Source organism: Sarcophilus harrisii, chromosome 3 (genome assembly GCF_902635505.1).
Source record: "Sarcophilus harrisii chromosome 3, mSarHar1.11, whole genome shotgun sequence".
Taxonomy (NCBI): Eukaryota; Metazoa; Chordata; class Mammalia; order Dasyuromorphia; family Dasyuridae; genus Sarcophilus; species Sarcophilus harrisii.
In genome coordinates this window covers 61,750,466-61,822,554 of record NC_045428.1, presented here as the reverse complement: position 1 = coordinate 61,822,554, position 72,089 = coordinate 61,750,466, and positions in this window count along the sequence as shown.

The window sequence follows — 72,089 nt, the reverse complement described above, 5'->3', positions numbered from 1 at the left end:
TTTGACCTCTCTTGGAGATCCCTTAAATTTAAATCCAACTCTCTTCCCACCAGCCCACACTTATTCATTGTTTATCTCTATGTTCTCCCGCTGGCCCTGACTTTCCAGACTTCAAAAACAAGCACTCAATGCTATCCCCCTCCTTAAAACAAAAACAAGACAAAACAAAACAAAAAAACTCTCATCCTCATTTTTTTTTCATTCCCTCCTTTTGCTTACTGTTTTCTCCATTAGAATTAGTCAGCTCCCAGATTGAAGAAATTGTTATCTTATTTTCCTGTATTTGTATTCTCAGTGCTTAGCATAATGCCTGACATACTATAAACACTTAATAAATGCTTGTTTCCTTCCTTCCTTCCTTCCTTCCTTCCTTCCTTCCTTCCTTCCTTCCTTCCTTCCTTCCTTCCTTCCTTCCTTCCTTCCTTCCTTCCTTCCTTCCTAATAATCAACAAATGTAGGGAATTTCCATAAATGAGGTCTGACTTTATATTAAAGCAGAACAGTCTAAGAAGGTAAAATTTGGAGACATTGCTAAAGGGTATCTCTACCCAGGCAAATCTCCCAACAACTTCTCATTGTACCTACTAATTTTACCATTAGTTATCTTTTTTCCATTTATTCCTTCCAGAAGCATTTATTTAATGTCTACTATGCAATGTGCATTGTACTGATCCCTATTGATAGAGAAAAAATGAAATAATCTCTGCTTTCATTATATTAGGGGAGAAAACATATACTTCCACAGACACAGAATAACTTTTTAAAAAATTTTTTTATATTTTAAAAAAGTTTTTAATTTGTAAAATTAAAAAAAAACAGTCCTATACTTTTAAAATCTAACTGCAAAGTTGATTGATATACAAACCACTGGGAATACAAATATATCACCTCTGTACAATGGAATTATATGGTTTGCTTGGAAAAGACATCCATATAAAGAGAGAGATAGGACTATTGATTGACTGTGAGACACCTCTGCGTTAACACTACAGGGTAAGACTTTGAGTGGCCTGGCCTTCAGAGGCAAGCACAAAATTTTGAATGCCTACTGGGACCTTCAGAGCTGTAGAGATTCAGGGAAGCAGGGCCTCCATCATGTTCCTTGATTTTCAGTGCTTTTAATGCTAAAATTACTAAGAGCGGACTTCTCTTCATGATAGTTGTTTTTCCTTCTTTAGTTGAGCTGAAATGTTTTATTTCTCTCTCTCAGAAGAAGAGCTTCTTTATGATTGTATTCTTTGGTCTATTTTCTGCTTACTTCCGTTTACAGCTTTGGCTAAATACATGGATTTATTTGCTACTTGTTATTGGCTATGAACTTTTGTCTAACAGTGTTTGATGCATGAGAGCTAAGCTGGTCATATTAAGCTAAGTGTTAACTTTCTTTTGAAAGTCTCCAGGGATAAAGCTTTTTAATCTGCACTTGTTGATTTACAAATATTTGTGGTGCAGTGAATAAACATATATACATACAAAAAGGATCAGTGATGTATATGCTAGTCAACTTCACCAGCCACTCCGTCTCTAGCTGTCAGCTCTGGTTTCTCAGAAGTAAAGCAGTGCATGTCAGTGCTAGCAAATCCAGTCCTTTTTGGGATCAACAGGCTCAATCTAAGGGGCAACTTTGGGAGGGATTGATCTTTTGTTTTAAACTCCAAAGGGCTGGGGGAGAGAGAGATTTTTTTTGTGAAATGCACGAGTCAGGACTAAGCACACCCCAGACACCCTTTGAATCATGGTAGGCTCAATCAGGATGCAGGTAGGGCTTTGGTAGAATTTCCTGAGCTTTAGGGGCTGTGTTGATAGATTTCTCAGTCATTCTAGTTATTTCTGTCTCCATGTCTTTGGGCCAAAGGCCCTAAAATCTGGGCCAGACTCTGTTGCCTTTTGAATAACTGTTGCCTTTTTTCCACGTTTCTATTTAATTTAATTCTGATATCTTAACAATGATACTCCTCATTTCCCCAGGAAATATCAAACTTCCACTGTTGAAATGGCATAATCCTCTTGATTGTAGTATTTCTGTTTATTTCTGTTTATTGCAACACAGTGCTAGGCACGCAGGGAACAAACAATCAATACATTCTGACTGAATTGTGTATCACACAAGCTGATCCCAGAATCTTCTTATTCTGTACCTATAATAGAAGCACAGGCTAGACTGATTTTGTCTCGATGTATTTAGAAAGGCTTCTCTCACCCTGACATGGGCAAAATTAACAGGAGTCTCTGATGTCCCAGTAAAATCAGTGATTATCTTATCACAACTGTTTTATGTTACAAAGATTAATTCTGATGGTGCCTTTAGCAGGGTCTCAGTTTCTGTGAAGACAATCAGCATTTTGAGTGGCACCATCTGGAAAATTTTTTATGATATGAATACTGTAAATATTTATTTAAGCTTTCCCCCCTGTTCCAGAACCAAGCAAATTGTTCAAGATGCCAGATTTTTGCACTGAAAACTTATTCTGTTTATCTTTAGAGTAGACCCCAAACAAGGAAAGTATAAACATTACTGGGCTATAACCTTCACTCTTATCAAGAGAAACTTCCTCTCTGAGATGGCATTTTTGATTATAGTCCTGAAGACTTGAAAGTCAACTCAGGAAATAGACTTTTTTTTTTTAAATAGTGATTTAAATGTTGAGTTAAAAATTCGGAAGTCCCCTTTACAACAATACCAATAAACAGATTCTATTTGATAGATTGAAGCTAAAAGTGATCTGAATGAAGATAGATGGTAGGTAACTCTAGCCTGATTGTCTTAAAGTGTACTGAAACTGTTCTGTGAGAACACACACATGGGCTTGATGAATGGGCAAGAAGTTACCAAGTTGATTGAGAAGCTGTCAACTGAAATTATCAGAATCCAAGCGGATACTGATGGTAAAGTATTAGGTAAAGCTGTGGATTTGCAAACATATCATACTGTAGATGAAGACACGGGAGATGGGGAGGAATAAGAATCAGAAGGTCAGAGGTCTATTGGGCTATTCCAGGGGTATCACCAGCAGAAATGTTGTCTAAGTTTAAATATATTGTCCTTTCTGGTGATGAGTCTGTGGTGGGAACTTTACTTATAAGTGGATGGCCAAGTACTGACTTAGTTTGAAAATTCTAGAGTCCCCAAATACTTCCCTCATCAGCCTAGCCCTGATGCTAGGAATTCTTCCCTCTCCTTCTCTCCCTGCCCTACCAAGAGATTTATTCTTTTGACTTAAAAACTGAAATCTTGCTCTGCTCATGCTGGGGAAAGTGGGTGAGATTTGGAATCAGAGTGTCTGAATTCATTCTAACCCTGCCTGTGTCTCCTATTACCTGTATTATTATTTGTATTACTAATTTCTCTGGTCTTGGTTTCCTTATCTGCAAAAATGGGGGGGGGTGGATTGGATTGGACTCTGAGATCTCTTCCTGTTCTAAATCTATACTTTTTTTTCCCCCCTGAGGCAATTGGGATTAAGTGACTTGCCCAAGGTCACACAGCTAGGAACTGTTAAGTGTCTGAGGCCAGATTTAAACTCATGTCTTCCTGACTTCAGGGATGGTGCTCTATCCACTGCACTACCTAGCTGTCCCTAAATCTATACTTCTAAGAGATTTTTAAAGCTATTTTATTTTTTTCTTTAAAGTAGAATGCAATGTAGAACAGCTAGATGGTGTCATAGAGCATAGAGTACTGGTTTTGGAATCAGGAAGACTCATCTTTATGAGTTCATGGCTTCAGATACTTACTAGCTGTGCGATTCTGGGCAAGTCACTTAATCCTGCTTGCCTCAATTTCCCCACCAGTAAATTGACCTGCAGAAAGATATGACAAATCACTTCAGTGTTTCTGCCAAGCAAACCCCAAATGAGTCAAACAATTGAACAAAACCAACTTTATATGAAACAGTGTTGTAGGGGTCAATTATTTCTATAGCTTTATTATTACAACTGGCCAACCATATTTTGGATTATAAGTGACCACATAATTAGATTTTAGAGAGACTAGTCTAATAAAATTGGGCTAGCCTGGGTGGTCATGTTAACATAGTAGAGAATGTGGGATATAGATTTATAACTAGAAGGCACTTTAGAAGTCTTCATTTATAACCACTTTATCTTACAGGTGAGTATACTGAAACACAGAGAGTTTACATAACTTGGCCAAAAATTAAATAATGATAGGATTTGAATTCAAGTCTTCCTAATTTCAGTCTATACTGATTGCTCACTGGGTGCCTGACACTGTGTTGTAACTCTACCTCTGACAATCTCTCCTTTCCCTCAGTCTATTTTAGATATGATTCATATTTATTATAGTGGTTCCTCAGGTTTTTGGCAATGGTTAGAAGTTGGGGAATGGAGAGGTTTACTAGAAAAAAAGAAACAAGGAATCTTGGGACATCTCCTACAGGAAGGGGGCAACTCTTTCTTCCCCAGGAACCACTTGATTTCTCATTTAACATCTAGACTAAAAATCTCAAAATGCATGTGCACTAGATAGGATACAAATTAACTGTTTGCTTTTTAGTTGTAAATAGAATTGCTAGTGATAAAATTCAGGATATCAGTAATTGTTTATATAAAATACTTCACATTTCACTGTGGTATTTATCAACCCAAAGGAATTCCATTTAACATTCAAGAAACATTTATTAAGAACCCAACAGTAATGCAAGATCCTGTGCTAGGTGCTGAGAATATAAATATAGAAATAAAGTTGTTTCCTCCCCCAAGTAGCTCATATGCTAAAAACTAAAAAAAAAAAACAATGCAAAGTAATTTCAAAAAAGAGAATGTCAACAACTGGGAGGATGAGGAAAGATTTAATTTGACAAGCAGTTTTCAAGCTATGCTTTGAAAAAACCTAAGAATGGTAAGAGATTGAGATAAAGATGGAGGGTACACCTTTGCAGAATCATGGAGGTGGGAGATTTGATGTCATGTATGTGAAACAACTACAAGGTTAGTTTGACCTGAATGGAAAGTACATAAATGAGAGTCAGTGATAGGAACAATTTCTGGAAAGATAGATAGAAGTTATTTTGTAGAGAGCTCTAAATATCAGGCTAAGAAGTTTGTAATGTAGGTACAATAGGGAATCATTTGGCATTTTTGAGCTGGGGAATGGAATGAAAAACTGTGTTTTAGTAATATCAATTGGCCATCTCTATAGATGGTGAATTGAAAAGGAAGAAACTTTGAGGCAGAGAGAATAATTAGGAGATGATTGGAATAGTCTCGGTGAGAGGAGATACCCTTGAGGTAGGGTAACGGTCATATGAGTGACAGCTTGTTAGTTCAGTAGATAGACCATTGACACCAGAGTCAGGAAACCTGAGTTCAAACATGACCTCAGATACTTACTAGCTGTGTAACCCTGGACAAGTCACTTAACTTTGTTTGCTTCAGTTTCCTCATTGATAAAATGAGCTAGAGAAGGAAATGATACAGCATTCTAGTTTTTCGGCCAAGAAAATTCTAAATGGAGTTATGAAGAGGTGGACACAACTGAAAAATTATTAAACAACAACAAGATAACTCAAAATGAAGAATCCATCTTCAGGTGGAGAGATGATGAACTAAATTTGCAAAAAGAGGCAAATATTTTGCCAAAGTGGGAATTTGTTTTGTTTTATTACACAATGGAGTTAATGAAGAGTTAAAACTAACTCAACAATTGAACAATAACAAATGGAAAGAAGGTGATAGATTTAAGAGTTGTAGTGAATGCATAAGACTTCATTAAGAAGACTTGACAGTTGACTGGCTCTGGAGAACCAGAAAGAAGGAAAATCAGTGATAACCCTAAGATAATGAATCTGAATGACTATAATGATGGTACCATCAACAAAATAGGGAAATATGGAAGAGGGATGCATATTTTTTGGAAAGCATAATGAGCATTATTATTCTTGAAATTCTGAGTTTGAGATATATTCAGGTGGCAATGTCCAGCAGGGGAACTGGAGTTCAGAGGGCAAACTGGGTCTAAATAGACAAAAGTTAATTGGATTATATGCTATTAATACATTAGTATCCATTAGTTAGGGAACCGGGATGGTCATATATATATATATGAATAAGAAAGATTAATGATGCATAAGGATGGATTAACATGGATATTAGGCAAATAGAGAGGTAGGAAGGTCTGAGGGTACAAAGACTAGACAGCAGAATGTAAGCTTCTTTAGGTAGTTTTTTTTTTTTTTCTATCTTCAGCCCAAACACATTGCCTTGCATAAAGCAGTTACTTAATAAATATGCACTGAATTGATTTAAATTGAAGTTATTTCATTAATCTGAGATAATTATTGAGAATCTTGATTTGTAGAAGTGAAGACAGAAAAAATGATTATGAATTTGAATGATGTTGATAAGATGCAATATTGTTTATATATATATATATATATTTTTTTTTTTATTTTTGCAAGGTAATTGGGATTAAGTGATTTGCCTAGGGTCACACAGCTAGTTAATGTTAAAAGCAGGATTTGAACTCAGGCCTCCTGGCTTAGTGACTCATAGATTGTGGTGGAAATCAGTCATTTGCTGAAAGAGAAAAATTATTCATCAATTGGGGAATGGCTGAGTAAGTTAAAGTATATGAAAATGATGGAATATTATTTTCTTTAAAAATGTAGTAACATATAGGATAATGGCTGAATAAGTTATGGTATATGGATGTAAGAGAGTACTATTGTTCTATAAAAAATGATGAACAAGATGATTTTAGAAAGGTCTGGAAAGATTTACATGAACTGATATTGAGTGAAACAAGCAGAACATTTGTACATAGCAACAGTAAGGATTGTCTGGTGATCAAATATGGTAGACTTGGTTCCTCTCAGCAATTCCAAAAACTTTGGATAGAAAATGCCATCCACATCCAGAAAGAGAAGTATGGAGACTGAATGTGAATCAACACATACTATATTCACTTTTTTTTTTCTTTTTGATTTGTGGCTTTTCCCTTTTGATTTGATTATTTTCTCACAACATGACTAATATGGAAATATGTAAAAATTAATATGTATAACCCCCCCAATGTTTTACATGTAACTAGAGGAAAAAAATAAAATAAGGGGGAAAAAGAGGCATCAATGATGACTGAGGTTACCTAGAAGGATAACCTAGGCTAAATAGGAGAATTGGAGAATCATTTTAAAATTTAAAGAAGGCAGGAAATTGATTAAGTTTTGGGAAAAGCTGGTGAACTTAATTTGGGATATGGTGATTTTAAAGTGTTGTTAGAGCAAAAAAGCATCAAGATAGAAATTTCCAATAGACAGCTGAAGATAGAGAATTCAGGAGAGTGGACAGATCTGGAACTTTGAGGTAACCTTTACTGGATAGTAACTTCTGGCAGAAAGCCAAATAAAGACTGGGCTCAGGGGAAGGACAGCTAGGCAGCTTGTGAGCTACCACATAAAGCTATGGAGGAAAGTTGAGGCCAACTCCCTCCATTCCCACTTCCAACTTTTTAAGCAAGAAGGATAGCAGAATCAGCCTCATTATGTCTATAGGTGGCTTTTATAGTTTTGGATTTGAGCCTAAATGTTGCATGTGGTTTTTCAATAGTTATTTTATCATACTGCACTATTACTGCCATTATGTATGGCTGACATTTGAGTCTTTTCATACTTGGTATGAATATAAAAGGTTTAAATAAACTTAATATCAGATGTTCCTGCCATTCCATTTCTTGTATGCATACTGTAAATAAACTCCAGCAAAAAAAAAAAAAAAAATTAGTTCCAAAAACTGCCACCCCCCCAAATCCTACAAATATGCATATTAAAGCACTCTAATCCCATAAAAGCCTTTTTACTTGTAAATAACCCTATCTTGTTTTCCATCTCAAATTTCTCCTCCTGTAATTACACAATATTTGGTTTCCCCTCTTTGGACAATTCAAATTAAAATTTATTTCATTTCATAATTACAAACATTCATTTTGACTAACTTAACTAATCTTCCTGGAATCTGGTTCCTAGTGATATTGTTAACCCAGACTTGTAATAGTGAAGTAATCCATCTCCTGACTAATGGCTTGGAATCTTTTTAAACTCTAACTCAGCTAAACATTTGCATTTGGAAAGTTTTATCCTTTTTCCTTAGATAGTAATGCTTTATTAAGAACACAGCTATTTGATTTTCAGTAGAGATCTAAATCAAAGACTTCAAGATATGAAGGATTTAAAAAGGCTAGTTTATAAGAGATTTCCCTTTCCCCTCTCTGCTTGCCTCTACCACATCTCCCACCCCCTCCCACCCCCATTTCCCATATATACACTCTGCAGGTCATTTATAGCTCTCATAATTTCTGACATACCTAGAATAAAACATGGTAAATTATAGTCATAAAAATCATTGAATGTTAGATTTATAAAAGACCTTAGAAATCAGTTATTTTGGCTTTCTCATTTTTGATATTACAAAACCGAGACCCACAGATGAAAATGAAATTGATCAAGGTCAGAGCCCAAGGCAAGTCCAATGATCTCATAATAGGCAAAGTTCAGTAAAGTGAATAGAGTGTTCAAAGTGGTCCACCCTCTTCTATACTCTCTATCCATAAAAGTAACTTTTAAAGGGAATCTTAATGGTCACCAGGGCTCCAAGACAATTCTTATAGGTTCCAAAGGAAATCATGAAGGATATAAAATATCAAATGAGTTAAATGTTCCACTTGGCATATTCATCAGTTTCTAACAGTTTTCGAGAGGGAAATGTGAAGCAAAACATTTTATTCAGTGATAAATTTATTTTTATCAGGATTATACAAAGGAGAAAGAAAATGGTGATTTTTGCAATTTTCATCATGAGTGATTAATCTTTAAAAATAGTCAAAAGGTATTTGCATATCATCTTGCCATCCAGTTTGGGGGGAAGAGACATTTAGGAGTGCTATAATGACAATAAAGATAAGGCAACATTTCACTAACCATAAATATGGGAAACCTGGTGCTGGAATCATATTTGCAGGGTGCTATGAAGCGATCAATGACTCAAGTTGCTTTGGTTATCTTACTAGATGAAATGGGTTCACCAAATCAGATTGACTGAGTGCCCAACTGATTTGAAATTATTTCAAGTTGACATGAAGAATCAATGTTCAGCTGTCTTTAACATGCTCTCCAACAAATAGAGTTTATTTTGCAGAGGACAAAGGAAGGAAGGGGATTCAGGATTTCTTTAGCTACCTAGCAAATTTTGCACAGCTTTGGGGAAGATGAAGTATTTGGGGAAGAAAAGTTAGCAATAGATTCTCTGTCTCTGTCTCTCTCCTCATTTTCTTTCTTTGTGTATCTCTCTCTTGCTCTCTCTTCTCCCCTTCCTCTCTCTCTCTCTGGTCTTTCTTTGCTTCTCTTTCTCTCTTTCCTCTCTCTCTTTCCACATACATAAACATTTTTCTATGTTATGTAGTTCTGGTTGTCTCTACTAGCAATAGTTGGGGGTGGCTTGTGGTCTGATGGGGACAAATCCAAGTGATGAAATATATGAATGGCTTATGATCAGCTCTTTAAGACTGGACTGGGGAATTGAGATCTAAGCTCTGGGCTTGAAAATGTAATTCTGTCCCCTGAGACTCTTAGAACTTTCTTGCATGTTGATTCTGAGAACAAAAAGGCACAAGGAAACAGATAAAGTCAATCCCAGGTGTTTTTGAAACCTAAGATAAGATCCGTCAGATTCAGTCTTTAGCAGAATAAAACGACATAGTTAAAGATGCCAGTCTCACCCAGCTGGAATAAGGCAAGAGAAGGAGATAAAAACCAAAGGTTACTTGATATCTTTTACTTCAATGCTCCAGCCACCTAAAGGAACACCTCTAATTTGAAAAACAAAATAAAACAAAAAGTCATTTACTTTGTTGCTAGCCTCTATCTCTTCTTTGATCTCCCAGCAGACTTAAATTTGAGCAACACATACATACCACTGACTACCTCAGTTTTTCCTATATCTAGTTTGTTTGTACAGTTTTTTACATGTCATCCCTCCTGGTAGACCATGAGCTCTTTGAGAGCAGGAACTATCTTTTGCCTTTCTACAGTGTTTAGCATATAATAGAATCTTAATAAATAGATGTTGATGGATTCTCTCTCTCTCTCTCTCTCTCTCTCTCTCTCTCTCTCTCTCTCTCTCTCTCTCTCTCTCACACACACACACACACACACACACACAGCTATATAGAATAATTATAATGATAAGTATTGCAATTTCTATTTAGAAATAGGCATTTAAGTAGTAGAGTTATTAGAGTGTTGGGAATAGTACAATGGTTAAAGTTTGCATCTGCAATACCTAAATTCAAATCCAGCCTCTATGCATTTAGCTGTGTGACCTTAAGGAAGTCACTGACTCTGAAACTTCAGAGGCTCTATTTTCTTATTTGAAAAATGGAGATAAAGATAGTTGTTGTCATTCAGTTGTATCCAACTCTTCATGGCATTATGGATCACAACACTCCAAGCCCTTCCATCCTACACTGTCTCTCAGAGCTTGTCCAAGTTCATGATCATTGTTTCCATGTCACTATCTATCCATATCAACTTCTGACAACTCCTCCATTTGGCTTCAGTCTTTCCCAACATCACGGTCTTTTCCAATGTGCTCTGAGAGATTTGTTAGGAGGATCATAGGATGAAATAATGACATAAGTGTATAAATGCCACTCCACTATCTTTGCCAAGAAAATCCCTAAAGAGTCAGGAAGAAAATTGGACACACCTGAAATGACTGAGCAACAACAAATAGGAAATGAAGTGCTATTTGAATATACCACTGATAAGTTTTACCACGTCCACCTAGTAGAATTTAGACTCCTTGAGAGTAACAGTTTTCTTCCTCCTAATAGAGCATAGAAGAGTATCTGGACCACAGTAGGCACATAATAAATGTCTATTTTGGGGAGGTTACCTAATCCTTTTGTTTGGCTTTGAATGTCTTTTAACCCTGACAGTCAAAGGCAAGATAGAGAGGAGAAAGAATGATAGCTCCCAAATGTGGAAGACCAAAATTCAAATCCTACTCACATACTTACTAATATGGAACTCTTAACACTTAACCTTTTCTCAGCTTTGGTTTCTTCATTTGTAAAAATAAGGTTATAATAGTAGAAACGTTAGGATAAAAAGATTTTATATATATACTTTTATATAGAGATAGATATGGATATAAATATAGATAGGTATACACATACAACACTTTACAAACCTTAAAAAAGAAAAACCCTATATAAGTATCAGCTATTATTACAATCCTAAATTTTTCCTGATTTGCTTAGGAACATAAATTGTATAAAAAACCAGCTGAAAAGTGAGAATGAGAAGAATAAGAAGGGTTTTATTTATTTTTATTTTTTTGGATGAATTGTGATATTGTTGCCCCAGGCAGAAATACTTTTTGAATTGGGGATTTTTAGTACAGATACACAATTAAATTTTATTTTAATCTCAAGGTAACTCCCCTAAACACACATACAAATTAGGACTGAATATAGGGATATTTAGAGAATAGGTACTTATCAATCAAGATGGAACAAGAGTCCTTACTTTCTGAAAAATACTCCTAATGGAAAAATCATTAAATGACTAGAGAAATACCAGAATTAAAAGACACATTGCACCCACAAATTTTTCACTGGCATAAATTTAATGCTATAAGAAGAGGATTTATTTCTCATTTCAATTTGGGAGAAATTGATGTCTGAGTAAAATGAGGACAAGTATTTAGACTGTGAAAACAGAATATGCAATTATATTTTGCAGTGCTCATGATGAACATAAGGGGAAAAAAAGAGCTCCAGGAAGACAATTTTGGATTTGCACCAGTGACTTTTACAGGGGGGAAATAAGGAGGAAAAGTCCTGTGAAAAGATTGAAGAGATTGTCTCACTTAAATTGACTTGTATAATTATGCTAGTGGCTTATATGAGAAATGGGGTATCAGGGGAAATGGTAAACAATGTTTTAAAAAAAAAAAATATATATATATATATATATATATATTCTTAAGGGATGTATTAAGAAATGAAAGAAACTAAGGTCTTAGAAAGTGTTCAGATGCTTCATGTGCATAGGGCAGTAAAGTGGTAGAAGAGAAAGATAACGAGCCTTGAAGTTGAAAAAAAACATATTCAAATCCAGATTGTGATAGGGATTAGTTAGGTGACACCATGGATATACAGTGCTGGTTCTGACAGAATGAAGACCTGAGTTTGAATATAGCCTAAGACACTAATTGTGCTGACTTTGGATACATCATTTCACTTTTATTTGTCTCAGTTTTTACAATTGAAAATAGATTTCATAATAATATCTTCCATCCAGTTGTGTTGAATACACTGAAGTACTTTATGAATGATGGCTGTTTTTTTTTTTAAAGAGCATTTCTTTCAAGAAGAACATATGTTGATATTGAGAAGACACATTGAAGAAACATTGAGGAATAACACTGAGGAAGATAAAATTTCCTCTATTTAATGATAGAGGAAATGACTAATTAGGGACATATATTCTGTGAAAGAGTCAGCTGAAATTTAATGCAATTTTAAAGTAGAAATGAAGAGAATAAGAAGGAATTTTCATTTTTAAATCATTGTAACCATTGAGGAATCAGATATTTGTGTGTTATCAGATCATTGATTAATTAGGAAAAAGGTCTAAATCAACATTAAACTAGAAGAAATGTTAAGGATAAAAAAGGGACAGGAAATCTAACAGCACACATATCAGACAGGAACAACTTGGATATAGAGTTTGGATAAATTGATTGGACCTGAAATGTAAAAAGTGAGGGAAAATGGCTGGATCACATTTAGGATCTTGTGTAACACTTTCTTTGGCCCCAAGCTGGTTAAATATCTTATCTTCTCTTTTTAACAAAAATATCACAACACTTCTCCAGGGCAATGCTGTCAATTGTAGAAGACCACAGAAATAATTTCAGGGGGTCAATAGACAATTTAAAAACTGTGTAGTATGCATTATTAGGCACAGAGTAGTACGATGATGTTTTGCATCCAAGAAATGTCATGTAAAGGAAATATATGCCTGAAAAAAGAAATTGGTTGGTCTCATAGTGAGAGTAAAAACTAGACAACCCTAGCATTTCATGTGCAGCAAAGAAGTATGAAAATATCATAGTGTATTATAAAGGATAGTAGGTTAAGAGTCAAAGGACCTAGGTTCCAATCCTGATTTGCTAATTATTAATATTTGCTAATTATATTCTTTGCTAATTAGAAGGAAGGAAGGGAAGAGAGAATTAAAAGAGGAAGGAAAGATAAAAGAAAGGTCAAAAATAAGGTAAAGAGGAAAGACGGAATGAGGGGAGGAAAAAAGGAAAAGGAATATGAGAAGAAAGGAAGGGAGGAAAAAGGAAGGAAAGAAAAAATAAGGGAAGGAAGAAAATAAGAAAGGGAAGAAGGAAAGGAAAGAAGGAAAAGAGGAAGGAAGGAAGAAAAAACTGAGTAAGGACTAAATATTTTTATATGGCAAGATAATATTAGTAACTGTGAAGCCCGTGTTAATACCCAGGATACTTTAGAATCAGCCAGAGTCAGGATAAGAAAAAGGCCTTGATCTTTATTCTTTGTGGATGTGAACCAAAGGGTGACACAACTCTGGCCAGGAGTTACTCTGGCTTTCTCACTCCACCCTTTAAATCCTTCACCCAATCTCTCTATATGCCAACAAATCAAACCTACACAGAGTAGTGGGCAGGGCCATTCTTTGTCCAAGCATATGCTAATAGAGTATTGTCCAATATTGTCCTTAAGCGCTTGGACCTCAGTGCATCTGCTTAGTTTCAGCCCATTATATCTCCCGCTTTCTTTTGTTTTAAAACATAGGTGGTCATGCCATCCCTAACCTCTCAGGGAGGTGAGAGCCCCCAGGGGAGGTGATCATGCTCTCCCTGACTTCTCAGGAAAGAAGGTGAAAACACCAAAAAGGAGATGATCATGCCCTCCCTGACCTCTCAGGAAGGGAGATGAAAAACACCAAAGGGAAGTGGGGATTGCTAGTGGGTTTCTGGGCTGAAGGGTCTTATTAGAAACAGGTATGCACAAACCCATCAGCATGGGAGGTATTACACAAGCACATAGCAATAATGCAAAGGCTATTAGTGATGACTCTCCCCATGGTCAGTGCATGTTCAATGTGGTGTAACAAACATGAATTGTACATGCGAGTAGTGATATAACAAACAATATAAATCAACATAGTGTTGTAAAAGATTTCCAGAAGTCCTAGAAAAAGGGTATGTAAACAACAGTCACACATATACCTTCTTCAGCAGTCAAGAGATAGTCCAAAACCAATCTATTGTCCATTGCTTCACATGTCAGGGAATCGAATGATCCCCGCAAGTTTTTGAAGTCCTGCAACAGTCTTTTTATGTGTTAGGGAATCCAATGATTCCAGCAGATTTTGAAGTCCTGCAACAGTCTTATCATGTCTCAGAGAATCCAATGGTTCCTCGGGGTTTTCAAGTCCTACAACAATCTTATCATGTCTCAGATAATCCAATGATTCCTGAGGATTTTGAAGTCCAACAATTTTTGATGTCCATGATTCAAATGCCATAACTGCTATGCTCTTTCAGTGGTGGGCACAGTCAACAATGGAACCAATTGATGTTTCTTGGGTCTTCTCCTTCATTTCAAGGGTCTGCTCTGTCTCTCTCTGATGGACAAGACAAATACAGCTCATTGGCCCCCATCTGATTCCTTCTCCACCTGTAGAGACACAAGCAAACCCTCTCCCCCAAGCAGTTAACCTATCTGGTCCCTCACCACTTTCTGGGTCTCTCCACATCACCTGGCAATTATCTAAAGATAGTGGAGCTGCTCGCACTGGACATTGCCCTTCTGGTGGGTTATAAAACCTGTCTGCCAGAGCCAGTGCATATTTGTCAAAAATCAAGAAGTTAATAGCATAAAGGGCTAGATGTAGAAGTTCTCTAGGATTACCTGTGGCTCCCCCTTTCTTTTGTTTTTGGAGGAGCATCTTAATGTCTCTGTTTCTCCTCTCTACTATTGCCTGTCCTTGAGGATTAAAAGGTATGCCAGTGGTGAGTAAAATCTCATACTGTGCACAAAAGTGTACAAAATGTTTAGAAGTATATGCAGGTCCATTATCTATTTTTATTGCTTATGGCATACCCATAATTGCAAATGCTTGTATGAGGAATTCAGTGACCACTTGGGCTATCTCTTGCTGCTGGTATTGCAAAAATGAATCCTGAAATCTACCACAATGTGGATAAAAGACAGGCGAGCAAAAGATTTATAATGCATCACATCCATTTGCCAAATTTCATTGGGTCTCAAACCACAAGGGTTCTTTCCTGGAGGCAGTGTAGGAGCGTAGAAAGGAAGGCAGGCTGTACAAGCTTTTGCTATGCTCCTAGCTTCTTCTCTTATTATTTAAAATTGTAAATGTAAAGCTCGATCAGCCTGATGATATTTAGAATGAGATTCCTGGATTTCTTGAAATAAAGGAGTATTGACCAACATAGTTAGAAGGCTATCTGCCTTTGAATTACCATCAAAAATGGGACCTGGAAGTCCACTATGAGAGTGGACATGCAAAATATAAATCTTACCTGGATGCTTACTCACTTGCTCTTGAAGTTCCTTAAAGAACTGATATATATTAGAGACTACAAATTTTATTTGGACTGTGGTAATTCTTTGTACCACACCTACTGAATAGGCCGAATCAGATATTATATTTATATCTCCTGGATAATAAGTAAGAGCTAGAATGATTGCATACAATTCATTCTCCTGAGTGGACTGAAAAGGAGTTCTGACTACTTTCTTTATAGTAAAGTCATGAGAGTATACAGCACAAATATTATGTTTGGATGCATCTGTAAAGATAGTTGGTCCTTTAAGAGGAACTTTAGAAACCTTTTCTTCAAGAATCCATCGCCAATTATTTAAGTCTGGTTATCTTTAATGGAGACCCGTGTGTAAAATTTGGAGCCATGGCTAATAAAATTTGCCATTCTGGGATGGTTTCACAGTACACATTAATTTGTGTATTAGTATAAAAGGTGTATATCTTGTCAGGTCTTATCCCAGATAATTGTACTGCTCGCTTAATGGCCTTTAATAAAATTCTAGCCATAAGCATTGAGTGAGGAGTAAGGCTTTGTTCTGGTTGTGCCAGGATGTTCACCCACTCTATCATACTGTCCCCTTGATGACAGCAGGTTAATTTCCATATTGGGATTTTAGTAATTAGCTAGGGAAAAGATTATAACAAGGGAAAGAAGTCATTAAGGGGAAGATGCCTAGGGCATTGAAAGTTCCTAATGAACTAGCTATAATAAGAGGAAAGACCCCACAAGGCAAGCAAAGCTCTTAGAGAACTTGCTGCCATAAGGTGGGCAATTCCCAATGTATATGCAAAGAAATGGGGTACAGATGGGTTTTTATATGGGACAAATAACCTCAGAGTTGATATTATAACTTGGCCTTCTGATGAGATATAATAACTGTGGTCATGATGATTTTGTTAATTCAAGAAATTTGTCTAGGAATTCAACCAGGGACTTATTGCAATAAAAGTCCATTTAATGATAACAAAAGACCTAATTAAAATCCTATCAGTGTCAGTGCCCTCCCTTTCTTGCTCAAGGAGTACCTTGTACAGTAAAATTCAGTCTCTCTCCCAATAATGCTACTCCCTATGTCCTATCCAGCTACCAAGGATCTGAGGTCTTTACTCATCCCTATCACACACATAGTAAAGTTAAGGGGTTGGAGAAAAATTTATTATGCTGCTTTAGCTGAAGTAAAGAAACCAGAAAATGTTGCATGTTGGAGGCAATGTGGGAAAACAGGGACACTAATGCATAGTTGGTGGAGTTGTGAATTGATTCTGGAGAACATTTTAGATCTATGCCCAAAGGATTATAAAATTTTGTATACTTTTTGACCCAGCAATACCACTGCTAGGTCTATATCCCCCCCCCCAAAAAAAAAAAAAAGAGCGGAAAGGATCTATTTGCACAAAGATATCTATAGCAACTCTTTTGGTGATAGCTAAGAACTGGAAATCAAAGGGGTGTCCATCAACTGGAAAATGGCTAAATAATCTGTGCAATATGATTGTAATGGAATATTATTGTGCTATAAGAAATGACAAGTGGAATGATTTCAGAAAAACATGGAGATCTACATGATGTGATGCATAATGAAGTGAATAGAACCAGAAAAATTTTATGCATGTAACACCATTATTGTTCAGTGAAGAACTGTGAATGGAACTATTTTTAGCAACACAATGATCTAAGACAATCCCAAAGGACTAATGGTGCAGCATACTATCCACTCCCAGAGAAAGAAATGCTAATGATTGAATACAAAACATGATATTTTTCACTTTTTTCTTTAATTTTTTTTCTTTTATCTAAGTCTTCTTATACAAAATGACTAATATGGGAATATTTTATATAATTGCACATTTATAACCAATATCTGATTCCTTACCATCTCTGGGAGAGTGGAGGGGAGGACATGAGGGAGGAATAGAATTTGAAACTCAAAACTTTAAGTAAAAATGTTAAAATAAATTGGTAAAAAAAAAACAATCTTCAGGAGAGGGTGACCAGAAAGGAAAGATAATGAAAATATCTTGCGATATCAAGGTTAAATTACATAAAAGAGGTATGAGCGTTAAGATCAAACTAGTGCTGTACCTTGAAATTTAGAATTAAGTATCTTAGAAATTGTTTTCTCCGATTTCTTCATTTTAAACATAGTGCTCAGGGTCTCCCCTTATATAGAAAGTCTCTGAAAGCTACCAGGTTTGAGATGTTTTGTGTATATAGAGCAGCATGCAATCAAAACCATTTTTTATGATCCCTAACAATGTATTTCTTTTATAGGTCAAACAGAAGATAAATTATTTAAAAATAAAAGTTATTTAAGTAAAAAAAATAAAGGCTACTTAAGCTAAATTATGTGTTATTACAACACCAATAAAGAAAATTCACAAATAAGGATTATATATAATGGAGGAACAATATTGACAGAGACACATGAACAGGTAATACTTGTCACCAGGGAAAGCATATGGCCAGGGCACATGGATATGCAGCTTAACACGTGCCTCTGATTCTATTCTGTTGCTAATATTTTCTAGTAATGTCTTTAGTCTGCATGATATCTTCTCTGCTCTGTTTTCTGATAGATGCCTTCTTTTTGGGTATCTTAGAAGCTACCCTATATGTATGCTATTGCTGCTGCTGTCTCATATCATCTGCTGGTCTTTGGCTACTACATAGCTTCAGATGGTCAGGACTGTCTGCCAGTTTCTTAATTTATTAGACCCAGAGGTTGTTTTAGCTCCTTATTACTATGAATACCATGCTAATGTTTTAGTTCTATTTTCTGAACTGTTTTTACTTTAACTGTGCTTGTGGTACCTAAAACTTAGAGTCTCACCTGATTGATAATCAGAAATTTCTTTTATAGCCTGTTATATCTCTGGATCATTTACACAGACCCCTATCAAATTAACATGGGAATTCATTTAGTAAAATTGCAAATGCAGTCACTGGAGCTGTGATGAGGAATTTGTTTTAGCCCATTATAGTTCTGGATGCCATGAAAAGTAAATCTAGAGCAAAGCTGAACATGGCCATGTTGTCTTGGTGACTTTGTTTTTTGGATACTCTTGCCTTTAATATATAGTCTTGCTAGCAACAAAATCACTGTTATGCCCATATGCACATGGAGAAATGAGGCCCAGAAAAGATTGATGAATTATCCTGATTTAGTCGTGAAGACAAGTTCCATTCTTGCCTCACACATTTACTAGATATGTAATCCTTTGTATATCTCAGTTTCCCTCTGTTTAAAATGGAGATATAATAGCACCTACCTTAATGAGTCACAGTGAGAATCAAATGAAATAGCATGTCAAATGCTTTGCAAATCTTAAAACACTATATAAACAGTACTAATAGTGGTAGTAGCAGCAGCAGTAGTAGTAGTAGTTAGCAGCAGCAAGACTACCCCCAGCAGCAATAGCAACAGTAGCAGCAATAGAGCACCAGCAGCATTCGTAACAGTAGCAGCAATATTAGTAGCACCAGCAGCAGCAGTAATGGTAACAGTAGTAGTAGCAGAAACAGGAGTAGCAGCAGTAGTAGTAGCAGCAGCAATAGTAGCACCAGAAGCTATAGTAACAGTAGCAGTGGTACTAGCAACAGCAGTAGCAGTAATAGTTAGATAATAATAGTTAAAAATACTAGCAATAGTAAAAGCAGCAGCAATCATAGCACTATCAGAGGTAGCAGCAGTAGCAATAGCAGTGGCAGTAGCAGTACCAGTAATAGCAGTAGCAGCAGCAGTAGCAGTAGTAGTAGCAGCAGCAGCAGCAGTAATATTAGTAACAGCACAGATAATGAATATCAACTGGGGTTTCAAATTCAAATTCAGAAAAATCCTCTGAGACCACATATAATGCTAATTTCTATTATATCGTATTTGTTTTTTGTTGGTTAGTCATTCAGTCACATCTGACTCTTCATGACCTTATTGATCATACTGCCCATGGGATTTTGTTGGGCAAGATACAGGAGTGTTTTGCCATTTCCTTCTCCAGTAGCTTAAAGCAAATAGCCTAAGTGACTTGACTAGGGTCACACAGCTAATAAGTGTCTAAGGCTGAATTTTAATTCAGGTCTCCCTAAGTCTAAGCTCAGCATTCTATATATCCGTTGAGCCACCTAGCTGTCCCCTTTACCTGCTTTACTTGACTCCAAAAGACAAATCCAGAATATTCATATTTCTACTTGGTCTGTGTGTGTGTGTGTGTGTGTGTGTGTGTGTGTGTGTGTGTGTGTGTGAATTTTAATCTTTAGTGCTATCTAAAAGTAAAATGGTAATTTTATGGAATACATAAGGTAATGAATTCTCTCTCACTGAAAGTCTTTCAACTAAGGCTAACAAAAAAAATAATTCTTACTTTGGAATAGGTTGGTCTAGTTGAGTGCTAACATTTCTTTTGACTCTGAGTTTCTATGAAATATACTCTCTTTTTTATTTAAAGCTTTTTATTTTCAAAATTTATCTATAGATAATTTTCATCATTCCCTTTTGCAAAACCTTGTACTCCATTTTTTTTCTCCCTCCATTCCCTCCATCCCTTTCCCTAAAAGGCAAATAATTCAATTTATGTTAAATGTGCAATTTTTAAATACATATTTTCACAATTATCATGCTGCGCAAGAAAAGTCAGATCAATGAGGGAAAAAAAATGAGAAAGAAAACAAAAGTCAAGCAGACAGTAACAAAAAAGTGAAAATATTATGTTGTGATCCACACTCAGTTCCCACAGTCCTTCTGCTCTCTGGGTGCAGATGGCTCTCTTCATCACATTGGGACTGAATCACTTCACTGCTGAAAAGAGCCACATCTGTAAGAATTGATCATCACATAATCTTGCTGTTGCTGTGTACAATGTTCTGGTTCTGCTCATTTCACTTAGCATCAGTTCATGTAAGACTTGGCAGTCCTCTCTGAAATCATCCTGCTGATCATTTCTTATAGAACAATAATGTTCCATAACATTCATATACCATGACTTATTCAGCCATTCTCCAAATGATGGGCATCCACTTAGTTTTTAGTTACTTACCACCACAAAAAGGGCTGCTACAAACATTTTTGTACATGTGGTTCCTTTTCCCTTTTTTATGATCTCTTTTCAATAGAGGCCTTGTAGAAACACTCCTGGATCAAATGGTGTGCACAGTTTGATAATCCTTTGCTCTCCAGAATGATTGGATCAGTTCACGACTCCACTAACAATGCATTAGTGTCTCAGTTTTTCCATCTCCCCTACTACATTCATCATGATCTTTTCCTGACATCTTAGCCAATCTGAGTGATGTGCAATATTACCTCAGAGTTGTCTAAATTTGCGTTTCGCTGCTCAATAGTGATTTTGAACATTTTTTTGTATGATTAGAAATGGTTTTCATTTCTTCATCTGAAAAATATCAGTTCATATCCTTTGACTATTTATCAATTGGAGAATGGCTTATATTCTTATAAATATGACTCAATCTCTATTTATTTTAAAAATGAGGCTTTTATATGAAATATATTCTCAAAGAAGTTTTAGTGAATCCACTAGATATTTTAGACCCTCTTTGTTTTGTTTATATTCTTGCCATTTGTAATTTTTTTACTTTAAAGAAAATGTATTTACACATATATGATGTGTGTACATATATATGTGCATATATATACATGCATATATACGTATATATATATATATACACACACACACACACATATATTTCCAGATTCTTCGCAATTGTATTCTTTTCCTAGTTAATCTCCTTGGGATAATGTATTTACTATTCTGTTGATTGAAGAAATCAAGAGTTCAGTTACAAGGTGTTATAAGAGGGCTTAGCACCTAACTGGAAGTTCTCTCCCTGGAGCAACCAGTGCTTTTTTGAGTCAGAATTGTTGTAATCAGAACCCAAAAGGGCAACTTGTAACAATAGGATTTGCAGAGAAATTCAGCCACTGCCTCTCACATTGGCTTTAGGAGAAAGGGACCACAAATATTTGAGAGGAATACCAGCCCTGTCTAGAGGCCATTCCCCATGGACACCTTCTTAGCTCTTATTTCTACATATTTTTCAACTAGCTTTCATATTCTAATTTAGTTTCCAAAATAAGAAACACTTTTCTTTGTAAATCACAACAGGCTATTCTCTTTTCTCCAAACAACCTTTCCACTTTACATTCACTCTTCGTGAATTTATTCTCCTTTATGGCTATTGAAAACCTAGTCATCTTTAACAAAATATTCCTTTCTCCTTTATCTTTTCTCTTCCAACAGAGATCTCTCCCTTCATATATCATCTTATTTTGCACAATCATAGTCACAATACAGCTCCATCCTACTTTTCTAGACTTTTTTTCATATTCCTCCCTTTCATGCACTCCATGTTATGGACTAACTGGACTTGTTGTTGTTGTTGATCTTCTTCTTCTTCTTCTTCTTCTTCTTCTTCTTCTTCTTCTTCTTCTTCTTCTTCTTCTTCTTCTTCTTCTTCTTCTTCTTCTTCTTCTTCTTCTTCTTCTTCTTCTTCTTCTTCCTTCTTTTTTCTTCCTTCTTCTCTTCCTCCATTCCCTTTCCTTCTTTCCTTTCTTTCTCTCTGTCTCTCTTTTTCTGCCTCTCTTTAATCTTATAATTTAACCATCTTTCTGTACATTCCATTTACCAATAAAAGATAAGCTTCTTGAAGGTAAGGATTGATTTTTGTCTTTTTATTCCCAGAACCCAGCATGATACCCTGCATATAAGAGTTGATTCATGAATGCTTATTGAATTGAATTAAATGTTCCATAACCAGATGAGTTGTCCCCCCCTTTTTTTTGTGCTTCAAACTGGTGGTTTTTCTTTCTTTTTTCCCTTTTTTTGGCACCATGTAGACAGATCTTCTGGCTTAGCAGCCAAATTCCCACTTCTGCTCAGAATGGTAGCCTTTTTCCTCTCGATTAGTTTACTTGGCTTGTTCTGGGATCTTTAATATTGATTCACCTGGTCCCTGGTGCTGGGAGAGCTGCCAGTGACCACTAACCATTATGGGATTAGCGATATTTTGTCTATACAGAAGCTTTTTCTGACTCCCTTACTCCCTGGTACCTCTTTTTATGAATATTGCTTCACAGCTCCTAACCTAGCGATTAGGAGGCTCAAGTCCAGAGCATAATTCCCAGTCATTAGACCAATGGGCAGATCATGCTTTGACACATCTGGCTCAATTGCCCTGGCTCTAAGCCACAACGTCTAGGGAGGAGAGATCACATCTCTTGCCAACACATTGAGTCACAACGCCAGCCTATAAGTTCAGATATTTAAAGGGTTTAGACAGCTCTAATTTTAATTAAAAGCTGTAACGTGCAGCTGCTAGCGGTCTACCCTACACTCAACCTCACTGCTTAAATTCAATAAACTTCCTTCATCTATTTCCAGGTGCTACTTACTGCCCACACTCAAGGATTACCTTTCAATAGAACAACAATAACAATTAACAAAGATGGAGCAAATTTGTAAATTGACCACCTTTTATGATAGAGAAGGCTTTGGGTTAGCAGTTAGCTAATTGTGGGTAAGATGTTTGTGCATTTCAAGATAACCATGGATTTTTAAACTATATAAGAAAAAAAAAGAGGACCAGAAGATAAATTTTAAAAAGACTCTTTAGAATTTTTCCATCAGAGTATAGAGTAAGGGGGAAATTTTTAAATATCATCTATTTCAGGGGGTTTTAAACATTTGTGTATATGTATGAGAGAAAGAGAGACAGAGAGAGACAGAGACAGAGACACAGACACACAGAGAGAGACAGACACAGAGAGACAGAGAGAGACAGAGAGACAGAGAGAGACAGAGAGAGACACACACACACACAGAGACAGAGAGAAGACAGAGACAGAAAGAGACAGAGAGAGACAGAGAGAGAGACACACACACACACAGAGAGAGACAGAGAGAAGACAGAGACAGAGAGAGACAGAGAGAGACACACACACACACACAGAGACAGAGACAGAGACAGAGAGAGAGAAGATTACAAAAGAAATCGGCTATATGAAGTATAAGTATCAAAATATTAAAAAGAAGAAGAAGAAAAAAAAAAAACGAGGTTGTGGATCCAAGTTAAAAATCCATTGTCCTAGTCTAATTTCCTCATTTTTAAAAAGGAAGAAACTGAGACTCAGAAGCAGTCTCTCCAAAATCACACAGCAAATGGGTACCAGCTAGGAGTTAGAATGCCAATCTCTGCACTCTTGTTCAATTTCTTCCACAAAGTACCACCTGCCTTCCATTGATGAAAGATATCATTATTACCTTTAAGAAAAAAAATTAAACCATTTCAGTGCCTACTGAATTCTTTCAAACTCCACAAAAAGTGATTCTGGCTTGTATGGCTAAAAAAAGCCAGATTGTATGATTGATTTCATTAGTCAAAGAGGGGTGATAACACACAGCAATACTTCTTCATTTATGGGCCACTTTATATTAATAACTCAGGAAGGCTGGAGTATTTGGGTGTATATTTAAAACCTAGGGCAGAATCCCATGCCATTAAGAATTTAAACACATTCTAATTTAATTATGGCCAAGAGTAGTTCTACTAGACTCTGTGTTTTCATTGCCTATTTGTAATATTACAATTTCAAATAGGGAAAGATTTATTTTCTTTGACTTTCTCCTTTTATTCTGGTAGCTTGAAAACCTCCATCATTTAAAAGAGCTCACACTTCTAAAGTGAGTACCAAAGTGAGAAAAAATATTTTCTTTTACTCCTTTTCTCACAACATTACTTTATTGCTTAAAATATGTTAATTATTTAAATATTCTTTCTACTTTCTTATTACTATTAGGTGTTAATTCTTTTTTTTTTCTTTTTTGTATCTCCAGGGTATAGCATAATGCTGGAAATCAGTATGTACTTAATAAATGCTTATTGACTTGACTTGAAGTTTTAATCCCAGTGTTGCTCCTTAATCTTTTCAGTCAACTCTGACTGAACTCTTCGACCATTTCCTACAAGTGCACTAATTCAAAAGGCTTATTTTCATATCTGAGTTTTATTGCTTTCCGTGTAACATTGGTTACATCACTTGACCTTTTTGGGAATCCATTTTCCTCAACTATAAAATGAGATTGTTGGATTATGTGATATCTAAAGTTGTTTTCAGCTCTCAGTTACATCTTATGTGGGACTATCAGAACAGGTGTGGGTTACACCCTTTTATCTTGACCTCTCATGGCTGTTTTTCTCCTTAAGGGTTGCTCTTAATGTTCACTGAAACTTAGGATCATAGAATTATATTTAGAAATGAAAGAGAGTTTTAACTTCTCATTTTACAATTGAGGAAACTGAGACCCAGGAAACTGATTTGCCCTGATCACTTAATTTTGCATATATATATATATATATATATATATATATATATATATATATAAAGATTTTAGGGTGGTTAAGTAGTGCAGTGGATAGACTACCATTTTTGGAATCAGGAAGACTCAGTTTCCTGAGTTCAAATCTACTTACTAACTGAATACCTCTGGGCAAGTTGGCAAGTCAATTAAATCTCTGCTACAGTTTTTTGATCTGCAAAATGAGATGGAAAAAGAGCTGGCCAATCACTCCAGTATCATAGCAAAGAAAATCACCAAAATTGGGTCATATAGCATGTAACACTACTGAAATGATTAAACAAACAAAATGTTCAAAGGGATGGGGGAACTGAAGGAATATGCACTGTTGTTCAATGTTGCACAATGTTCACCATTCCTAGTATTGAGGTGGAACCACCATGGTTCCCAGATATGGCAATACCTAAAATTTGAAACGGTTCTCTATTCCTAACCCTGTAGTCCTGATGCTCTGCTGCAGCTCATGCCTATTGTTAAAAACTTCAAAGGCTTCCAACAGCTGTGTCTGAGAAGTTTGAGGACCGATGGCTAACTTCTGCAGCTTCTTCCAAATGTCTGGGGCAGAATAATTAATAAAATTCATGCTGAGAACAGTGGCCTTTTCTGGAGAAGTGGGTTCCAGGTTAGTGTATTTCTTTATAAGGCACCCCTGAAAGAGAACAGGGTTTTCTTCAGATCTGTGGGTAACTTCCTTACTTCATAATTGACTTGCTTCTTAATTCCCTTCTTCATACCTTCAGTGAGCCACATTAGAAAATGATCCCTTCATTCTCTATCTTCTATCTCTGCTTTTCTCCTGATAATCCCACCTGAGGTCTGCAACTGTGTCAGCAAAAGCCCCTGGAGAGTATCTTTCAGAAAAGGAGGACTAAGCCATATCATCCCCAAACTTCTGGGCTAAATCTCAGATTCTCTTTTTCTTCTCTATGGTGCAGAGAGGCAATAATGATATTAAGATAGAATTGAAGGGAAATGACTTTAAAGCCATATTTAGTGGGGGTCCTCAGTGTAATGGCCAAATTTTTCCTCAATCTGGGAAAAGTCTGACATTGAAAAAGGAACATGAGCCCTGAGTGTTCCACCCTGAGAGTCTGCTACTTCTCTCAATGGGCAGAGTTTAGGAGGAATGGCTGAATTAGGAACCAGAGGGAGAGAAAATGGGGTTCTGATCCTTGTATGGGAGGGACTGAGAAGCACAGGCTGGGAGGATTTAGCATCTGGCTCAAGAGGTGAGAGTTCAGGGGACCTGTGGGTAGGGGACTGAGTTGAAGAAACATTGCTGGACATAAAGTCCAGTAGGAGTGTAAAGGAGGGCATCATCTAAGAGATCAGTATCTACTTTCAGTTCCCCCCCCCAATAAATTTTGCAAGCAGAATGCTGCAGTGCTGTCTTAATTTAGGATCTTAGGACAAGGTCATAAAAACACGGACATATGGAACTTTAGTCTACTTGCCTTGTCTGAAGTAAAACAAATCAAGCTTCAGGATAGTGTTATAGTTAATGGACCCATTAATGGGTCATTTTTCCTTGGTCCTTTTGATGTGGGTGATGTAGCCATCAGATGATGGTAGGCACCAAAAGTTGGGGTTCAGTCATGTGAAGAATGGTCATTCTTTTTGGCAAAGGTAGATTTATTTTGGAAAAAGGTTACAGACAAAATGAAGGGATATAATAGACAGGGAAAAGGCAAATATGAAATAGAATGGGAGAGTATATGAAAGACAAGTTATTTGGTGAGCTCACAATTACCCAGTGGAAAGGAAGCACCCCATGAGATTGGGGCATGTCCTTAGCTGGCAGGCTAAATCCTGAAAGGGGGACTTAGCACCCTAAAAGAGTTAGTTAATTGTAAGGAGGAGAAATGGGATTGAGAAGCATAGTGGAGTTAGGGGAGATAGCATGTAGCATGGGGAAAGGGGAAAGGGAAACACCATGAGGCAGAGTGCCATGACAGACTGACTCAAAGAAAGGCAGCAGCCGTGGGATGGCTCAAAAGTGGATTTTATAGGGACATGTCTGGGATTTCTGACAGACATGGCATGAGGAGACTTCTCCAGACCCTACAAAGGGTGGGTGTCAGAGGTTTGACATAACTTGATTTCTGATTGGATGACCTCTCCAGAGGGTGGGATCATGGAACTAACCTAATCAGTGCCTTCTCCCTGCCTGCCTCAGGGATCAATTTTTTAGTTTCTCTCTGCCCAGCATTCTCAGGGCTGGGTGGTTTTAGGATTATTGCTACATATTGCCTAGGAGCTACATCACGTCACTAGGAGAGGGCTTAATCCAACGCCTTTTAGGAATGATTGCTTATTACAGTCATATCTGAGAAACTCAAACTCCTGAAACTAAATCGGCATGACATGAAAATATCCTTCAAGTTCTACACTTTCTAATTTATTATCCAGTAGACACTAGAAACATTTGGTTAATCATTTAAATGTGTCTCCCAGTATTGAATTTTGAGAGCATATAGACAGAATATCTCAGTAATTACTTTTTTTTTTTCATTTTTCACCCAGATGTTTTAGCAATATATAGGTATAGTAGTAGAAAGCATTTTGATTTCTTCTTCTTAGGCTTTTATTACAAACTACCCATTTTGAGCACATTCATCTCAGCCTCCTGGCTTCCTTGACATTGTTCAAGTTGAAGAAATCTCACCTTCTACAGGAAGCTTTTCTCATCTCTTTTATTCTATGACATCCCTTTCTTGATCATTTCCCATTTAACACACACACACACACACACACACACACACACACACACACATTTTATATATATATATATGTATGGACCTAAAATGAACTTCTAGGATGTGGAGATTACTAGCATTGTGAGGAAAGTATAATTCAACCCAGAGAATAATAAGCCTGGATGCCTGCCTTCTATAGGTATTACAGATTTAGCATTGAGACTCTTCATGAATAGACTTAGTTAAGCTTTCCAAACACCAATCAACCAGGACAGATAAATTCTAACAGAAAGTCTAGATCAGGATTCTAAAAAAAAAATATGATTCATATTTTTTTGGCCAAGGTAATTAGGGTTAAGTGACTTCCCCAGGGTCACACAGCTATGAAGTGTTAAGATATGATTGGCTTCTAAACAAATATGATCACCTTCTAAATATTGGGTTCTACAAGATGTTTCATAAGAGACAGGGAATAATCTAATCACTAGATCCTAATGAGTGGTTGTTCTGCTGATTGGGATACTACAAAGCTCTCTTTGGTCCAAGTTGCATATGTGTATGTGGATTTGGGGGAGAAAATGTTGCCTGGGAAATGAAGGACCGTAAAAAATTTCATATGTGCTCCAAACTCAGGTAGATGCTCTGCCTATCTGAATGGACCACATCAGGCCTAGTAAACAAAAATGTTTAAGAACCCTTGGCTAAGATGGTCTCTAAAACCCCTTCTCTCTTTGCAACTGATGGTCCTAAATTAATTTGCAGATGTTTATTGCATTCATATTGCTTATCAGAGGATATTTCTCCTTGCTTCCAGTCTGGCATCTTCTAGAATGTTTGAGTGTGAGAACTAGACTTTCACTTAAAGTAGAATCTAAGAACTTGGAAAGGGCTATGGAATTAGTCTAGTGATGCTTTTGCATTGGACAGCTGAAATAATTAAATTGTGAGAAAGGAAGGGGAAGTAACTTGTTCAAGATCATATGAATATGAATAATTAAGTTGGAACTTAGATCCAAGTCTTTGAACCCCCATTTTCTACCTCCTAATCTTAGTCATCATCCTAGAGTATCAGACCTGGAGTCAGGAAGCTCTGAGTTCAAATCCAGCCTTGGACACTTACTAGCTGTGTGACTCTGGGCAAGTCATTTAACCTTGTTTGCCTCAGTTTCCTCATCCATAAAATGAACTGGAAAAGAAAATGGCAACCATTCCAGTATCTTTGCCAAGAAAACCCCAAATGGGGTCATGAAAAATCAAACATGACTTATGTTTCTGGATAAATGTGTGTGTTTATATACACACACATTCATATGTATATATTATATATATAATATGTGTATATATATTTAACCTGAGTATCAGTTTGCTCCTCTATGAAGTGCATATTTTTATACTTTTTATATTTTTATAATTGCCCTCTCTGCCTCACAAGGTTGAAATGAGAAAAGGTCTTTGGAACCTTAAAGCAAAATGGAAATTGCTAACCAGGAAAACATTTCACAAATGTAGGCTATTGATGGCAAGTGAGTGGACAAGAAAAGATGGCTAGCTCACTCTTAACCGTGAACTTGATGATTCTGTTCTGCTGAACAGAGAAGGCAGAGAAGACTTAAGTTTAACACCTCATGAGCAGGCCTTTGTCTAAGGCTTAATGTGCCCACTGCACAAGAATCAACAAGCTCAAGATGACATTTCTGACTGATTTAAGGTTCCAATACAAAGTCATAGTCAAGAGAATAGTAGCTTCAAACAGAATTGAAGTCCCAAATAACAAAGTAGGAATTTAGTTATTTGAGTTACCAGGCCCAGGACAGAGTTAGGAAAGTGATTAAAAAGGAAAGGAACATTTCAATAATGAGGATTTGGTTAGCTCATGGTCAAGGTCACTTTTTTATATACTTCTCCCCCTTCTCCACCTTCCCCATCATTAACTAACTGCAAAGATATCTGGGCCATTTGGCTCACATAGCTAGCCTTTATTCCCCCACTCCCTCCACCATACCTGCTCAGCTGAACACAGCTGTGGGCTTGAATAATTACTAGTTGATATCATCTTAGACAGCAGAGTTTGCTTTCTCCACTTAATTTTTTTTTAAGAACACTGATTTATTTTATATAGAAAAGCACTTTTCCTAATGGCGAAACAAAAAAAATTAAGTAAAATAATTAGATAAGTGATAAACTGCAATTAAAAAAAAAATACTTTGAATGTTTCACATACCAGTAAATAATAAATACACGTTAAATGGCAGATGAGATCATTGGCATCTGTTTCTCCTCTCCTATCCCCCATTTTTTTCTACACTACAGTCACAGAATTTTAGAGTTGGAAGAGATCTAAGTAGTCATCTAGTTGAACGCATACCCATACACATATCTAGCAAGTGGTCATTAAATCTTTGCTTAAAGATCTCCTGAGACATCCCATCATACTTAGTGGTAATTCTAATTGTTTGCAAGATTTTCCTGGCATCTAATCTAATTAATGTCTATTTAGTCCAGCCTTCCATGGTTAGTGCTTGGGAATCAATCTCAGAACAGGCAGGCCAGGCTTTTTACTATATCACACTACATCCTCATTTTGTATTGCTCAGTGCAGGATCAGATTTCTCTTCCTGCCCTCTTTGCACATTCATTCTATAATTCCTGCCCATGTTTCCGATCTAAGTTTCCAAGAAGACATAGCATCTAAAAGCACAGATTACATGTAATTTATAAATCTCCCTATATCAGAACTTTCTAGATTGAGTTTAATTTATCCTGTGAATAGAAAGGTGAACTCTCTCTTCTAGTTATTTCTCAGAATCTCCCATTTTCCTAGTTCTTATATTAGGTTCCCATTCAGGAACTCTACATTGAGAGATGAATAGCAAGGTCCAACTTACATTCTCCCTCCATATACATACTAGCTATATCTCCCCATTGTCAAAACATCTGGATGAAAAATCCATTCAGTCATCCGAATTATGTGGTGCTGTTCTCCACCCCATCCCTAGGATATTGCCAAGGAGCTGGATAATTATAAACATCTGGATGCTTGGCACCCCAGAGCAGATACATGGGGAAAGTGCTAGGCAAATAAATGCTCACTGAGCCAGAGAGGACCTCCAAAGAACACTAGAAGAGCACAACCTCAGAGACACTCCCAATCTACGCTGAACTAACTTTGCCCTCTTAGAGATCCAAATGCAGGAGCACCACCTATTGCTTCAATCCATTGCCCCAGAAGTCATTCATTTGGAGGAATGGGGCAAATGCCCTCTTTTCTTCCCTGCTCCCTGGCTACTCCCAAGATAAATTTCCAGCACAAATTGAAGACTCTCTCTACCAAGCAGGAGATGGAGAGAACTGAAAAATATGTGACTCAAAATTCCATAAACAAAATCAGGAAAAAATGGATATTCAATTGCCTTTTAAAGAAGCATAAACTGTGAAAATAACAACAAAAACCCTTTATTGATGTCTTTTAAAAAATCATCATATTCCTCCCCCTCCTCCCCCCCCCCCCGCCATAGCTTTCCTTTTGCAGTCATCCCATTTTACAAATAATATATTTAATGCTAAAGAAAGGAGACAAAAAGAGAAAGAAAATTAGTGTAATTGTATAGTATAGTATAACAGTGTAGTATAACAGCCTTTATCAAACATATCGAATATATGGAGAATATGTATAATATATGAAAGGGTAAACTAAAGTTGCTTCTCATATTTTTTCTTTGGGACCTTTTTATGCTTATTGTCTTTCCTTACCATTAATGGAGACCAGTACAGAGTAACATTGGATTCATAATAGCTAACATTTATATAGTGCTTCCTAAGTGCCAGGCACTGTGCTAAGCACCTTTCTATTATTAGCTCTTTGATCCTCACAACTACTCTGGTAGGTTGGTATTATCATTATTATTATTATTTTTGCTGAGACAATTGGGTTTAAATGATTTGGTCACATATCTAGAAAGTATCTGAGGTCAAATTTGAACTCAGGTCCTCCTGACTTCAGGACTGGTGCTCTACCCACTGTGCCACCTACCTGCTCCAGTAGATATTATTATTATCTCCATTTTATAGTTAAGGAAACTGAGATGGACAAAGATTAACGGACTTGCCCCAAACCATATTATATGTGTTATTATTCTTATATTTCATATAATTTATTTCACTACTTCCCAATTTACTTGTAAAGTTTTTTATGTTCATTTTTTTGAAATTTGGAGTTCCAAATTCTCTGTCTCAGTCCTCCCCACCCATTAAGAAAGCAATTTGAAATGAATTATACATTTAAAGTCATGCAGAATATATTTCCATATTAGTCATGCTGCAAAAGAAAACAGACAAAAAAAAGAAAAAAAAGAAAAATTTAAAAAATATGTTTTAATCTTTATGCAGAGTTCATCATTTTCTCTTTGAAAGTAAATAGCTTTTTTTTCATCATGAGTCCTTTGGAATTATCTTGGATTGTTGTTTTGATCAGCGTAACTAAATCTTTCCCAGGTGACCATCCTTACAATATTGTGTACAATTTTGTATACACGTAATTTATGTACAATAACTGTGTTCTACTTTTTGTGCACTTCACTTTGCATTAATTCATGTAAATCTTCCTATGTTTTTCTGAAAACATCCTGCTCATCATTTCTCATAGTATTTATATAAAATTGTATATAATACTTATGTATGTATCTATATATACAATCATAACATATTATATATTAAACATAATAATTATATATACTTATAATACTCTTTATAAGATTCCATTTATAACATTCAGGTATTTCCAATTGATGGACATCCTCTTACTTTCCACTTTTTTGTTACCACAAAAATAGATACCAGAAATATTTTGTTCAAATAGATCCTTTCCCCCTTTTTTTGATCTCTTTGGGATACATACATATAGTATTGCTAGATGAAAGAGTATGCACAGTTTTATAGCCCTTTGGCTATATTTCCTAGAATGGTTGGATTAGTTTACAACTCCATCAATGACATGACATTACTTATTTTTCACTTTTTCCACATCTCCTCCAGCATTTTTCATTTCCTTTTTCTGTCATTTCAGTCAATATGATAGGTGTGCAGTGGCATCTCAGTCATTTTAATTAGCAATTCTCTAACCAGTAGTGATTTAGAGAATATTTTCTCATGTGACTATTGATAGTTTTGTTCTCTTCTTTTGAAAACTGCCTAGAGTCCTTGATCAAAATTTATCAACCAGAGAATGTTCTTATTTTTATAAATTTGGCTCAGTTTCTTACATATTTGAGAAGTGAGGACTTTATCAGAGAAACTTCTTATAATTTTTTTTCAATTTTTGTTTTTCCTCATAATTTTGGATGCATTAATTTAGTTTGTGGAAATTTTTTTTTTATTTTTAATTTTATGTAATCAAAACTATCTATTTCATATCTTGCAATCATTTCTACATTTTGCTTGATCACAATTCTTTCCTTATCCATAGATCTGACAAATACATTCTCCATACTCCCTTAGCTTACTTATCATATCAACCTTTATGTCTAAATCATTTACCCGTTTTTACCTTATCTTAGCATACAATGTGGGATATTAGTCCATGCCTAATTTCACCCGAATTTGACTCCAGTTCCTTATATATCTGAGAAATACAGCTTTTATCAGAGAAATTTGCTATAATTTTTTATATGACCTTACAGGGGTCCTCAAACTACAGCCCGCAGGTCAGATGCAGCTGCTGAGGATGATTATCCTCCTCACCCAGGGCTATGAAGTTTCTTTATTTAAAGGCCCACAAAACAAAGTTTTTGTTTTTACTATAGTCTGGTCCTGCAACAGTCTGAGGGACAGTGAACTGGCCCCCTATTTAAAAAAGTTTGAGGTCCCCTGGATAGTATCTTTTAGTAGAATATAATTTCCCTGATTATTATTTTCATTAGGTCTACTTTTGCTTTGTGTGAGATAATGATTGCTACCCTTATACTTTTTACTTCAACTGAAACAAAATAGTATCTACTCCAGCCCTTTATTTTTTCCTCTGTATTGGATTCTGGTTTCTAATCTATTCTGTAAACCACTTCTGTTTTATGGATTAGATCATTTACATTCCCCATTGTGATCATTAACTCTGTATTTCATTCCATTCTGTTTTCTTTTCCAATTATCCTTTTATCTCTACTTTTATTCTGTCCCTCCTCAAAAATCTTTTTCTTACCACTGCCTTTCTCAATCCATCTTTAATTTGATTTTATCATTTTATAATCTGCCCCCAAACATACCTCTTATTTCTTCCCCTCATATTTCCCTATTGAGTAAGATAAATTTACATACCCAAATGAGTATGTATATATATTCTTCCCTCTGAACTAATTTCTAATGAAAGTGAGATTGAAACATTGCCTGCCAGTCCAACTCATTTCCCCCTCTACTATAAAAGTTTTGCCTAGTATGACTCATATTTAAGATAATTTTCCTGATTCTCTCTCCTTTCACCTTTTTCCAAGGGAATTCCTCATTCTGATGTATCCATTTTATTTTAATATCATCCCAGCATAATGCATTTATTCTTAGACCCTCTTTCTATGTCAAATTTTTAAACTGTTCTAATAATGATAAAAATTTTAGAAGTAACATGTGTTACCGTCTCATATATAAAAATATATAGATATAGATAAAGTTAACTGTAAGAATATATATTTTTTTGTATTTTGTGCTTCTCTTGAGCATTCTCTTGATATTTGAAATTTAAACTTTCTATTCATTGCTGTTCTTTTTTCTTTTTTAAAGCAGGAATGCTTGAAAGCCCTCTATTTCATTAAATATCTGTTTTTATTCCCCCCTGGAAAGATTATACTCATTTTTTTTTCAGAGTAGGTTATTCTTGGTTGAAATCCTAGCTCTTTTGTCTTTTGCAATTTCACATTCCAAACCCTCTGCTCCTTTAACAGGGAAGCTGGCAAATCTTGCGTGATGCTGAATGTGGCTTCACAGTATTTGAATGGTTTCTTTCTGTCTGCATGAAATATTTTCTTTTTGACCTGGGAGTTCTGAATTTGGCTGTAATATTCCTGCAAGTTTTCTTTATGGGATTTTTTTACATGTGGTAATCAGTGAATTTTTTTCAATTTCTATTTTATCTTCTGGTTCTAGGATATTAGAGCAGTTTTCTTTAATAATTTATTGATGTATGATATCTAAGTTATTTCTTTGATCATGGTTTTCCATTAGTTCAATAATTTTTAAATTCTCCTCTTGATCTGTTCTCAAAATAGTGAAAGTCAGTTATTTTTCTGATGAGATATTTCACTTTTTATCCTATAATTTCATTCTTTGATTGGGGATCTTGACATCTCATGGAGTCATTAGCTTCCACTTACCCATTTCTAATTTTTAAAGTTATCTTCTTCAGTGAGCTTTTGTACTTTTTTATTTGCCCCATTCTGTTTTTTTAAGATATTATTTTCTTCAGTATTTTTATGCTCCTTTTATTAAGCTGTTAATTATCTTTCATATTTTGCTTCCTTTGCCCTCATTTCTTTACCTAATTTTCCCCATGCCATACGTAATTAATTAAAAAAAAATAATGTTTTAGTTTTTCCAGGAATTCTTGTTGGGAGTGTGTTCAATTCATATTCCCCCTTCTCCTCCCCCCCCAACTTTGAGGATTTGATTGTAGTTATTTTGACTTTATTGTTTTCTGAATTTGCTTATCTTCCCTTTCAGCAGAGTGGCTTTTGATAATCAGGTTCTTTTTTGTTCTTTGCTCAGTGAGCAAACAACAGTAAGACAGTGAGAGACAGAAACAGACAAAGAGAGACTGTCTCAAGCTTCAGGTTTTCTAGGTGTTTTCAGACCTAACTTCAGGAGGGTCTGGAAGTTTTCAATGCTTCTAGGGTGTTGTCACTTGAAGAAAACTGTGGTTGCTACTTTCCTGGTCTGCATTCTTATCTTCATCCAGAAAAAAAGATCCTAATGCCTTGGAATTTCAATTGCTACTGCTCTTCAGTGTCCTAGGACACTGGAAAAAAGTAAATGCTTCTTTCCACCATTCAAATATGATCCAGAAGTATACATAGGCAATACAGCTGCCAAAAAAAATCTGGTTTTGTATCCAGTGCAATATCTTTTCCTGCAATATCTTTCTGACCAGTTGCCAAGTCCCCATATTGTCACTGACCTGGGAGCTTCCAAATTTGCTCTTGAATTTGTCACTATCAATGTGTCCCATCACTGATATTTCATACGCATTGACTCTGTGCCAGTCTTCAATCCAAAGTCACATATCTCTCTGATCTCCAAAGTTTTCTTGGGCTATAAGAATGTCTGTAACCTCTGTATCACAGAGTATTATTTTAATTATTTAGTGGGGAATGTTGAGAGAGTTCATCACAATGCTTCCTTTACATTTCCTGCTCTAGGTCATGTAATTTTTAAAACCAAAGATTGAAACCAGACTTTTTCCACCTTTAAGTTTAATGTTCATTTCTATTTTACTATTCTTTTGTATTTGGGTTGTGGTCAAAGCCCACGAATACAGAACACTTTTTCCTTTACAAAGTAATTGGTCAATAACATGACCATAGCCATGTATATCTTGAGCATCAGTGAATTAGTGCCATGCTTTTGACAAACTGACCCAGATAGATAATCCATCTTTGGAGATTACCTTAAGGAAGTTTAATAGCATTCATTCTTATGTGTCTTACAAGTCTTTGAATTTAAAGGGCTATTTGAATTTACAGGATGTTTGCTACTTTTTACTTTATTTGGGCTATCTTAATTGACCCATGCATTATCACTACTCCTTTTAGATACGTGAAAATGTGTAAGTGTGATCAATTATTTTTCAAAGGACTAAAATGCAAGTGATGAACATTTTTGCTAAAAAACATGTTAACATGATATTTTATATTAGTGTTAAAGAGAGAGATCAATTACTGAGACATGTTGCATGTTCTGAAGTCAGGAAATTTTGAATTATTACTCCCAGAATGAACGTAAGTTAGCCTCCTTGCACATGTAGTATTTTATTTGACTGTATGTGGTGTTAACTTTAATGCCCTAACAGCTATACTTAATGTGGCAACCATAAATTTGAATTTCCTGACATACTTAGGTTTATGAATGTTAGAACTGGATGGGCTCCTCAGACATAATCTAGTCTTGCCTTCTAATTCTGAATCTCAGAGAGAGATGCTTAAGGTCATTCATGTAGGTAACCAACAGCAGAGCCAATATTTTAATATTGGAATCCAGGCTCCATTTTTGTCTTCTCCTTATTAAAATGTACTCTTCCTATGTCACACTTCCTTAACCAATCCCCAGATTTGGAACCTATATTTTGAATTCTGATACCTCTTTCCTGAGTAACCCTAGCTAAATCACTTATTTTCTTTGGGCCTCAGTTTTCTTTTCTGTAAAATGAAAAGTTTAATTTCCTTAATTGATAAATGCTTCAAGGATTTGAATAGGCAATTTTAAAGGAAGAAATCTAAGCTATTAATAGGCATGTTTTTTCCTTTAAGGTCTAAATTACTAATGATTAGAGAAACACAAATTAAAGCAATTTGAAGTTTTACCTTACACCCATCAGAATGGCAAAGGTGACAAAAGAGGATAATGATAAATGTTGGAGGATTTATAGGAAAATAACCACAATGATACTCTGTTGGTGAAATGATAAATTGATATAATGATTAAGAAAAGCAGGTTGAAGCCTGTTTTGATTTTGAAACAAATTTCTAAACTATGGATGCCCTTTGAGTCAACTATATTATTATTAGGCTTATACCCTGAAGTAATCAATGAGGAAAAGGTTTCAAATGTATAAAACTATTTTAGGGAAGCTATTTTCATATTAGTCTCTCATTTTAGTTCTATCTCTGAGAATTAAAGAAGGAGAGGTGGGTGATAGTGTCAAGGAATTTTGAGAAGAAGAGACAGGGAAAAAAAAGAGCTCACAGGAAATTAGCTTATTTTTGTGTCAATAAAGCAAAAGATAATAAGATCCTTAAGTGAGAAGATGATGCTATTTAATAGGATGTGAGTAGGAAAGAATGGAGCAGACAGATGGTAGGAGTAATCTAAGGCTCCATGGTATGGGAAATGTTAAAGTTATTTCTACTAACAGAGTATTAAGAAATTCTACATGGAGAAGGTAAGTTATGGAAGGAGGAGTAAGATTTTTAAAAGCAGAGATGAGGAGTGAGAGTTCATTCCATAAAAAGAATTAGAGGTGAGAAAGTACATGGCATGCATGGGGCACAGCAAGAAATGAGTATAACTTGAGTATAAATTTCATGGCAAAAAAAAAAAAAAATTGGGCTTAAGCTGGGAAATGGGACTTAAATGTCAGAATCAACAGTTTTGTCTTTAGCAGGAATTTGGGAAACAATGGATCAAATCTATGCATAAGGAAGGTTAGTCTGATAGGATAGATTGGAGGATGCAAGAAAAAAGGCATGAAGATCTATTTGGAGCCAGTTGTAAGAGTATAGGTTGGAGTAAATGGGAACAGAAAAGAGAACATAGAACTATCTCAGAGGGAGAATTCAATATAGATATAGAGAGTGAGGGTGAGAGAAGATGCTGAGATTTCAATTTGGGTGATTTGGTGAATGATAGTGAAAATGAATGAGGAAGAGAAGTCAGGTTTTAGTCAATTAAATGAAATGGCACAAAAAGGCAAAAGAGAAAGATGATTGAGAAAAATCCCTCAGACCTCCAGCCTTTATTTTCCTCCTCTCTAAAATGAAGGTATCAGACTGGATAAGCCAATCAGTGGTTCATTGGATAGTGTACCAGGTCTGGAGTCAAGAAGACTCATCTTCGTGAGGTCAAATCTGACCTCAGATAATTATTAGCCATGATGCCCGATTCTCTCAGTTTCTTCATCTATAAAATAGAGATAATAATAACATCTACTCCAAGTATTATGAGGATCAAATGAATTAATAATTGTAAAGCACTTAGCCTGGCACAAAAGTATTGTGTAAGTCATTATTATTATTGTTGTTGTTATTTGATGACCTTTTAAGATCCCTTTCAGGGATCGTCTGATTTGAAAGAAGGTTAATTGGAAACAAGGTTAATACTGATAACCTAGGCAAGAACAGTTTCCAGAGAGAAATATGCATGGAGGTTGTAGAAAATAGTTGGTAAGGGAAGTTGGATTAAATCATTTCCAAAGTCCCTTTTTTTTCTTGAGGATCCTGTGGCTCTATGAAATCCAGAGAAGTTAGGTCCAAGGCTCTAGAGGTCCTCAAACTATGGCCCATGGGACAGATGCGGCAGCTGAGGATGTTTATCCCCCTCACCTAGGGCTATGAAGTTTCTTTATTTAAAGGCCCACAAAACAAAGTTTTTGTTTTTACTATAGTCTGGCCCTCCAACAGTCTGAGGGACAGTGAACTGGTCCCGTATTTTAAAAGTTTGAGGACCCCTGCATCTAGAGTTTTCATAGGGCAGCAATAGAGCTAGAAGCCAGGAAAGGCCTACATGTATCCAGCATTTTCCATTGGCAACACATCACTGAAATTCTGATACTGAGTCAAACCCATAATAGTGATCTGATTAAGAAGTGAAACTTGGGAGTGGATTGGAAGGCAGGGTATTGTTCTAGCTTGAAATCAAACTCTAACTCAGCTACCATGAATTGGAATATTTTGACATGTCCATATGAACTAATGAAGATAAGTTGTAATAGAAGGCCTTCTCTCTTGTTTTAATTATTGTCACCATTGTCATTTCCCAAACTCTAGGTAGGTAGAGCAAAAATGGCTAACAATGGCTAATGTAGCCTATTATCAAAGATACTAAGTTCATCCACTGTATCCTGGGCCATCACTAGTTGTCTTGAATTTTGTTTTTCAATGACTGGAGGAGAGAGTGAGACTGTTGATGATTTTGTGCAACTCTACCTCACTTAAATCCAATTCATACATGTTCAAAAACAAAGGATAACCAGCAACAACAGCCTACTTCCTAGTAATTCTGCTCCTCCAATAGAGCTCTGCTTCTCTGAGTCATGACAAGTTGAAGGAAAGGGATAAAAGGATTGATAACAATTTATTGTTTACCAAATATTTCTACCATGTTTAACATGTTTTGGACCCTTGCTGTTTAGGGGAAGAGGTGGGAGAAGTAGGGGAAAAATTGGAACACATGTTGAAGAATTATCCATGCATATATTTTGATAATAAAAAGCTTTAACAAAAAAAAAAACCCTAAAACAAACAACAACCAGAAAAGCAATTTATTGTTTACATTGTGAATACGCAGTACATTTTCAATGGAAAAAGAAAAAGTTTTGGAAGACTTAGGGATATGACTATGACATGACCATGGACAAGTCACTTTGCCACTGAACCTCAGTTTACTCATTTATAAAATGGAGGTAATAGTATATATGTTGCCTTCTCATGGGATTGTTATTTAAAACATTGTAAACATTAGGAAGCATCTAAATATGCTTTCAATCTTTGCCAAGATCTGACAATTTCACCTTTTCCACATCTCTACAAAATACCTCCTTCTCTCTTTTAAAAGTTCTACAACCCTAATGGATGCCCAGTACACAATAATGTACCAAGTGGATCATCCTACCTCAAGTCTCTGCTCACTACAATCGATTCATCCATATCTCCCTGCCACAGTCTTCTCAATTCAGTTAATCTTCAACTTAGATATCAAAGTGAGCTTACAGAAATACAGATCTGACTATGATTCCCCCCAACCCTCATCCCAATTCAGTAAACTTTACTGACTCCTTCTTGCCTCCAGCATCCAATACAAAATATTCTGTTTGACCTTTGGAATCCTTCATAACCTTCCTTCTGTCTTCTTGCACCTTACTACCCAACATGTACTCTTTGATCACTTGCCTCCTAGCCATTTCATGACCAAGATACCCCATGTCTCTAATCCATGCATTCTCCCTGTTTGACTGGCTCCTGTGTGACAAAGAAACACAAGTTAAGAGAAAAAAAACTTACTGATTCTAAGTCAGGCACCTACTAAGTGGTGGATGAATGACTTGAAATCAGATCTTGGACGTAATGAAAAGAACAGAAGTACACGTTCTTTATTATATTGAGTTCCAAATCTGGAAATCTTCAGGTTGTTTCCTTTTTACCTTTTTATCAGGGTAAATTTCCTGATTTTCTTGGATATTGTCTTCTGTGAGTATTTTTCCTATTCTAGTCTCTACTGTTTTATGGAATTTGACTTAGCCAAGTATGTAGCCAGTTTTCTCTCTACCCCTCTATTTTCCACTTAGAGCCTTGTTGATAAGATAAAGTTTTCTTCTGGAAACTGTATTTTTCCTTCACTTAATTAAAGAAATTTTCTATCTATGACTAAAAGCCAGTATCTTAATCCCTAGCCTGAAAATCTGCATGTGTTCTCCAACATAATTGTATTAGAACATCAATTCTCAATTTTCAACCATATATGTGTGAGACCAGATTTCCTTATATACTTCAGCTAAAACAGCATCACAAGAAATTGAATGGTGAAGCAAATAGGAAAATCCAGCTTATATTAAGCCAAACATTAAAGAAATTGACAAAATAAGTATAACAATGTCCCTCTTCACTGTTTTTAAAAATGCAATTGTTTCTTCATAAGCTACTTATATTAATATGGGTTTATTATTTTTAAATGAAAACATTTTTAAAATTCAGTTTTAATTTCTAGTAGAGCAAATATTTATAGATATAATACATAAACAAAATCTCTTTAGGATCTTTAATACCTTTAAAGAGTGCAAAGGGGTCTTTAGACCAAAAAAGTTAGATAATTATTATATTAGAATATTGCTGATTTCTTATCTTTTATAAAAATTCCTATCTTTGGTTTTGTAGAGTGATGAAAATATCATTTGTGATCTTAAAATTTTAATTTTCTCCTAGACTTGCATACTAGATTCCTTCTACCATTATCATTTATCCCTTCATGAATCACTAGATATGAATATTGGTCATTGGGTTTGATAAGTTTGACAAAGCTTTCTATCATCTCCCACACACTTAATTCTAAGATGTGCTCTAGATAGCACATGTAAGATAGATTTAATGACTTTCTTGTTCTGGTTTCCAACAATAGTTACTGAGAGAATAATAGTGCCATGATCAGAAGGACTAAAGTCTGATGCTGTTCCCAAAACATAGTGTTGGGAAGGAAGATTGTGATGGGCATGGTTAAGTTCAATGAATCATTAAGGCTTTTCAGTAGAAATATCAAAAGCTGAATTGAAGTTATTTGTCCAGAACTTCGCAAGAATTTGGGGTTGAAGCTATAGATCTTTGGTTGTTCTTCATATCGAGATTGAAACTAAAATTGAAGGAGTGAATCAAACCACCAAGGGATGGGGTACAAAGCAAAAAGAGGAGGACAACCAAATTTCAGGATCATCAACTTTTAAGAGCTTAGAGAGAAGGGAAGGAAGCTAGTGATAGAAAGAGAAACAAAGTAGTTAGTGAAGTTGGAAGATAAATAGGAATAAGTTCACTTACGTACTTACTCATTCTACAAGCACTTATTGCATCAAGAGTTTATAATTTGGGTACCATAGACTACCAAGGAGTCTATGCATAGATTTCTGTAAACTTAATATATCTTATTTCAATGTATTTGTTTTCCTTTGCAATCCTATTTCATTTTATGTATTTAAAATTTTAAAACATTATTCTGAGGAAGGGTAAAATAGATTGCCAAGTAATATATGGCACAAAAAGGGTTAAGAACTCCAAAATTAGATACTTGTTATGTGTCAAACACTGTTATATTTCCTAGCAATGAAACTATAAAAATGAAGTAGTTCCTTCAAGGAGTTTATATTCTGTTAGAGACAAAACAAAATATAAACAGATAAGTACGTGTCAAATATATCAAAATTATAGAGAAAGTAATTTTGGGGGAAAAGGGACTTAGTAACTGGGAAAGAAAATCAGGAAATAATTCTTGTAAAAGATTACTTTGCTAAGATTTTAGCATATTATCTCTTAAAAAAACAAGGAAAGAGAGCCTAAAAGAAAGACTAGAGTATGCAAAAAGTTAAAAAGATAAATGATGAAGCATTTTGTAATGGGAACAGGGTTAACAGTTGAAAATATGAATATGGACAGAAAGAAAGACAGCCTTTGCCATTAAGGAGTTTATATTCTTAAGAGGGAAGACAACACAGAATAAAGTTACAAAAGTTGAAGAGTGGGAAGGAGTGTAACTATACAAGGGGACATGATAAACAAAGTCTATAAAATGGGAATCTTGTGAGAAAAGAAGTTATAATTAGTCAGGAAGCTTTCTTTATTTCTTTTTCTAAACAGTAGCTTTTTATTTTCAAAATAGCTGCAAAGATAGTTTTCAACATTCACCCTTGCAAAACTTTGTGTTCTAAAATTTTCCCTCCCTTCCCCTCCAACTCTCCCCTACACAACAAGCAATCCAACATATGTCAAACATGTGCAGTTCTATACATATTTCCACAGTTATCATGCTGCACAAGAAAACTCAAATCAAAAATGGAAAAATGATAAAAATAACAAAAAGCAAGCAAACAACAACAACAGCAAAAGGTGGAAAAATTTTATTGTGATCCACTTCAGGCCTGATAGTCCTGTTTCCGGATGCAGATTTCTCTCTCCATCACAAGTCTATGGCCTGGAAATTTTCCACAAAATAGACATTCTGGAAGGAGTAAGTCAATCTGAGGAAAGGATTATAGGTAGAGGTAGTGTGTGAGAAATCCAATGGTGAAATTACAGACTCAAAAGTCTTCTGTGGAATGGTGAAGAAGGCTTGGAGAGTAAGGCATTTCATATGCTAAAGAAAAGTCCAAGAAGTATTAGGGTTGAGAAGAGAGAAGGATTGGGATTTTAGTTGGTTACTGGAGACTTTCAGGAGTGTAGAATTTAGAGGGGTAGGATACAAGTCATATCAAAGGGACATGAGGAGGGAATAGAGGGGGGATATAGGGAAAACAGTTATGTTTTCATTTTAGAACTTCCTTGTTGCTTAGAAAAATGTGGCAGATAAATATTTTTAAATTCAAACTGAAGACTATCTGAATATTCCATTTAAACCCACATTTTCTATCAGAAGCAAAATTCCTTTGAATAATGGAAGATACTTCTATGCTAGAATAATTTAAAAGCAACTAAACCTAGTTTCTTTCACATTTGACACATTTGCACAAATTCTACAAAGTGCTGAATGAGTGGGAGGATCAATAACAAAATGTAATTTTGCCCTGAAATATAAAAGTCACTCAAAAAAGAGACAGAATAAAAACTTCAGCTCATTTTATACATTAGTGTGCTGGCCAACTAAATCTGAAATTAATCTCTTGTTTTACTATTTCTTTTTAGAAGATGTTTTTAAAAAGGAGATTGCATTTCTAATTTAAAAAAAATCTTTAGATTTAATGGTTTTATAATTTATATATAAATTTATAATTTAGATTTAAGATTAAGGATTTTATGTTCCTGAAATATAGAAATTTTTTTTTATATTTTTCCTAATACTAAAAAATAAACTGATTTGTACTTCATGGATCTTTTAAAAAAGAATCTTATTAAATGTGTTTACTTTGGGATCTTTAGTAGTGTGTGTTTCTCTCTCTTGGTTTATTCAATTACTCTCATATACAGCTTCTTACCTCTTTTATTTAGAAAATTCTTTGCATCACTGCTTTTTTCTTTATTCAGCATTTTATCCTGAAATCTTTATACTTCCTTTTTTGTTCATTTTCATTGAATCTTAGTTTAATTTTTCCCCTTTTCTGAGTTTCAGGTTTATTATGCTTACTCTGATATATATGTGGTAATTCTTCACTGCACCCATCAAGTGGCATTTGCAGTTGTGATAGGAAAATTGGAATACAATAATTATATTTTGTGTATATAGAGCAATTGGTATATAGACGACATAGACATAAAATTACAGAATTTAAGAGATGGAAAGAAAACTCAGAGTCCATCTGTCTGAGTCCTCACTCTGCAAATATCCTCTTAAACATCATTCATTTAAATCTGAACTGAATGTTTCCAATGATAGTGAACTCACTCATTTTTCCATATCAGATATTCCACATCCGATATCTCCAGTTAAAAAAAATTCCTTAAAGAAAATTGAAATTGAAATCTATTTCCTTAAATTCCACCAACAGTTCATAGTTCTCTTCTCTGTGGCCAAACCAATTAATTCTAATCCCTCTACTATAACACAGACTTTCAAACACTGGCAGTCTGCAATCATGTGACTTCAATCTTCTTTTTTCTATCTTAATTTACCTTAGTTCCTTTAACTGATCCTTCGGTGGAATGCTGTCCACTCTCATCTTAGTCGCAGTATTTTGGACAAATTATGACTGGTCAATATTCTTCCCAAATGCAGTTGACAGAAGTGAAAACAATACTACACATGCATTTTGACTAGGATAGAGAATAACTGTATTATACGCTTTTATTTTGGATATTATATTTCTATTAATGGGTATCTAATTTTCACTTCCCATAATGACAAATCAATCAATGCTTGTTGATTATTTAATTAATACATTTTCTACTTTTGCACACTTACGGGTGTGAATGTCACAAGCCCTAGTAAGGTAGAAAGCTATTTGATGGCAAAGAGAGTTGTTTTTCACCTCTCACCAAGATAGGATCTTAGCACAATAGACTCCTAATAAATGTTTGAATTGAATTGAATTGTCTTTGAATATCCAATCAAGTTCCCCATGAATGGCCACTCACCAGCACTGTTTTTTTTATCAGCAGGCTACAAATAGTGAGCATAGTGGGACCATTGGACATTCAGCAGATGACTAAATAGATTGATTTTTTTTTTTTTTTGTAATTTCAGCTTTTCATTTGACATCATTTAGACCCAGCCTAAATAAAAGCATTAGCCTTCAGAATGTATTCAAATTGAATTCCTGGGTACTTTGGCCCATTTCCAGTTTTAAATAAGTTCTGATCTAACTGCATCTAATCACCAATCAAAGGTTCTGATCTTAGTTTATGGAATTTTCCCGTTAATAATGATACCTTAGACATCCATTAAGTCTGGACATTAATTTTATGGAAAATTTCCAATACATCTCCATTAGAATTTTTCCCATCTAAATTAGCAATAAAAGCTTTTAATAAATGTCATAAATAGCTATGTTCAATGAGAATATTATCCAAATTAAAGCCATACCAAAATAGAAAATGCTTCTACCTCCTCATAAGTTATGACCTTCAGAATATGTTTTGCAGAGTGGCATTATATCCCACACATTAGTTAGGATTCTGTTGTTAAAAGCATGTTAGATAATAGGGAGGAGGATAATATTACTCTTTTTTTACCTTTATATGTATTGGTTAGTTCAGTGCTGAGCATAGAGAGAGAACATCAATTAATGGAGACTGTATTGTGTACATCGAATTGAAATATAGAGAATTTGGATGAATGCAGCAATTTGTATCTTTGTATGTGTGTGTGTGTGTGTGTGTGTGTGTGTGGTGTAGGATAGGTGGAATGGTGAGAAAGGATACAAAAACAAAAGTTTTTTTGCATTTGGGATTGTTTTTTTTTTTGGGGGGGGGAGGGTTCAGTGATTTACTTTTCATGTTCTAGGAGTGGATGGGAATAAACATACTTTCTGCCATTCTGATCTTCTTCACTTTCTTGTTCCGATTTAACTTTTTTTTTCTTTTCCCCTCATAATTCCACCTCTTCACTGAGCCAGAAATAGTGGTCACACAGGGCTGGGTTGTGTGTCTATAATCAGTATGACTTGGGGGGAAAACAAAGCAAAACCAGACCATTACTGGTTCTTTTCCTTTTTACCTCAAGTTCTTCCCACCTCAAGCACACATGTTGGCCTGGCCTCTATAATTGTAGAAAACCAAATGAGTACCATAAAAATCATGTCAGAGAAACTGGGTGGGCCTCCAGTAAGCAATGGCATCTTTCTGCTAGGAGCTAAGATGATTGGTCTCTCTTCTTCTAAATTGGTCAAGATTGTGAACTCTGGCCTTTGAATCAAGATGTAGAAGGATTAAAAAAAACTTTCTAGTCCAATTTCCTCATTTTAAAAGTGAAGAAATTGGCCCAAAGAGGTTAGAGATGTAGCAAGTCTGTGGAATCTGTATTTTGTGTTTCTATAAAGTTTGTCTCTGACATAAAAGCTTTATCAATAGGCATCAGGCATTATTGTTTGCTACATGCAAAACTTTTTTTTTTTTTTTTTTTTTTTTTTTTTTTTTTTTTTTTTTTTTTTTTTTTTTGCTATCACTGTCAAATGGGTAAGGATTTCATCCTTTGGCTATAGCCTTGGTAACACAATTCTCATTTCCCATAGCTGCTATCAATCTCATTTGAAAGCTCAGGGCTGATTTGTGGAGGATTTCTTCCTCTTCTTCTTCTTTTTTTTTTCAATTCACACCTGGCTACGTGGTGTTTTTAGGTGACATGTTCATAACAGCCATTCTAGGCTGTTCAAAACAGTCTAGAGGAGAACAAAGGAATGTTTTTACAGAATCTTGTGGTTTGAAAAAAAATAGGTCCACGGGAATGTTTCCTTGGGTGACTACAGTTTAGATGTGAAGATAATGCTACTCATAGCTCTATGTCTATAGTACCAGTTCATTCCCTGAGAAAATGTATTTTATTGTGAATGGAGCAGGGGGTAAAACCACAAAATTAACCCTCTGAAGTGATAAGTAGATAAGATTTCCACTGATCGGTATTCAGTGTCTTTTTGGATGGTTGTAATTATTCTTCTATTGAGAATAAAGCCTTTGTCTAAAGTTAGTAAAGGCATCCTTCCATTGCCCCCTTTATTTTTGTGAGGGATAACTCTATATTTTTTTTATTCCATTACACACACATCTGTGGTTACTCTCTTATTTTTCCAAATGTAATTATCCAGGCAAGCTAAATTGTGGAAAAGAAATTACAAAAATCCCTTCTTGCCAACCCTCCCAATCTGGCCAGCACATTCTTGGTGGTTAAGGTTTTGATCTTTTATTCTTCTTATTATTCCCTTTTCTTTTCTTTCTTTTCTTTTTGAAACCCTCTTAGATTCCTTGCTGCTTTTGGCAGGCTTGTTGTTTCTTATACTGGTGCCTTGAATAGGACCAAGTTGCCAAATACTTAATGGACATTATTCTGTAGAGGATTTATATTTGATTTTTTACCATCATGTTGATTTTGGGTTGATTTTTATACAGGAAATAATAATATGCATGGTGGTTTTTAACATCCTGAGGCATGTACAAGGTGAAATCATATTTAAGATTAGAAGCACAACTGGGAATATGGAGCTTATAAATGAATAAATGAGAAGTCATTTATTAAACACTTACTATGTACCACACAATCATAATGTCTTCAGAGAGAATAAAAGTAGTAATTAGATGTTTAATTAAATTTAATAATTCAAGTTAATTTTAGCTGTATACGATTTGGATAGAAACAAAATAATCCAAGAGAAGTAACTGTGCCTGAATTGTACACTTTTAGGCATGTCCTTTTTTAAAATTTGAAAACATAGTAACAGACTTCAAAATAGTAAATACATTTCACAATCAGAAACAGAGATGCTATAGAGATTGTTTTTTTTTTTTTGGAGTGGGGCAGGAGGAGGTGAATGTTTTGATTCTATTATAAAAAATAATTGTATAACAATATGACAAATAACATGACAAAGTTATGACAATGATTTGACAAAATATAAGAATAAAATGACAAATCATGTTAATATCTTATATCTTATTTGAGAACTACACTTCTAGCAATTTCTAGCCTTTGAAACATAGCCCTGAATACAATATTAATGTAAAAGGTCCTTGTACAGCTATAATAGTTGTTATAAAGCTCATGCACCAAGAACCTTGAGCTTTAGAACACAGAATAGGCCCTTAAGGTTTCAATGGAAATTTTTTATTTGAATGTCTGAAGGATCAGTAATTTGAGTACTACTTCTATGTATCTAAGGTACAACACCTTCTTCCCCAAATTCCCATTTACATCGTCAACAGTTTTCAATTTTCTTTCCCTAAAACTCAAGACCCCTTTTATGCTCTGGAGAATTATTGAAGATTTCCCAAAGAGCTTTTGTTTATGTAAGTTATATCTATTTCCATGTATCATAATAGAAATGTAAAAATCTTGGTGTGATCATGAAAGTACCTTTGACCTTTGGGAACCCTCTCAAAGGTTGTCAGGATCCTTTAGGAGTCTCTGGGATACACTTTGAGAACTCCTGCCTTAGATGTTAATCTTTAAGAGTTTCTGTAACTTGAAAAATTCCCTAGTCTGGAGCCAATTTGGTGATAATCTCCAAACTTAGTTTTGAACAGAGTTAAAGTCTTATCTCCAAGCTAATAATTAAAACAATTATAACTTGGTAAAACCTGGCAGAGCTTGTGCATCATTGGCAACATTTTGGGAAGTCATTGGGTCGCCTTTGGGTCGCCTTCATACCATAATAAAGCACCAAAGTAAGACTTTGGTGAAAATTGAATAGTAACTGTCATTCAATGCATTATTCTGACAAGCTTGTGTATCTGGTTCCCCATTCCATCCTTAATTAGAAGTAGCACTTTACATGTGAGAAGGGAAATAACACTGACCAAACTGGGAATTCATCCATTAATTTATTACATAAATAAGCAAAAAAAACCCCCAAAAACTCAAGAACCTACTTTGTAAAAGATGTAAGAGGTACAATAAGCACTTATCAAAGTGAATAAGAAATGTTCTCAGTGCAATGTGATAGCTTGAGTGTAAGGGAAGATATATGGGGAAAAAACATTCTTAAAAGAGAAATTACAGAATCATACCATTTAGCAAAGGGATAAGTAGCTCTGTAATCATTAATAAGTTCCAAAGATGTAACTTTAAAACAAAATACAGAAGTTAATATTCACAAGTCTGGTCCTAATTTATTAAAATTTTATTATGGTCAGTATATTTTTCTTGATAATAAAAATGGTTAAATATAAAATACAATGAAATTTAAAATTATAAACTTTACACCTATAGATAATTAAGGCTTTTTTAGATAGACTTCTTTATTTAGAGTCTAGCTTCTAGAATTGTGGTTCACAAACCCTATGAGGAGTCTTGTAACTGAATGTAGAGGTCACAAAATTATGATTTATCAATAAATGATTTTTATACCTATATACCTGGGATCATGTAAAAGTTTCTAGGGTGAAAAGAGGTTACAAGAAAGAAATTGTGATCTAGAAATGCTGATCTAATGCACTGAGAAATATCACTGTTAGTGAGAGAGCTTGGCACAGAGAAATGTATATTGAATTTAAAATCACAGGATCTGAGTTCAAATTCACATTCTACTATTTCCTACCCGTGTGACTCTGGACAAGTCATTTGTTTATGCCTCTCATCTTTCTCTTATGTAAAATTAGGAGTTGGGGTGGATGGGTATAGATAACATGAAACCTAATGTTTCTAAGATGAATGTACTAGTTTTTTCTTAAAATATCTTTCATCTTGTAAATAATTTCATTGTCCAACAAAGTATGGGGGAGAAAAGGATTTTCAAGTTAAGAGGGACTGTTGAGATTATATAGTTTAAGCTTTTATTTTGCAGATGAGAAGACTGAGACTCTTAGAGATAATGGGATTTGCCTCAAGTAATACAGTTAAGTCTATCTATAAATATATATATTAAGTGACAAATATATGTTAGACACTGTGCTAAGAACTAAAGATATAAGTGTGAAAAATAAAGAGTTCTGTTCCTCAAGGAACTAACAGTCTAATGAGAAGAGGACAAAACACGAAAGGAGAAGAGAAGAGATTTCCTTCTCTGAGGCATGATGGAGAAGTCAGGCAAAGAAGTCCCAAGGCAGTACAGCTAAGTGAGAAGTGGGAAAATGTCCTCCAAAGTAAGGTTTTTCTTTGATGGTGGATTAGAGTCCTTGGCTCCATCCTCCAATAAGAGAATCAGAGATTATTGATGATGTGGAGTTCCAAGATGAGATCTTACAGGTTGCTGAGGTTATTCCAATAATAGCTTCCTGGGTCATGGTAGAGAAATCAGTCAGAATCACATAGCAGGTAAAAAACCCCAAAGTGACAAAATTCGTGACAGAACTGGGATTTCAAACCAGGTTTGCTGAATCTAAATACAGTAAACATTCCATCAGCATGGAGTTTCTATCTCACTTTTGACCTTGAAGGTACATTAGGTCTCTGGGCTCCAGAAAATCCAGAGCAGGTCTTAATCTTTTTTTGTATCATGGATCTTTCTAGGGTTGGTGAAGCCCCTGGACCACTTCCCAGAATAAGATTTTTAAATGCATGCCATGAAACATAGAGGATAATAAAGGGAGCCATTTGTGTTAAAATTGAGTTAGAATATCTATTTTTAAAAGTTCAGAGAGCCCAGGTTAATAACTCTTGTCCTAGGAAATTACCTGGTTACCATCACTACTACCTTTTAGTTGACAAGAATGCTTTCTGTGACATGAAGAAAAGCTGACACAGGCAGATCATACTTAACCGGACCCAGGCTTAGTACTGGCAGCACTGATTTTCCCCTCCACCTACACCACAGTACAATGGTGTAGCTTTGAAATTAGCAGCAAACTTTTCTAAAACTCTAAAGGAGGAAAAATATTCTTCCTCTTCTTTTCAATATTCTTTAGAGGTAATTGGAAAGTGTTTCCTGTGTTAAGTGTGTTAAAGAGATGGAAGAAGTAACTTAATCTTTTCACAGGTCAACCAGACAACAATTACTAGTATATTCAATGTAGTTACATGGTCCTTGCCCCATTTCTATCTCCAGATTCACCACTGAAGCAATGAGTGCATAGTAAGTTGGAGAGAAGTTTCAATTGGGAACTCCCACTTTGGACTAGGAGAGCACCACCATATATTTTCTAGATTTCTTGCTTTGGTCTGCAGAGTGCTCTCAGGAGAGAATTCATTCTCTTTGACCTAGATGGTTGTTGTTCACTTGTTTTGTTTGTGATCCTTTTGGATCACAATATTGGAGTGATTTGCTATTTCTTACTCCAGCTTATTTTTCAGAAAAAGTTGCTGAGGCAAGCAGGGTTAAGTGACTTGTCCAGAATCACAATAAGCTAATAAGTGTCTGAGGTCACATTTGAACTCAAGGATTCCATCTTCCTGGCCCTAGACCAGATGCTTTATGCACCGTGGCACCACCTTGTTGTCCAAATAGTAGAACAAGTGATCACTAGATTTGGAATCCTTGCTCTGACATATACTACTTTTTGGGAAAATCTTATATTTTTTCTTGCCTTCATTTTTCATTTTAAAAAAATGAGGGGGTCGGACTAGATAGAGTCTAGGTTTCATCTATGATTTTAGAGAAAAATGGAATAGAGTTTGAAAGAAGAATCTTCCCTTTGAGATCAAATGATAGTCAAGAGTAAGTGAATCCCTAAAAACAATTATGTCTGCAATTTTATCATGCTATCATAACTTCATGGAGATTTGCCTTATGGAAATTCACCCTAAAAATATACACACACATATGTATGTGTGTATATATATATATACACATATATTGGATTTAACATATATTTTAACATATTTAACATGTATTGGACTACCTGCATCTAGGAGACGGGGTTGGGGGAAAGGGGGAAAAAATTGGAACAGAAGGTATTGCAAAAGTCAGTGTTGAAAAATTACCCAAGCATATATTTTGTAAATAAAAAGCTTTAATAAAAAATACATACATAATATCTATCTATCTGTATGTGTGTGTGAGAGAAAGAGAAATACAGACAGAAAGAGAGAGAGAGAAAGAGAGAGAGAGAGAAAGAGAGAGAGAGAGAGAGAGAGAAAGAGAGAGAGAGAAGAGAAAGAGAGACACACACACAAAGAGAGATAGAGAGTGAGAGAGAGAGAGAGAGAAAGAGAGAGAGAGAGAGAGAGATATGTATTCTTTGCTTGGTATTTATAGAAGAACATCAGAGTAGGTGTAAAAAAATAGCCTAAAGCTGTGACTTGGGCACAAGGCCTAAAAAGGGTGGGAAAATGCCATATATTTCCAGTTATTACTTGTGCAGCATACTTTCCAGAAAAAAAAATTGTGTTGTACTGGTAGTATTCTACTGGCAATGAGCGGGTGTCTAAGAAGCCACTGGGCAATACTCACTGATTTTGGTTTCTGTAAGTTTTTGGTGAACTGCTGAAGTGGGTTTAAATCATTGTAGATTTCATTTGACATATTGCTTTTTTTTTTTTTTCTATTTTCCAGGTCTGGTGTCCTCAGATAGGTCTCTAAAAGGGCATAGATATGTCCTGGCATCAGGTTGTATTTTTGCCCTGCGGGCTGTATGCATGAACTGAGGGGATGTGTCTGTCAGAAAGAAAGATAGGGCACTTGATGATATTCATTTAGAAGCCCTGCCTGTGACTATTAGGAGTTCAGCAACTGGAATATCATTATTTTCCTGTAAGCTGTAGAGGTGGAGGGCTGGGGGAGCATCTCCTAAAATAATCAAGTATTTTATGGCTGTCTTATGATCATTTAACAATGTTAATGGGGTAAGGCATTGGAACCACCTAGGTGGCAACATAGCTTCCAGATGTCTATCAATAGAAATCAGCAATAGAATCCTGTTTTTTTAAAATGGTTATCATATATATACGAGATCCTTCTAGTATACTCCCAACCTCACATCCCTTGTTTCCACAATGGATAGAGATAGAGCTGGGAGCTAGGGAAACCCAGGCTCTCATATTTTTACATATACTACTTGTGTGACTCTTGGCAGTTTAGTTTGTGTCCAAGGCTACAAGTTACAGAGAAGATACTAACTTGCAATGGTAGTGTAGACATTTCTTCTTCAAAAACTCTCAGCACTGGTAATTTAAACATGTCCAATTTAAACAAATGAAAGTAAAACAAAATTGTCACTCCCTGGGAATTTTTTGTTAAAAGGGAGTGTTTGTGGGGCTCTATCCACCAGAGAGCCTTTATCCTGAAGTGTTGGTTGAGATCCTTTTGATTTCTGGCATTGTGACTTAAAGGTGAACTTTTCTTGACCAGGGGTGTCATCATTTAGTACAGAGAAAAAGAGTCCTTTAGTTGATTTATCCAAGAAAGTGGGATCCTATTGTGGAGTTCTGCTAGTTTACAGATGGAAAGATGGTTGGAAGAATTCAAAGACTAACCCTACATTCATGGCCTGTGATAAAAGCTGACTCACAAACTAATGAGTTCACTGGTACTTGGCTTAAACAGGATCCTCTGATACTCCATTACCTATCAGTGGAGGAAGTGGAATGAGAATCAGATAACAGAACTCACACTGATTTGGACTTTTTCTCTATTCTGAGGAAACTTTCTTAAAAAAAAAAAAACAAAAAAAAAAAAACACCCTCAAATCAACTGTAACTTTGCCATTAAAAGTCCTTGAAAATTCTTTCTGTAGTAGAAGGATCTAGCTATTTAGCTTCATCAGTGTCAAGCTTTTCCTTTACTAAAAACAAAACAAAACAGTAACAACAAAAACCCCTTTAATTTGTACAAAATTTTACAATCTACAAAGTGTCTTTTCACATATTATCTTGCTTGAACATCACAATAATAGTTTGGTGAGGTCGACATTAAGAGCCTAATTTGATAGAAAGTGAGATTCAGAGATACTAAGTTATTCATCCAAGATCACACAGCTAATGAACAGAACCAAGTTTTTTTTTAAATAAATAATAGCCTTTTATTCTCAAAATATATGTAAAAATGATTTTCACCATTCACTCCTGCAAAAGCTTGTGCTCCAGAATTTTTCCCTCTCTTCCCTTCCAGACAGCAAGCAATTCAGTATATCCAATAATCCAATATTAAAGATGGGCACTTTTTCTATACATATATCCACATTTATCATGCTGTAGAAGAAAAATCAGATTTAAAGTGGGAAAAAAAGAAAAAAAAGCAAGCAGACAACAACAAAAAGGTGAAAATACTATGTTGCGATCCACATTCAATCCCCACAGACCTCTCTGAGTGTAGATGACTCTCTTCATCACAGGTCTACTGAAACTGGCCTGAATCCCTTCACTGAATCTCTTCACTGTTAAAAAAAAAAAAAAAAAAAAAAAAAAAAAGCCGCATTCATAGAATTGATCATTGCATAATCTTGTTGCCATGTACAATGATCTCCTGGTTCTGCTCATTTCACTTAGAATCAGTTCATGTAAGTCTCTCCAGGCCCCTCTGAAATCATCCTGCTGCTCATTTCTTATAGAACAATAATATTCCATAACATTCATATGCCATAACTTATTTAGCCATTCTCCAACTGATGGGCATCCACTCAGTTTCCAGTTCCTTGACACTACAAAAGGGCTACCACAAACATTTTTGTACATGTGTGTCCCTTTCCTCTCTTTTATGATCTCTTTGGTAAAAGACCCATACCAGAGGTTATGTACAGTTTGATAGCTCTTTGGGCATAGTTCCAAATTAGAGCCAAGGCTTTCAATCATAAGTCCCATATCACCTCACTGAATCAGTCTATCTTTGCTTTTTAAGCCTTTCTAACTAGCTCAGGAGAATTGATTTCCATGGTATTTATGAGAGCTGTTCTTTTTTTTTTCTCCTTCAGAAGAGAGAAGACTGTTGAAAAGAAGACAATGCAAAGAAAGGAATCACTTAGTTTCCCTATGACGATCTTCTTTTTCCTCTTACTCCAAATCTGAATTAGTTACTAGGGAAACTGCTTCATCAGCAGTGCTATCTCCTTTTCCACTCTTCTCACTTCTTTCTGATCAATTGATCATCTAAGCAAAAAGGCATTTCCTAATTAGTTCTATAATTGGATTTTATAGTCAAATTACATGGCTTCTTGAAAATAGACACAAAACTATAAATTAGCAGACATAAGATAGGATAGTTATCTATCATCTATCCATTAACTGTCTATTTATCTACCAATCATTTATCTATCTCTAGCTGTCTATCATATCGTATCATATTATATATAATTCTATCTATGTTATTTCTCTCTTTCTCTCTGTCTCTTTCTCTTTGTCTTTTTCTGTCTCTTTATCTACCTGTCTATCTGCCTATTTATTTATTTATTTTTGTATGTCAGTTTCTCGATATCCCATTTTTGTGACCTTGATCTTGGATAAGTAGTAGGTCATTTAAAACACCGTCTACTCACTTATATATTATATTAAACATTTTCTTTCTGTCTTCTGGGGGTAAATGAATATACAAAGAGGGAGCAGAGACTCAGTACTCAGGAGAGGAATGGTGAAGACTATTGAGCAATTTCCATTTAAGATGAACTTGCCCTTATAAAACCAAATATGCTCCTTTAACCTTCTTTTAGTTGAATTTTATTTTTTCAATTGATAAGTATTTTTCCTTTCCCCCTTGTATCCAAATCTTTGTAACAAATATTATGCTTACTCTTTTCTATTTTTTCTCCTTATTGTAGTCAGACTTTTACTATAATATTTATTTTGGTTACTTGACTTCCTTTTATAAGTAGAAACAATATCTATCAAGTATTATAGATCTTCTTTTTAGCTGAAAGTAGGAAAAATGAAAATCCCCCTTTCAGAGGAGAGGGACTATGAATATCCCCTTTTAGACTGAGAAAAAAGAAAACTCACTCCTATGATTAAAGCCCATAGCTTTGTAAATTACCTAGAAATTGGAAATGGAACCAAAATCATCCACTTCTAGAATGCTCTTTGCATTTATTCACATGGGTTTTATAATTGCCAAATTATAAAACCCACTAAATTAAAAATTATATAATGGGATATCAATATGCACTCTTACCTCTATTCCTTTGTTCCCTTCTGTACTTGTCTGTTTCTTGTGCCCTTCCCCCCTGCTTTGAATGTTTTTTTCTCTCCTTTTGAGCAATAAAATTGTTCATACTTTCTTAAGCTTATAGCCTATCTCTTCCTTGCATGATTTTCCCCATTATTTCTGTCCCTCCTGAAATGGGAGCTCCTTTGACTTCTTACACTGTGCAGCATTTATCAATACCAATTGCTATCTTTATTATTAATTCTTTTCTTAATGTTTATGTGTTTAGCCTCCTCAATTAGATCAAGAATATTTTTGAGGCAAGGTCTGTTTGTCATATTTATTTTTGTGTAATTTTTGTTTTACCTTAAAAAATAAATAATTATTTTTTCTCCTTCTTACATGCCTTTCCACCATGAAAATAAAACAAAACTCTTGTAACAAATATGAATAATCAAGCCAACCAAATTTCCTCATTAATAGTATTGAAAAACGTATATCTTTTGTATTTTGAATCCATCATCATTTTTCAAGGTAGTGGTTAGCTAGCTTCTTCTTTGCTTCTCTGGAATCATGGTTGGTCATTGCACTAATTGATTAGAGTTCATAAGTCTCTCAAAGACAACTAACGTTGTAAAGTGGATGGAGTACTGGACTCAAGAAGACCTGGATCTACTTATTGCCTTACTATCTGTGTGACTTGGGGAAAATCACTTAATACCTGTTTGCTAGGTTCCACATTTGTAAAATGGGGATAATTATATCACCTAGTTCCCATGGATGTGATGAAGATACAGTGAGATATTACTTTTAAAAAGTTTTGTAAACCTTAAAGCCATATATTAATGATAAGTTGTCTTTATAACATTGATATTTTATTGTTATTCTTTTGATTCTGCTCACTTTACTCTGCATCAGTTCAAGTAAGTATTCTTAGGTTCTTTTGAAACTATCTTTTCATCATGAGCACAATAGTATTCCATTATGTTCATATGCTCTTCTCCCATTCCCCAATTGATATTAGTTTCTAGCTAGTTGACACTATAAAAATTACTATAAATATTTTGTACATATGACTTCTTTCTTTCTTTCTTTCTGAAGCAATTGAAGTTAAATGACGTACCTAGAGTCATACAGCTAGGAAGATAACTTTTCTTTTGAAACTATCTTTTCATCATGGGTATATGGTATTCCATTATATTTATATGTTCTTTAACACTATAAAGAAAATTATTATAAATATTTTTATACATATGACTCCTTTTCCTCTTTTATTGATCTTTTTGTGGCACAGGCCTAGAAGTAGTTTGTTATTCCTTCATTCAGTTGTGTGCAAATATTTGTGAGCCCCAATAGGATTTTCTTGGTAAAGATACTAGAGTAGTTTGCTATTCTCTTCTCTAGCTCATTTTACAGATGAGGAAACTGAGCCAAACAAGGTTAATTGACTTGTTCAGGGTCACACAGTTAGTGAGTCTCTCAGGTTAGATTTGATCTTAAGTATTCCTGATTCTGGTCCCAGAACTTTATTCACTGAGCTACCTGAATTCCTTAGTAGTGATGGTATTTCTTGGGAAACTTACATGCATAATTTGGTGACTCTGGGAGTTCAAAATTTATTTCCTGAATGTTTGTACCAGTTCACAGCTATATTAATGATATGTTTTCCCACAATTCTTCCAATATTTGTCATTTTCTTTTTTTGTCATTTTTGATAATCTTGTGCATATGATATAATATCTCAAAATTGCTTTAGTTTGTGTTTCTCTAATTATTAGTGATTTCAAGCATTTTTATGTGTGTTTATAACACAGATTTGTTTTTTTTTTTTAAACTTTCTCTTCATAGCATTTGGTCATTTATCAATTTTGGAATGTTTTACTTCTTTATCTTAAGAGTATTTAGCCAAGACCAGGGCAGGAATATAGTTAGCAACCAATAAATATTTGTTGATTTATTGATTTTTACATGCTTACTATCGATCATCACTCAAAAGATACACAATTTCTTTCATGTAGGTCACTCTCTTTGCCTATATCCTTTCTTCCCCTTTCTTGAAATTATTTTGTATTTGCTTGATAAAAATTCTATATACTTACCTTGTGTATATTCCACTTTATTTACTGCTAGTAGAATGTAAACTCTTTAAGGGCAGGGAATATTTTATTTTTGTCTTTGCCTATTCAGCACCTAGCCACTTAGTGAGTGCTTATTGCCTTCAATTTCTTAAAATTTAATTGAACCCTCCTAGAACATGGTAGATTTTAACTAGAAGGTATCTTTGAAATCTTCTAGTTTAATTTCTTCATGTTCAGATGAAAAAAACAAAGATTCGTCAGATTGATTTACCCAAAGTCATTGAGGATAAGTAAATGGCTGTGCCAGATTTTGAACCCAGATCTTTCACCATTGACCTGCTACTTTTTCTATGCTACTGTGGTTGAAAAATCAATCATCAATTGGATTATATCATGAGCCCAAGTCAGACACTGCTATACTGTTCCTTGGACAGCATATATACAGGATGAGGCTGGGTCTGTATTAGGAAAGCCTCTTATTTAAAGGACTTGTTGCAGTTTTCATTTCCCTGGCAGAACCTATGGGAACTTAATGTTATCTCTAAATTCCAATGAGGAATCAGAAGAAGGCTTGCTTGCTTAGAGAAGATGCTTACTATGACAGATTTTAAGTATTGAGCCATAAAGTATTAGGGCTACAAAGGATCTTAGCCATCATCTCGCTCAACCTCCCTCATTTAATAAATGAGGAAACCAAAACCCAGAAAGATAAGGTGACTTACCATTGTTACAACATCTGGTTAGTGGCAGAGTAGGGACTAAAAACTAAATCTCTTGATTCCCGGGCCAGTACTTTTTCTATTACAGAGCTTTTTATTAGAGAGACAATCTGGTTGAAAGAGCTCCGGAGAGGGAATTGGGTCTATTTCTGGATCTCTGTGTGCCTTTGGGCAGTCATTTAAATCTTTCCCCCTTAATTTGCTTTATTTAGTTTCCTTGTCAGGAAAGAAAATGAGGCTAATCCACGGCCCTTTTCCATCTCCCAGGGATGTTTTGATGGGAAAGTTAATGTGATAATATGTGAATTGTGTTTTAGACTCTTTTGGAAGTCAGTTCTGCAGAAATACAGGATAGGTATGTGCACTTACCCAAAGTGATCAACTTTTGAAGCTGACAATAATTGTCTAAAACCTCTTCTTTTCATCCCCTCATAAGCCTTCCTAATCATTCTCTATTATTCATTTTTTTTTCCAGGAAGAGGTTTTGAAAATGAGAAACATGATAAGAATTTGCTAATTCTTCCCTTATCTTGTTATTTATCTGACAAGAACATGATGGGGAGGGACCAATCAGAGGTGGAACATTAATAAAGGGGATGTGTGGCAGGCATGTATGATGGGGTAGGGGTAGAAGATGGAGTAACAATCATAAACACTGACATGGTTCTCTAAGACATTAAAATAAAATTGCTTCCCTTGAGCCTACCTTGGTTTGGTGAGGTAAGTTATTTGGTGTTATGTTTTCCATTTTACAGATGAGGAAATTGAGACTGAAGGCAGTATTCAAACCCTGTTGTACCTTCCTCCCATACTTTAGCCACTATACATCCAGCCGGCTTCCTTAAAATTCCCTTGAAAGCAAAGAATTGCCAAAGTAGAATCAAATGGTAAGAGAAAAGAAGGAAGATGGTCAATGTATGAATTGGTTATCCTATGAATTTAAAATTTATACAGTGGAATAGAACTAAAGGGTATTCAGTTTTCCTGAAGTCTTACTTTTTAAAAGCTCTCCCTATGGCTGTCAGAAATTTTATCTATTTTAAGAAGGGAGTTTAGCACAGACTTCTCAGATTTTACTTAGGGACCTATGGTCTCAATTCTCAATTCAATCCAATAAGTATGTATGAGGCTTTTACATGTTCAAGGCTCTGTGACAGATGTTGAGAGTCTCATACATGTTGACACTAGGTCCCTGACTTTAAGAGGTTCCTAACCTGAAAAAAAAAAAAAACCTTACCACTGAGTAGGGAGAAATAAGACCCTTTTCCAAAGACAATAATATAAAAAATGAATGTGAATAGATATGAGAATAGGTAGAATTTAAGGTGGCCAATGAAGACTAAGTTTGATTGATAGCAACTGCCATATATAAGGAATTAGGGCATTACAGATGTGTGAATATTTGGAAGAAATCTGTGGGGAAGTAGGGAGGTTCTATGTAAGGATACAAGATACAACATGCTCCTTGGATATTTCTAAATGCCCCATTTAATTAAAGGTAATTTTATTTTATTATTTCCAAAAGAAGGTCAACATTTTCTGAAAACACAATGTCTGAAACATAGATAATATAAGACTCTTAGAGACCATGATAGTCAAGAAATGAATGCAGCAATTGATAAAACTATATTCCTGACTATGTTCCCTTCAGTCCTCAGTTATTTGTATGTGATTTCCGATATACTGGATTTCTCCAAATACACATACTTAATTCCAAGCTTAACAGTTTCACCACAAACTATCAAATATTTATGTTGTTTTTTCCAAAAGTATGTATTATTTACTGTATAGTTTATAAAATATTTATACTGATTTTTAAAGAAAAGATATATATTATTTACATTGCCTTGAACTTTCATTTGATGCAGGTAAAAGGGACAATATAGAATACTGTAAGGATCTAAAAAAGTCAATGGAATCCTTATCACTCAGGAAACCAATGGAGACTGAAGGAGAAGTACTGTCCTGTCCAGGAGAAAACACTGTCAGTTTAATGAGTATAACTAGGGTTAAAGCTAGGGTAGAGTTGGAGCTTTGGTGTGGAGTGTAACATTTAAAGAACATGTAAAAAGGAGACCACCTACTTTATAAGTGTAGCCTGTCTGGGGAAGTCTCTGGTTCCTATCTGGGGAAATCTCTGATACCCCTCATATCTAGATAAAAAAGCCACTGTAGAACTTTCTAGCTACCCAGTAACCCTTCTTTACTATTTAACAATTATATATGGTGGTAAGGAAATTCCTAAAGGGGTACAGGGTAAAATTAGTTTTTCCAATTGCAAAGAAAACATCAAGAAAAGGTATAATCACATATGTGTTTAAACATGAAAAGTGGAGCTTAGATCATTGTACATGTTATTCAGTCAACAAAAGACAGTTCAAATTTGTCTAGTATCAGGATATTTCAGATCAAAGTGGAATTCTGGCCTGAATTAACAGTATAGAGATTTCTATTTTCCTATACATTCAAGAAGTTTAAAACTCTCTGGGGTGGGAGAACCACAGAACTGCATGCATATAAAATATATTTTGGGGATGGAGTGGAGAGAGCTGTTGATTTCAAAACTAGGAGACCTAATACTGAGATCAGTCTCTAGAATTTCCTAGCTCTGTGATTGTGGGCAAGTCACTTAACCCCTATAAGCCTCTTGTTCCCTCATCTGCAAAATAATTCTCCTACTATAGATCTTTGTTAACTTTCAGGTACCACGTGAGTTATTGGGAGTTTTTATTTCTATTACTTTGATTATTGCTACAGGGACCATGAACATATAGCACTACATGGTTGGAAAGGATAAATTATTTGGTGGAATCAAAGAGGTGATTTGGAGAAAAAATTTTTTTACCACAATCCTGTCTTGAAATGATGCTAACAATTGACATTTACATAGTACTTGAAAATTAGCAAATTTCTTAACTTGTATTTTCTCATTTGAACCTTCCAACCAATCAGATGAGTTAAATCCTATAGATAACACCATCCCCATGATGTCCAGAGAGAATTGAGATTCAGGGAGGTTGTTACTTCCTCAGGTCACATAAGAAGATTTGATACAGAATTCTAACCCAGGTCTTCTTGTTTTGAAGCTCAAGGCATGAACTTGATCATGATATCATTCACTCCAAGTAATTTATTTTCTAAAATTAGATTTTAATTTTTATAAATTGTTAGAATCCTTACAAAATGATAAGTCAGTTGCCTAAGTTAGCATTGTACTTAGCAAATTCTCTAGCTCATTAATGTATTTAAATACTCATTGGAGTTCACACTTTTTGGAGATTCACAAGTCAGTATTCAGTATGAGATTCATAAGTCAGAAACCCATAATCCCACTCTCAGAGGAGGAGTCAACCTTTGAGAGAGCATAAAAACAGTTGAGCTCAGTCAGCAGAGTTCAGTTGAAAAGATTCAGAGTGGAGGAGCATCAGTTCGGGAGATTGCCAAGAGTTGGAGTTGAGCTAGAAGCAGAAGCTGCTAGAGGCAAAAAATTAGCAACGAGAGCTCTTGGAACCAAAGAAAGCTCAAGTGAGTTCAGTTAAGGAGACTGAGAAGTTAGAGACTGCAGTCAGGCAGAACTGGGGATTCAGGAGAGGAGAACCAAGATTCAGAGAGATCTGGAGACTAAAGCTGACAGACAAGCTGCAAGAGCTCTTGGAACCAACCAGAGAGATAGGCCTCTAAGAAAGCTAACAGGGCTATATTGGAGACAATAAAAGATTTGAACTTTTAACACCTGGCTGCATTTGGAGTGATTATTACTCTGAACTGAAACTCAGGCTGCCTCCAGAAAACCTCCCCAAGAAACCTGCTCCAAGAGAACCATTATATTATTTTAAAAGAAGAGAACACCACAATAAATTAATATGAACTAATTTTTTTTCCTTCTATTTCTTCTTTTCACTGAAAATCAAGAAAAATAAAACTCACAAAATATGCATAATAAAGCAAAACAATTTTCCATATTGACTTTGCCCCAAAATGATATTTTTCTTTTTTTTCTTTTCTTTTCTTTTTCCTTTTTTTTTTTTTTTTTGCATATTTAGTTCATCAACTCTCTGTCTAAATAGCATTCTTCATTTTTGGTTCTTTTTTGTGGTGGTGGTGGTGGTGGTCAATCATTTTTCAGTGACCCTATCTGGAGTTTTCTCAGTAAAGATAATGGAGTGGTTTTGCTATTTCCTTCTCCAGATCATTTTTTATATGATAAAACTGAATCAAACAGGGTGATGTGACTTGCCCACCATCACACAGCTAGTAAGTGCCTGAGGCCAGATTGAACTCAGGTCTCCCTTCCCCCAAGATTGGTTCTCTATCCACTGAGCCACCTAGCTGTTGTCTGGCCCATGTGTAATGTGCTAAATAGTATGTTATTTGTATTAAATCCCAACTCCCGAGGAGGCTGAGGTTGGTATTCTGAGCTCCAATTTACTAAAGGGCTCAGATATCCACATTGAATATGGAATTAATACTTTGAGCTCTCAATAGCAAGGATGTACTAACAATAGGCTTGAGCCAGACCAGGTTAGAAATGGAGCAGGTCAATGTTTTTGTGGCAATCAGTAGTAGACAAGGCTATGAATAATCTCTGTACCTCAATTCTGGATAAGTAGAATGATGCAGTCTCTAAAAAAAGATGAAAAAAATGATTGTGCACAAATAGAAATATATACATAACTACATCTCTCTAAATATATATTATATAATAAAACATATATAATATGAATAAAAATATGTGTGCATAGATATGAATATTGATATATAGATATTGTTATCTATATCAATATATTTCTATCTATATCTTCCTGTCCACTGTCCCAACTATGGAAATTCTTTGGCTTCCAGAGAAAGTCTCAGAACCTATCAGTATTACTATTGCTTCCTCTACTGTTGGTTCATGCATTTCCCTCTGCAAATGATGTCAGCCTCTCTCTTTTCTCTATCACCTCTCAGGGTACCTGGCTGGTGGGGTCAATCCCCATTCTAGTAAAAGCTCTCTTCTCCCTGGATTTGTGGTTTTGCCCTCAGGTCCTTATTCTGCCAGCTCTGAAGAGAGGCAATGGAGTGATTTGTAGGTGTTGCCTTTCCAAGTGGCTCCAACACAACAAGGCACCACCTAAATGATGGAAAAACTGGTACAGCAGCCAATTTTATCGTTTTAGTATTAAACACAACATTGACATAGTGCCAGGCAGGGATCAATCCATCAACAGGCATTTATGAAACACTCGCTATATGTATAGCACTCTTCTAGGTGCTATGGGGATTACAAAAGTCTAGTAACAATTTACGTGTGATGGTGCTCTGTGGCTACAAACACATTTACTCATGTTGTCCAGTTTGAGCCTCAAAACCTTGCTATGAGGTTCATAGCAGTTATTCTCATCTGACAGTTAAGGAAATTGAGATGCTGAATGGATTATACAGATAGGCAGAAACAAATCTAAACCCAGACCATCTGACAATAATCCTGCCTTGCACAAATTCTATATAATATATAGTTCCTGTCATCAAGAAGATTACAATCTAGTTGAGTAGACAAAAGAAGACATGGAATAATATTCAGCCAAACATGATACTATATTATTAAGTGTTAAATACATACTCTGAATTCAGGGAAAGTATGGTTTCCCAGAAGAAGTTGGTTAGATGTGAATCATGTTTGAAGCAATAGTTAGAATTTGATTAGATGGATGTGTAAAGGGAGTGCATTACTAAAAAGAGAGGGAAAAAAAAACCTCAAAGATGGTAAAGAGGCAACAGCTTTGTGACATAATAGGAGCCATCTTAATGGGATTGTTTTCTTTTATTTTTTCCATCAGACTTCTGACTTAATTTGTTTATAGAATTTCTGGTATGGAAGCTTCCTCTACCAATAGAGATCTATAAATGCTTTGCAACTTACAAATTTAGAAAGTTTCTTGAGTTACAAGAAGCTAAATGATTTGCCCAGAGTCTTGCAGCAATTATAAACCAGGAGTGTGACTTGAATACAGATCCTCTTGATTGGCTGTTTCTAGGGCTGCCTCTCCAAGAGACATGTGTAAAGGTTGCAAATATCATTTCTGATAGGCTTCAGTTATTCAAAGGGATAAACTTTTAGAGAATTAATCATGTCTGTCATCACAAAAGGTTAGTCATTTAGTTCAACTATGTTGTGTTAAAAAAAAAAAAGAAATCTTTTAATAGTTTGGGCCATTTTTCCTAGTGTATTTCTAAGGGTTACTCAGGAATCTTTTATGACCTCATCGTCTGTCCCTCTATCAACTCACATCACCATCACCATTTTAATCTGGATGCAGGAGACAAGGAATAAGGCATAAAAGGATGTAGATTGATGGCTCTTTTTTTCTACACTAAAAATTAACACTATGAAGTTTATTTATGAATGGATATAGAGATTTGTGTGATAGACACATATGGTAATTTGAAATAGTGGGAAACAGCCCATATCCATCAATTTTTGAAATATTTATAGTAGAGGGAAACTTGTCAATGCAATCATAAATTGAGACTTCTGCTGACTTAGCAAAGTACATGAGTTTCCTATTCCTTGAGTTGCCTTATAGCACCCCTCCCTTTTCCTTGCATCTTCAAATTCTTCACTATTCACTCCTTTTCTTTTACTTAAAAACATGTTCATTGACTCATTGCTGTACTTCCTCCAGTGACATAGATTGAAAACTGTTCTTACCTTCTCATCTTGTCTTATTTCTATCATACCATAAATACTACATAAAGGGATCTATCAAACATGCTGGAGGCTTTTCTCTACATTCTATAACAATCCATGAGTACCATTTATTCATTCTTTCTCTTGCTAATTGACTGCCATACTTCTTTTTCTGATGATACATTTATAAGATAATAATAATAATAAATATATAACATTTATATAGTGCTTACTATGTGCCAGGTATTGTGTTAAACACATTGGAATTATTATTTCATTTACTCCTTGTTGCAACTCTAGGAAGTTGATGCTATTATTATGTCCATTTTACAGATGAGGAAACTAAGGTAAGTGGGAAAAGTAACTCGTCCATAGTCTCACACATCTAGTAAGTGTCTAAGGCTGTATTTGAACTCAGTTCTTCCTGATTCCATGCCAAGTTATCTATTCACTGCACAAGCTAGATTTTGTTACTCCTTTTGCAGGACATCCCTGGTAACTGGTTGTAGCCTACGTACGTTCACCATTCATTTTTTCATTGTTCTAAGGGGTCACCTATAATTTTTCTTCTTTAAATACTAGTATTCATTATTCACTACACCATAGAACCATTGAAAATAAATTATGGTTGAATATCGTTTTAAAGATAATTTTAGTTAAAAAAAAATACTACACAATTTCCCAAAGGCAATCCAGCTTGCTCTCTTTTTTTGTATTCAATTTGGGGATCTGATCATTCGCCCTGTGCATTGTCTGTCCAAGCTATCCATTCAACTGTACAGCCTAGTTTGGAAAATAGGCGACCCCCTGGAGTCTGCTATCTTTGTAGATATTTAGAGTTTTACCTCAGAGGATTTTACAGACTCTCTGGGATGGTACATTATGCTTGAATCAGTTCTATTTCTCCCCAGGCTTTGTTTCACTCCCTTGTGTAATCACCTGCTTAATCACCAGATTACAATTTCTCTACCCTACATCCAATCTGAGAAAGGAGACATGAAGGCATTTGCGCTGTGCCCCCTTCCTTCTTCTTGGTAATCTCTTTTGTGTTTACTCCAGTGATTTTGTATCCTACTGGTTGTCTTTCTCAGTCTCTGATTTTCTCTTTTCAATGGCCTTTTTTTAATCTCCTTATTCTCTATGAACAGGCATTTCCCTGAAAGTTCAAGTGTAAGGACAGATCCTTGCATTCTTTCTACATTATTTTGACATTTCCATCTACCATCATGACTTAGGATAAGGACTAGACCAAAAACAAACCAAGTTTCAGCAAGTCTCAGATGTGGATTTTGAACCTATTATGTTCTGCCCTAAATTCTTGCCTTTATGCATATCCTTCCCAAATCTTTCTAATTTGTTGCGATCTCTCTCCTGATTTCCAGATCTAGACAGCCCATACTTATTGGGCTTCTATATCTGGTTTTTCCATTAGCAATCTACAGTCAACAGTATATATATATATATATATATATGTATATATATATATAGTATATATATATATATATATATATATATACACACACACACACACACACACACACACAGAAACACACATATATACATATACACGTTTATGTCTGTTTAAATAATATATGTATATATGTGAATAAATGTATAGTAAATTTACAAATGTAAATATAAATTTTCTAATTATATAAATATGTAATTGAATGGAGTATATATATATATATATATATATATATACTTATATATATATATACACACACACAGAAACACACATATATACATATACACATGTTTATGTCTGTTTAAATAATATATGTATATATGTGAATAAATGTATAGTAAATTTACAACAATGTAAATATAAATTTTCTAATTATATAAATATGTAATTGAATGGAGATATATATATATATATATATATATATATATATACGTACTGTAAACTTTGAAGTACTACATAAAGTGATTGTTATTATTTTTAGAAATTTTTGATGATTATTTCATGTTGTCTACTTTAAAAAATCCATATTATTTAGACTGATCTTCAAGGTCTTTCACATTTTGGTTCCAATCTATTCTAATTTTATCTCACACTATTCTCTTCATGTTTTCTATACTTCAGCCAACCTGGAATGAATCACCATTCCTGAATAAGTCCTGCATTTCCCTGTCTCCATGCTTGGTACCATCCCCTTACTTAGATGAGACATCAATTTCTTCTGGTTGAAATTTTATAAATTCTTCAATGCCCAGTTGGGATGCTACCAACTTTTTATGAAGTCATTTCCTATTCCTTTACCCAGAAGTCACTGATCCATCATTTGAAATCCCTTAGGCCTTTGTGCTTTTTTTTTTTCAAACATTTACCATATTCTATTTTGTCTTATTATTCTATTTCTACATATTCAGTATCTTTATTACTAGATTATGAACTCCTTAAGGGCAGGATTCATGACAAAAAATACATACACTTAAGTATTTACTTTGTGCAAGGTATTAGCGTGACTAAAGTGAACAGACAAGATCTATTATGTCTATTTATACCCACCCAAAAGCTACATTAGATGACTGATGTCTATGCAGGCAAAACATACCTTATATTAAAAATATACAGCTTCTACCCCCACAAAGCTTACAGTCTAGTAGGGTTATAAGTGCTCCAGAATAATTTGAGAAATATTATATGCCATGTTTAAGTTATGTAGGAAAGGTCAAAAAGTGTGTTAGAAGACTTGGGGGAATGAGGAAAAATGGCAACTCATCTATAAAAAAAAGTTTCAACAGGCAGAGATGTGAGGAGATTATTTTAACCTTGTGTGTGTATTTATGTGTATGTGTAGGGAGGTAAAGAATAATTCTGAACAACTATATTTCTGCTAAAACAACACATAAATAAGAAAACGGGAGCAATTAAAATGATTCATGGAAGGAGAAAAACAATCAAAGAATACAAACAAACAAACAAAAAACTCCACAAACATTTTCCTCTTGAAAAACAGCAATAATAGAAACCAAAGGTTAATTTCATTGAATTATTTGAACACATGTTTCAGTCCTTCACTTCATTTGACATGTGTAGACTCAGACATAATGGATATAATTCTAATTCCTTAGAATTCTCTTGAGGCTCCTGAGGATTGAACTTGGGCCAGTATTTTGTTTTCCTTTGGATGTGTATCATCAGAACAGGGTTTTAGATCACCACTTAGATAAATTCTGTTATGTTTAAGTAGTGTTAACATTGATTGTTTTGTGCCTTCCCTATCAAAAGATATTTTCCCTTGAGTTCTTTCCTTTTCCCCACTCTACTATATCTGTAGGAAATGTTGTACATGTTCTAAAACAACACCATTAGCTTGGGGAAAAGATGGAATTATGGGTGGGGCTAATCCATCAAAAATAAAACTATCTCATCTTAAAGTGACAATGGTACATTGAACACAGAATTGATTTCACCAAATGAAGAACTGTCCTGATGCTTTAGAGCCACATTTAAACTTGAAAGGCTAAGCATAGAAATTGTCACCAAAACTAGATATATTAGCCTCTTCTTCCAGAAGCTGAGTAATATTACCAGGTATGTTAGAATGATTAAATATATTAATTATTTTAAAAGCATCTTTTAAGGCAAAAATTTCCAGTCTTTTCATTTTCCTGAAAATTCAGCATCAGGAATAATGACAGGAAGAAAAGTATTCATTATAAGAGTTACTGAGGAAGGCAGCTAGGTGGTTCACTGAGTCTGGAATCAAGAGGAACTGAGTTCAAATCTAGTGTCAAACACTTACTAGCTGTTTAACTCTGGGCAAGTCACTTAGCCGTAATTGCCTACAAAACAAATTTTAAAAAAAGAATTATTAAGACAAGATGGTCAGCAGTGCATACTGGGATTTTTGAGATTGACTGCCTGGGGTCTATAGCAGGATGTCAAAATTCTGGTTGATCTAAATGTGTAATTCATAGAATCCTAGTAATTTGAGGCTCCTTTCTCCCTCTTTTTAGGATGGGGAGAGAGATTGGTAATAAATGTTGATAGTTTCATCCCACGCTAAGTTTGTTTGAGGACTCATCATCTGAAAAGGACAAGATATTAGGCAAAAGCTTTTCACTGTTATTTGTTTCTCCTATAATTGACCGGATGATCTTTGGATCACTTGTCTGTCAGGTGAATCTTGATCTAAAGCAAATGTAAGGTGTGTTTTGCCTGCATAGACACCAATCATCTAATGTAGCTTTTAAGTGAGCATATATAGACATGGATAGATCTTGTCTATTCATCTCCATGGAACATTGAATCCTGTCTGGAAGGGAATAGAAGGTACTGTGAGACTGTTTATGCTGTTCTCCTTTAAGATAGAGAGGGACCAGACTAGAATTACATCTTTCTATCCTCCTTCCAAATACTGTTGCTAAACCTCTTTCCTGGTTTTCATTGTTTAAAGAGAAAGGGTTCAGCAAGCTTGATTTTTTATTAAACCTTTTTATTTTCAAAGTATATGCATAGATCATTTTCAATATTTACCCTTGCAAAACTTGTGTTCCAACTTTTTCCTTCCTCCCCCTTGATAGCAAGTAATGAAATATGTGTTAAACATGTGCAATTCTTCTATACATATTTAAACAATTATCATGCTGCACAAGGAAAATCAAATAAAAAGGAGAAAGAAAACAAAATGCAAGTAAACAAGAACAAAAAGAGTGAAAATGCTATGGTGTGATCCACACTCAGTCCCTGCAGTCTTCTTTCTGAGTGTAGAAGGCTTTTTTCATCACAAGACCATTGGAACTGATCTGAATTATTTCATTATGAAAATAGCCATGCCCATTAGAGTTGATCATCACATACTCTTCCTGTGGCTGTGAACAATGTTCTCTTAGTTCTACTCATTTCACTTAGCATCAGTTCATGTAAGTTTCTCCAGGTCTTTCTGAAATCATCTGAAAGCATCCTGAAATCATTTCTTAGAGAATAATAATATTCTGGAGCAACTAGGTGATGTGGTAGATAGAACACCTGCCCTGAAGTCAGGAGGGCCTGAGTTCAAAACTGGTCTCAGACACTTAACACTGCCTAGCTGTGTGACCCTGGATAAGTCACTTAACCCCAATTGCCTCAGCAAAAATAAAAGAATAATAATATTCTATAACATTTATATATCATAACTTATTCAGTCATTCTTCAACTGATAGTCATCCACTCAGCTTCTAGCTTCTTACCACCACAAAAGGACTGCTACAAACATTTTTGCACTCATGGGTTTTTCTCTATTTTATGATATCTTTGGGATACAGGCTTAGTAGAAACACTGCTGGGTCAAAGGGTATACACAGTTTGATAGTTCCTTTGTGCATAGTTCCAAATTGCTTTCTAGAATGGTTGGATTAGTTCACAACTCCACAAAAATGTATTAGTGTCCCAATTTTTCCAAATCTCCTTCAATATTCATCATTATTTTTTCTTATCATCTTAGCCAATTAGATGGTTTTTTTTTTAGGCTTGAGTTCTTTCTAGTAAATAATATTTATCCAAAAGATCATCACTAATAATGCTTGGGGAGTAAAGCTATTTATTTAAATCAACAGCAAACAGAAATTAATACAGATTAGAATTTATCAGAAAATAAGTAAAATAGATGAGTTTTTTTAACTAACCTGGAAACGACTTCTTGGAACCAAAATGGAGTATCTCTTATGTTCACCTCCAGGAAATCATTAAATAATGCCCCTAAACAGATTGTGAAACAGCATAGCCAGTAAGGAGATAGTGTGAAAAAATCTTTTAGCCTAGGAAACTTGGAGTATTGGTAGGAAGGTTTCATCTTATTTGAGTAAATGGGGAGCAGTTCCCAAACTTCCTAATCAGCTGGCAGAAAGCCCTAGCACAGCAAATCAGCAAGAGATCCTGATCCCTATAGTGGGACAAGCAAAGGCCAACACCATGACCTACCATGTGACTTGGTAGAGCCAAAGTATTATATGGACTCCAGCTTTGGGAACCACCATGTGCTTTGGTGTAGCCCTGGGCAAACATGCAGCCTCCATAGATCAGAATGCCATGAGCTTCATTGTAGCTTCTGGGGGAAATACAGAAACATCCCATCAGGCCTCAGAATAGTCCAGATATTACCAGTAGGATCCCAGGTAAATACAAGTAATCTGCCAGACTTTACATCCTCCAGCTGGGCTAGCCACCAGCCACCACACATCCTCAATCACCACCAGA